The sequence below is a fragment of the Myiozetetes cayanensis genome, unplaced genomic scaffold (assembly GCF_022539395.1).
Source record: "Myiozetetes cayanensis isolate MyiCay16 unplaced genomic scaffold, myiCay2020 scf2-11, whole genome shotgun sequence".
Lineage (NCBI taxonomy): Eukaryota > Metazoa > Chordata > Aves > Passeriformes > Tyrannidae > Myiozetetes > Myiozetetes cayanensis.
In genome coordinates, this window is record NW_026087411.1 from 106,191,764 (window position 1) to 106,263,852 (window position 72,089).

Genomic DNA, 72,089 nt, shown 5'->3' on the forward strand with positions numbered 1-72,089 from the left:
TATCATTAAACCACTTTTCAAGTGAATCTTTGCCAGACTAAACATAATCTTTCCTCACAGGACATTCCATCCAAACCACATATGACCACTATAGCCCTTTCTGGATTGTCCTAAGATGTAGATTCTTGATTTTTAAGCTAGGCACTATTTCTAGTTTATATATTAATTCTTAAGTATGAATATATTATCATCATATCATATTATGAGTTAATGAGGAGCTATCGATACATTTTTGACTGCAGAAAAATGTAAACTATCTATAAAGAGACCATATGGTTTAAATGTTTTAAAATATTGTTTTTAAGTAGAGACAGAACAACTATGAATGGGAAAGGAGCGCAGCTTTGGTTCACTTCTGGCTTCACAATGAAACAGCCAGGGATCTCAGTGGGTATTAGAAATGGACCAGAATTGTATAAATGCTACTTTATCCACCCCTTGAAATATTTATTCAGGTTTTTCTCCTTAAGTTTTTTACAGATGTGAAGTCGATTAGTCTTCAGTCTCACTGCCACAATCTCAAAGACCCACTGTGTGGCCTCCAACACATGGAAAGATGACCAATGTGCAAGATGCACAGGGGACTTTTCAGATCTGAGGCCAGAAGTCTGAAAAATAAAGTATCCAGGGAAAATGTGTCTTCTTTCTACTGGTAGTGAGATCAGATTCAAGAAGAAGCCAAGCATGAGATTTAGATACCAAGACAAAAGTCAGGCAGACAGAATCTTATTATCTTCATTTTTCACCACCTTGTATTTTGTTATTTTAAAAAGGTACATTAATTTCATTTTGGACCATCCAAATGGAGATTTTCTGAAGACCACTGTAAACTTATAACTTTTTGATAACTTCATCTCTTTCTAATTTCCCTGCATCTTACTTAAAGAACAAAAGGAGAAACTGTTAGACATCAAAAAAGCCCATTGCAATATCCTGACCTTAAAAATATCCTATATTTTAATGGAGAATCCTTTTTTTCTCAGCTGAGTTGCATGTAATTCTTTTCACATATATGGAATAGTCCTGGGTATTGAGTACAGCTGGGATTTCTGAAGACAAATACAACCTGACTGCATACCATTGAAACAGAACTCAGTTGCTTGGAGAGTCTATTGGTGAATTCCTTAAGTCTCATTAATCACTTATGTGGTGACACTGGAGGGGGCTCTTTACTTTTTTATTTCTCATTTGTCTCTGATATTCCCTGTTTATTACAAAATCCCTTCCTGTGCTGGATTTGTAATGTGGCTATTTTCCAATACAGTTGTATCCTTTCACTCCCAAAAGGAGCCACCCATGTGCGAGGGCTGGGAACCTGGAGCTTTTTGATGAATATCCTGATTCGCCACAGAGCAAAGAGACCATGACAGACCTTGGAGATGCTTGATGATGTGGCCCACCAGGAAGATGATGATTACAGATGGAGTTTGCTGATTCTGCTTGCACAGTCTGGTTCCAGTTCCCCCTGCAGCAGAATGTGTCTGTCCCTCTGCTCTTCTTCCCGAAGGAATTTGTAATTTCTCTTTATAAATATTCATGTCTAACTAGGAAATTTATTAATTAATCCTCTTTGCAGCACAGATTCTGTCTTTTTATGTTGATGCTGAGATGAAAGTTTACAAAGATATTTAGGTACCAAGATATCTTTGAGGGTCAAGGCCATGGGGAGTCCAGCTACCAATTCCTCTAACTTATCATCTTTCCTATTTTCAGTTTGCTCACACCTCTAGTTCATAAACAGACTAATAACTTAAGGCTGAAACTTTACCCTTAAAAGAGTCTCTAGTATAGGTTCTTCTCTTGTGTATGTGCAGCAGCACATTGTGGCCACATGTTTTGAAGTTCAGTTGTTCCAGGCAGCTTTTTACATGAAGGTGACATGATAGGTATGTCTGCAAACGGGTTTGCAGAGGGATTTCACTTTGTGTTGGCAGTGTGGCAATTGACAGTGCTCTGGAGGTCTGCAGTGTATGCTCTTGGGGCTCTGAAACTCCATTTGATTCAATGTACAGGGGACAAATTTTCAAGTGCACATCAAAACCATCACTTTTTGGGTGTCTAGTGTTCATATTTCATTTGTCCAGAGAGGTAAGAGCTGAACATGAAACCATCATTATCTCTTAGGAGGCAGTTAAGGTTCTTTTGCTAAGCTCATAGCAAAGATATTTTGATTGGAAAAAATGTGACCTTTCAGAAGAAAAACTGTGTGAGGGTATAGGGATCAAGTCAAAGTTGCAGATGCACAAAAACTTACTAATCTTGGAGAAAGGAAGGATAAAGAGAAATTTTAATTCTGTTTTAAAACATGCACTGACATATATGCATCCTATGGAATGTCTAACCACTACTCATATAAAATCAACAGCTCAAATAAATTTATAACAGGACTCGTGGAGTCTGACATTTCTTTTCCTCATTCCAAATAGTACTTAGGTGGTATTTCTTCTCTTCATTTGATGTAGCTAATTCCCTTTTTGGTTTTGTGGTAAGAATTTGACATAAAAGAGAGCACCACTGCTGTGATTTCTACTAATTGTCATGTTAAGTAACTTGACGCTAAGAGCTACCATAGGTGTTAACAAAAAATTGCTTCCAGAACATAAATGTGTGTTGCCAGCAGAATTTAACCTCAGGCTGTAATAGTAACACTGAGACACGGGGAGGTTGAAGTGGAGTTCTGCCAGATTTCTTTGTGCAGATTATGCAGGTGTTTCCCTAAAAAGGAAAAGTTGATAATAGATACGATGGCAATTTCTTCCCTCCAAATGATAGCATGGGCAAGTAGACTTTTTGGCATGAGTTTTGACCAGGAAATAATTCTGATCTCTCCAATATTACTTAAATACCTTTTTATGGAAAGCATAAGGAAATTTATGTTAAAATATATCATGTGTCAAAATCTCTCTATTTGATAAATGAAAAATGTTGGTGGCTGTTCCCATAATGCTTTTTGAATTAGAAACATGGGGAAGAATCAAGAAAATGGAAAAGGTAAATACTTCAAAATGAAAACATTTGAAATAGAGAAGGTTTTTTTTTTTTTTTAAATCAGTTCTACTTGGCAATTTCAAGAAGATTTTGCTAAAACTTAACTTGCTGACTCTACAGCCTGGGAGGGAAGATTACTTTCTATTGCCTCAGGTTCCAGGATCAGTCCAAACAGGCAAAGGACAGTCCCACTGTGTCCTTATTTACAGCAGTTTCATCCCCAAAGACACTAGCTGAAGTCACACCTTGGTAGAGTGCAGAACTATAACATGTAGTGTGGCTTCTTCTCTCCTTTGTAATGGTATAAATCAGCTATAATCAATGGAGGTCTGAATGAGAAATGGGAGCAGGTGGGAGTTGGGCTTCCAGATTAATTAATTAATTAATATTCATGACAACAGAGCCAGATGACTCAAAGTTGCTAAATTCAGATGCTAAGGGATTCAGTAAGACAAATATCCAGCACTTTGCACTGACAAACACTCATACCTGGAGAGATTAAGCCACAGGGTGATATTTCAGAGCAGAGTAGGACAGGTAAGATTGGCAGATGAGTGACCCAAGTGAGCATGGATGTAGCTCTGACTGAACTTAAACTTCACTCTGTGTCCACCCACCCAACACACCCACTCAGCTTGAGCTGTCACACAGAAACAACAGACACCTCAGCCCATTTGAGTGGAGTTATTTTTATTGAGAAAAGCAGGATGCAGTTCAAACCCCACTGCAATTGCTGAGAAAGCTCCCATGTATTTGCATGCTATAAGATGAAGAGTACAGAAATGGTTTGCTTTGGGAAATGGCATCATTGCTTGAAGGTATCCTGGAGTGAACCAGCTTGGAAAAAACAGTCTCACAGCAGTGATGATCGAGTGGGATCTTCCTCTGAACATCCCTGTGTATTCCCTCCCCACCCTGCCATATATGTACTCTCAAAGACAATTGAACTCAGTGTTGAAAGCTAAGAAATATTGTGAGAAACATTATTCTTGGAACAGCATATGTATGAGTTGAGGGATGAGAGTGAACGTATTCCAGTGTGGGGTGGTTGAGGAGGCTCCAACCACATTTAAATTAAGGCCAGATTTAAGCTCAGCCTATGAACTTGGGTGGATATCTGTTTCCTGTTTTCCAAAGCTAAAAGCTGAAATGGAGGACAACTAACTGATGGAAAAGAGGCAAAGCAGCATGTTTACAATGTTAATTTATGTGGGGTATGAATGGAACAGGTTAAAAATGGTGGGGCTTTATTAGTAAAAAACATACACTGAATAATTTCCAGTGTTTGTTGTAAAGACAATCACAGTTTAACAGCATTTTGAACTGCAGGATCTGCAAAGCAAACACACGCCTGGAACTCTTGTCTATGGTCAGGTTTTGTCCTGTCTGCAATGGGACAGTAAATATTCATCTGTGGCAAAGTCAAGGCATAAACTCTGCTAATTCTTCAGCATAACCTTCTCACATCACTTGGCAACTGCCCATTTCACTGAAAAACTGCTTTAGGAATACACTAACAAGATTTAAAGATCTTTTCTACAAGATTAACATATTTCTCTTCTATATAAACTATGAGAAAAGAGTAACTAGTAAATAGAGCTGTAAATCCTTTCACTCTTTTTGAATTAAAATTTTACCTTTACTAAAGTAACATTTTTTCTAATTTTCCTCTTCAAAATATGACAGAAGTACTACAAAAAGTAACATGATTTTTCTTTGTTTAGAAATAAAAAAATCTGTTGAGTTCTTTCAGATGTTTGTTTTACCTTTTTAAAAAGTTGATTATGAGTGATACTGTCAAAACTCGCTTGTTTTTAATTTTTCAACATAATTTTAAAATGAAAAATGTTTATAATGCAAAAAATGTTGGCCAAATATAACAATACTATGTTTGAAAAGTATCTTCTTTTTAAAAAGCAATGACACTGGAGATGGTAAGACAGTCCCTGATATTCCATACAGCTCCTTGGTTTGCAGTGAGTGGCATAGGAAAGAGGACTATTAAAATTCAGCTGATATTCTAGAACAGCTCCTGTGTCTTATCACCAGGGCTGCAGAAAAGGAGAGCTTTGTTGCTGCTAAGAGACATTTAGGTTGAGTAGGTAACTTCAGGACTTAAAAAATAAATCTCTTAGGCTCTGCTGAAACGTTTTTTTCCCTGCAATTTCCTCCACAAAAGAAAGGACAAACCAGAGTGGAATGGAGAGTTTGAGTCATGCACAAGTTCAGTGAAAAGATACTTTTTAGCTATAAGAACCAGCTTGTTGCCAATTTCCGTCAAAATAATTCCCCAGGTTAAATCCTGGTCCTATTGAAACCATTGTCCAAATGCTCATTGGCTGCAAGGGGAGATCAGGATTTGTCCCATTCAATTCATTAGTGATGGTATGAACCCCAAGTAGTATTAGGCTTCCTTTAAAGAAAGAGAAGCTCCTACTTAGTGTTTATATACTAACGTTATTTCTCACACATTTATTGTGTTACTCTCCTTAATTTGGTGCCATGCTGGGTCCCTGTGGGATGCCACTCAAACATTATGTCAATGATCTCAAAATTGAACTCCAGTGCTTTATTTTACAAATGGCTTCTAGCAGATGTGTGGCACACTTTATTAACTTAAGTACCCATTAGTTGAAAATTTCATTAGTTTGGGGGAAAGGGATCAGTTTCGTCAATAGATCTGGTATGGGTGGACCCTTTGTGTCAACCTGACCCATATCAAAACGGATTATTGTTGTAAGTGAGACAAGTGACCTAATGTTCTGCCTATTATGCACACATGATCTATAACCTTTTAAAATACTAGTGTGGGAAAGGAGCACACTTCACTGCATCCCCAAACCACGGATTCTTAACAGGTGGCAGTCCCTCTCTTAGCAACGTTTGCCATGGGCTGTCTGTGTGAGTGTATGAATTATCAGGGGGTACAGTTTCCAACCAGGTAACCAGGGGAAAACTGGGATGGAGAATGAAACCAGGATAATGAATGGCCAAGCAGAAGTTTTAATGAGTGCAGGAGGCAGGCGGTGGACCTGGGTCTGTAGTGCCATCGTCTGACTGACCAGCAAATTTCCACCAAGGCATTTCATGTGCTGCCTGGATCTTTTGGGCTAATAATGTCCGAGAGGTAAGGCTGGATGTGGTTGCAGCAGGAACATATGGTACATTTTACTCCACAGTTTCAGTGTTTTGTTGCTGTTTGCTCTTTGAGTGATGGCAGTAGTAGTTTCCAATGCATTCACTTGATCTTGTTTTGGAAACCACTTTAGGGCCAATTTGAAACTCCATGCAAAAATATTTGGCGGGACCACACACTGAAAGGTGCACTACATAACCCTCTGGCTGTTTTGTGCAGCAGCTCTCACACCTGCCCTAAACTCACTGACCTTCTGAAGAGGGAAAAGTAAATCTGTCTGGAAGTGATGAATCATAGAATCATTGAGGTTGGAAAAGACTCTTAAGATCATGGAGTCCAACCATGAACCTAACACTGCCAAGTCCACCTCTAAACCATGTTCCTAAGTGCCACATCTAAAAGTCTTTAAAATACCTCCAGGGATGGTGACTCAACCACTTCTCTGGGCAGCCTGTTCCAGTGCTTGACAACCTTTTCCGTGAAGAAATTTTTTCCTAATATCCAACCTAAACCTCCCCTTGTGCAACTTGAGGTCATTTCCTCTTGTCCTATTGCTTGTTACCTGGGAGAAGAGGCTGAGCTTCACCTGGCATAAGGTCCTTTCAGGTAGCTGTGGAGAGTGGCTGCACTCTCTACTATAAGGTCCTCCCTGAGCCTCCTTTTCTCCAGGCTAAACACCCCCATTTCCCTCAGCAGCCTCTCATAAGACTTGGCCTCCAGACACTTTGTCAGCTCCTGCACCCTTAGGATCTCCTTCTTTCAGAGTATCCAGCCTTCCTACATTCCTTTGCTCTTTAGAATTGCCTGCTGTTGCAGGGAAAGTCATACAGCTGACTTATCCTGATCTGCACACTGTGAAGTGGGAAGCAAGAGTTAGGCTGCATGAACTGCCCTGTCCGGGACAGGTCACTTCAGCTGCCATCCTCAGGGCAGTCCTTTCCCTCCTATATATTCTGCAGCAGAACATTGGTGATGTGATTAGAGGTCTGAGAAAACCAGGCAGATGCCAGCTGGGGTGAACTGATCTTGTTGGAGTCATTGACCTGATCTGCAGCCAATTCCCCCCAGCAATATCTGGGCATTCCACAGATGGGAGTGTCCAGACAGAACTGACATGGAAGAAGGTGTTGTTTTCAGTGTTAAATATTTGGGAAGCAAAAGGAGGGTGCTCTGTGTTTGTAGAGAGAGAATCAGCCATGGAGACACCTGTTTATCTTCAGTAATAGAGGTGCATTTTCCTGGAACAAGACACTTCCCTCTGCTGTTAATTAAAATCAAAGGCAAAACACAGTATCAGTAAACTCTATCATCAAATAATTTGAGATAAGCAAACTTGATTTCCTAGTTTAGTGGTAGCTTCTTCCTCCTTCTGTCAGCTCTGATTCCCAAAGTTTATTTTTCTGTAGATCAACTGAACAGAGAGAGGTTGTCTAGCTGCTTCAGGACCTCACAGGTATGCATTGATTTCTCTAGGAGATGCAGGTTAGGTACAGAAAAAATGGCTCCAAAAATCAGAGAGATGTAATATGTGCCTTGACCAACACAGTCACAGCTGGTTTTCTCAGATTCTAAGTAGTTGTGGGACACTTAGTCCACTTTTAGTTGCACATGCTTGTTTCCCACCTCTGAAATTTAGTTTTATTTGCCTCCTACAGAAGGTGTTTTCAGGTAGACTAAAGAGAATTTTATGAGAGAATGAAGTATATCAATTTTTATTGTATGCTGTCACATCATCATAAATCATGTTCTGAGACAAACCTATGCTAGTATTATCATGCTTAATCTTCTGTCTAGTGCTGAACAGACAAAAATCTTATGAAAGTTTAATTGTAGTCACAGCTTCTGCCGACAAACCGAGGTCCTCCCTCTCAAAAGTCAGTAGGGAAACATGCACTCAGTTGCTTCTTTAGCTTAGGTTCATTGCAGTAATTTCAGTATGTTTTGCTGCAAAGTGCTTTCTCACAGCCAGGTCTCCCATGATACCAATATGAAGTGTACACTATATTCTTTCCCTGTTTCCTCCAGAGCCCAATATATTCTTTGCAGCACTTTCAGCTTGAAATGAAGTGTATGACCTAAAGTCTATAGAATAACATGAATCACTGTACAATAATTTATAGGGTCACCTTATAATTACTATTGAGTATAACATGACTCTGTTTATTGGAACATGTACAGGAGAAAGGTTATTTTTGAAATTTTCCTTGTTTATTCAAGCCAACATTGCTCCAGGTTTGAATGGATTTGTTGATACGACATTAAAACTTATCATTGTCAAAGCAACTGGGAGAAAAAAATTTAAAATAGTAGAAAATTCCTGCTGCTGAATCTTTCTTGCAGGGATGTGGGGAGCAGTCTGTGATCCATGCCTTTTCTGTGAAAAGTTGATTTTTTTCATATCTGAAGAACTGAGATCTGCTTAAGGATCAGTAATAAGAATGGACTAACTGAATGATAAGAAAGTATGTTGCATGTTAAAGTTCCCAGAAATCATGTTTTATTTGGAAGGGAAGCAGGTTAAAGCAAAGAAGAAGCCAACAATTTAAAGGAGGAAAGTTATATTTTAGATTTGTTTTCTAGACTTCCAAGTTTCTGCATTTACTGTGCCTAAATTATAATTCCCCATCCTCTTGTCTATGGAAAACGTAGAAGCAGTGAGGGATAAAACAGGCAGTGCTCAAACCAATGCAAAAATCTTCAGGTAATTCCAGGGGAGGTGATGTGCAAGAAATCTACCTTTGGCACATGTTTGTGGGACCAGAACCAGAGACCTTGCTGACTTTTACCAAAATATGATGGGTTAAAAAGCAGCAAAACTCTTCACACCACAGTGGTGTCCATAGAGGCTTGACGACCAGAGAATATCAAAGCCTGGGCAATAAATATAAGTGCTGTGCTTCAGAAGCCCAACTTGTTGCTCTTCTGGTATCCAGGATCTCTTAACACCATCACACATTCCAGATGTGCATTCCAGACTGCTCCAGCTCTGAACGTATGCTTGGCTAGACCAAACATGGGGGGTTTTATTCCAAGTAGAGATGTATTCATTTGCAGTCATCAAAAAATGTATATTTATGGAGGAAAGTTTGGGTGCAGCATGCCAACACACCAATTATGAGTGTGTAGAGTAAAGAGGTACTGTCAGGCTGCATATGTTTTAAATATATAAATTCAGAGATGAAAATGCTTAGGGACAGCAGATGGATTAGTGACACATTCAGAAAACTATGGGTACATGTACTCTGGTAAATTAAACAGTGTCAAGGCATGGGCACAGGCACTAGAACTTACTATATCCACACTATTCAATTTTTAGAACAGTCCTTGTTGTGGTTCTGGGCTAGATCAACTAACAACCTCCCAAACAATTTCTAGGTATGTCTTATGAGTTAGTTCAGGCCAGGGACCATTGCCAGTAGGCAACATGCAGGCAGCTGTCCTGTGCTAGAGGTTAAGAGAGTTTAATATTATGGATGCAATCAGCTTGTTCCAGATGGCTGGATGGCCCTGACACTATTTAGTTTACTAATATAGATTTAACCTTTAGGTTTTTGTACTCATCCACTTGGACCTGTGACTCACACACACCAAACAAGCAGCTGTGGTGATTTAAGATGTTATTGCACCTGAGCTCTTTGTTACTGGCTCTTGCTGGAGGTTGCTGACCCTACTGTTGAGCTGCCAAAAGTAATGTACTTCAAGTGTTTTAGGACCACTGAAGGTCAAGCCACGATGTGAGGTCTGTACGTGTACTGAATATGGGGAAAAGATCAGCTTAAGAAGATTCTTCCTCCTCTCTTTGCATCCATGTATGTATAAGGCCCAAGCTAAGGCCAGAGCTCTTACTGTTGCTGTCTCTCTCCAGCACAAGATGCTCTTAATCATGAATGATATTTTGGATAATGACCCTTTCCTAAAGCTACTCTTTGGCTTCCATAAGCTGCCCTGTTTTTCCTGAATCTGTGTTTTTATGACTGTTGTTGCACAAGAGTTTTGAACCCTCAAAACTACATACCAGTGATATTTTCCCCAATTGCAATCACATTTCTTTTAGAGACAAAATAGCTTTATACAGTTTAATGGCTGTTCAGTTGTGCCAGGCAGGTTTATTGTGAATAGAGTTTCCAGCTGCCAGGAGGACTATGGTGGGGTATGGAGGTGGTAGGTGCTGGGTACTCCTTTGTCCATGGGTGTGAGGAACCACCAGCTGCCAGTAGGACTACAACCTGGTACTGACTGGGACTGTGTTTCCTTATACCCTAGGCCATTTTGCTTTTAGAAAGTTGCAATGCTCTCTGGCTGAGTATCAGAAACTGTGGTCTCCTCATTTCCATATCCAGGACTGTGGCTGTCAAAGACAGGAGAATCAGCAGCCACCCTTTAACTCCATGGAGAGCTCTTGCCTCCCTGCCTAGTGGTCTCCCAGCCTCATGATAAGGCTGTCTATCCCATGTCTCCCTTATAGCCTGGAGACACCTTTCCTAGGCACGTACACCACTTCCCTCACTGTTGACATGGCCCACCCTGTGTTCTGCCTGCTGTGACATTGCCATGACAGCACCAGGGCTGGTGCATCACTGGGACATGGATAATATCTCCTACCACTAAAGTGAGAAGAAAAAAAATAAATAATAAATGACAACTGATAATGTTGTGGAGGGAAATTAAGCAGCTGTAGCAGCAATTTAGAAAACACCAGATCAGCATAGGTTAAAAGAGAATTAAAAGCAGCACATCCTATCCACTGCCCAGTTTTCAGGATTATTACTGCTGTTTGCTGTTGAGATTTGTGGGTCTGAAGGTTAAATTCTGGAAGAAAAATGTTTGTCAAGTTGACTAAAGGTAATATTTCACACCTTTGGAATCAAAGAATCCAAATCCTGCATCCACGAGTTACTGTTGGCACTGAGGATGTTTCAGTGTGAACCATAAAATACATCCTTCTCTCCATGACATGAAACAGATGTTTTGCCTGGGACTGCCTTGTGTTGTGCACTTCTGTTGGACACTGGAACAAAATGCATATTAGATTCTACCTCCTTGGTTTGCTGTAAAGTGTTGCACCCTCTTTAACTGGCAGGACCAGAGGCCATGGGCACAACTGAAACATAGGTGGTTCACTCTGAACATTAGAAAACATTTTTTTTTTTTAAATTTATTTATTTTATTTTATTATTTTTTTTATTATTATTATGAGAGGTGACTGAACACTGGCAAATAGCCAGGGAGGCTGTGGAATCTCCAAGGGTACAATATGGAGAAATCCCCCATGGCTTTCTATCAGACACTTCTAGGGCAGTATCTGAAGGAACATGAAGAAAAGAGATTGAAGCAATTACAGTGCTCTGAAAAGGTTCACAACCTCTGGTGTATACACTGAAGTGCTACAGACACTCTTAGAAAGATGTGCGTGTCTGCATGAAAGGTCTTTTTTGCGTAGTTTTTTTTCTGAGGGGGCACCATCCCCAGCAAATTATACTTCACAACCTGATAATAGAAGGTAAGCTCAGAGGTTAAAATAGTCAGACATAAGCTTTTTTCATACTCAATCTCCTTGCTTTCTTACAATGCCTCTTTGGCTGGAGAAACACAGAGCAGTAAATGTAATTTAAAAGGCATCCTCAACATTTGTGAGATCCTCAGCATCATAGCACATGCCATTCTTGTCCTCCAAAATATGTGGGGAAAGTGTGGTCATCTCACACAGTGCATAAGGACAGCTGCTGGTTAATGGTTCTGCTAATCACAAGTGCATTCTAATAACAAACAAATTCTACTATGTCTTATTTTAAGCCAAGTTTATGTGTTTATTTTAAGAACAAAGGCTCAATTGCATAAAGTATCAGTGTTACTCTAGCCAAAAAATTGTAGACAACCCACCCCTCCCTTATCCAAAAGAAAAAAGAAGCCTTATCTGGTTGACTGCAAGAGTAACATTCTTAGATTAATCTCAAAAAGACATCTAATGAGTAAGAGGAATGCATTACATCAAAACAAGAGATCACATTTATTGGGCTATATTTCCCCCAAAACAGTCTCTACATGTGTTGAAGATAAACAGCAGCAAAGCAGGGCATCTATGACTATAAAATGTCATCTAGGGCAATTTTCTTTGGCTTTCAATGTGAGTGGGAAACATGAACTTCCTTCACTTACATTTCACTGAATAATTTTGGGAGCACAAGAAGTGTTGAAACCACATTTAATACATATTTGTGTTGCATGGTTGATTATGAGTTCCACTGGAAGATTTTCCTGTGTCTGGGACACTCATAACTAAGCTCTCCTTTAAGAAATCTCAGCCACTAAATAGGTGTGAACTTGCAGCCTTTCACTTTTTTTGAGGTGCTTATAGCATTTAGGTCCTATCATGAAATAAAGTCATTCAGGGTGTAGTGTAGCCCTGGAGGTCACCTGATCCAACACCCCACACAAAGTGGAACTAACCTGGAAGTTAGGTTGAACTTCGAAGTTGGATGAAGTTGCTTTTGACTGTGCCCATCTGAGTTCTGAACACCTCCAAAGAAGGACATTCCACAACCTCTCCTGAATCTGTGCCAGCGTTTGATTATTCAGAGGGTAATTTTTTATCCCTCATATGGCTTTTATTTATTGCTTTTTGGCTTTTTTTGCTCTGAGAAGGGACGGAATGTCTTTCTATAATCATGCAACAGGTCATGGAAGACAGAAATAATGTCTCTCCTTAGCCTTTTTCTCTTAAGTCTCAGTAAACCCATCCATCCATCTCTTGCTTGCATGCTGTGTGCTCCAATCCCCTGACTAGGTTGCTGGCCACTGCTGAACTCACTCTGGTATGTGAGTCCATGGCTCTCTTTCACTGGGGATCCCCAAACCAGACACAGTAATCCAGATGTGGTCTAACAAATGCCAAATAGAGGAGAAGGATCTCTTCACAGACCTTCTAGCTACAACTTCCCAGTATGTGGTTAACCTTCTTGGGCAAAAGACCATATTGCTGACTCCTGTTCAACTTCTTGTCATAGGGAGAGAGTACAGATAGGTAGATATAACATGTAAAAGTATATATTAGACATTGCACATTGCATATTATATCTATATATATCCTAAATTTTATCCTCCCCAAGGGAACAAAGTGTGCTTAAAGAGTTCTGTTGCAACCTTATCCACAGCGGAACAAATGGGCTATCTGCTAACTACATTATGGTGGATATCAGTAATCACTGTGGGAGTACTTGACTTCAGAAACAGAGACTGGCTGCACACCAGATCCAGAATAGAAGTGGAAACAGGGTGAAGAAGCAGCTGAGCTTAGCATCAGACTTTCCAATACGTGCTGATTTTTTGGTATCAATCTTTGGAGGCTAGGATTTTCTACTTTAAACACTTTTTTTTTTTTTTGGTTGCAATTATTTGGTTTTTTAATGGAAAAAGAAGTAATGTAATTTTATTAAACAAATCATATTGTCCCTGTAATATTGACTAGTTTTCATGTCTTGCTAAACATTAAACCAGATGAAATAGGACTTGGTTACATACGGTTAAGTGGCATGCTGTCTGTGAACAGTAAATGAGATTACTATTTGTTATTTTTAAACAAATGTTCACCCGTAAAAAGAAACATCTCTATTAGACAGAAAAATGACTTCACAAAGGTGCATTATGTGGCAGCCAGAAATTGAAACGGGTGGCAGATTATTTCCAAAGTTAAAAGTTTATGGCGAAACCACGATATAAATTAACTGCTAGCAGCCGTTGAGTCCATTCCTCGGATCATTTATCTATATGAGAGTGTTATATGTTTGATGCCTGGTATGTATGATGGCTTTGGGGTGGACTAGAGTGTTTCTGAGTGATTTAGCACATGAAATCAACTCCAAGTTTCTAAAACAATAAACATGATGATAGGAGAGAGAAGTCAATACATGTATCTTGATTTCTTGTTGCTATTACAGTGTGTCTATCTACTTCATGGTCTTCAGTGCTATGAGACTTATCAGATAATCTCCAGGTCATGAGTTAGTTTTATTCTGACAGCTCCACTGAAACACAGAGAAATACAATTCCCATTTTTCTACTGGGAATCTAATATATGAGAAAATGAGGTGAACGAATAATGCAGTGGATCCAAAACTGGCCTAGGAACTGAACCCCAATCCAGAAAATTAACAACTAAAACTCAACTCTGTCTCTGTAATTAGTATCATGTTTTAAAGGAAATCAGACATGGGATATATATTAAGAGGATTTATAAAAACTAAAAAGACAGTGATGTTCAGTGGAAACCTTACAGGGAAGGCATAGAGTCCAGGTGACACACACATATACACGACCACAAAGAAGTCAATAGGTCTTTACTGGACTAGCAAAATATTAACATATATTAAAAAAAAAAAAAGAATTCCGAAACAGACTGGAAAATTTCAGCTCAGATCTTTTGGAGGAGAAACTGGCCGATGTTGAATAAGATCAAACGTATCACTTCACAAAATTGTACATCAAATTCATCAGCACATTTCAGCTGAAATGGAGACAAAAAAAAAAAGGCAAGCTGCCTCACTGCAGAATCTAAAAAATATAACTTTCTGGTTCTGTGTTTAAAAAAAGTCAAAGCTTTAGATGATGAACCTTGTGGAACACCATTGGTGAAGCTGCTGAATTAATGGGACCTGAGTGGGAAGAGTTACGTCACCTAACTGCTGACAGACAGGCATGTTGGGAAGGCTTGGCTGGCTCCATGTGCTGAAATGAAGGGGGTGACCTAAGGATTAAAGATTAACTTTAGGCTTTTAACTTGACAGTAATGTACATAGTACGTGTGCGTGTGTTCGCATGGATGTGTGCACATATAGACAGATGTGTCTGAGAGAGAGACGAGGTCGAGTTTGTACTTCTGTAATATGGGCTATGTGTGAGGGATGTGTGTTCCTTCAGATTTGGCTGGTTTTCTGCTCTGCAGCTTTAAAATGAAATGCTTTTGCGTAACTGTCCATATTGTTTTTAAATAGTTATAAGGCAGTCATTACCATAGAGAAAAAACAAAGGCTTATTAAAAAAACAAATATAGTAACAATAGAGAAAAAGCATTATGGAGAGACAAACAGCCTGCTAACAATGGGGAATATCTGTCCAAAGTGCCATGCAACACAAAGGCATTAGGTGTTTGTGAGACCTTTTTTTAATCCAATGTCTCTTTGAGAACACTTGAAGGTAGTAATCTTGAAATAAATTAAATTAACACCTAAACTGAACTTCAGAGACAGTGATACCACCGCTCCACTTTTCTTCCTTTTTTTTTTTCAGAATTATGTGGTGCAGTCTCAGTGGGAGTGTGAAGTGTGAGGGAGTGAGCACCTGGGAAAAGCGGAGTTTCTGGCTAAATGCAGCAGTTTGCTCTGGTGGCCTTAGCATAGGGGTCTAATAGCATCTTGTAACAGGTTTTGGATCTTTGCTTCCATCCAGGCTAGCCACTGATTTAAAACTTCAGAATATTACAGGTATTAGAAGGAAAGAAACAGTGACCTTTCAGAGTCACTGGTGGGTGCTGTGTGGGGCTGTTTATGAGACTGGCAACAAAACGATATATTAGTACATGAAGAGATTTCTGGGTGTTCCAGCAAAAAAACCTTCCACTACCTCTAGAGCTGTAATTGCTAGAGCTTTCAGAGCAGTGGTAGTACTGAATACAACCACCTTCTACAGAAAACAATTCTGAATAAAAAATTTTCAAGCTTTTTAGAAATAAAGTCCTACAGCAATATACAATAGCAAAATAGCAGGCATGTTAACTTTTTCCTTTTACTTGGCAACAACATTGGAATACATCTTAACTGTGGCAGAGGTAGTGCTAACAGGGGAAATGTGCAGGGAAAGAAAAGAATGTTATAGAAGCTAAGCATTTGGTTTCCATCCTTGGTCAAAGCTGAACACAAATTAGAGCAGAATATTATCTCAGTAAGAATAAACAGGTTGCCTAGAAATGCAGGAGTCCCCAGCCTCTTTCAGTAGCCTAATTATAGAAGTAGCTGGTAGCACTCAGAGAATTGCAAGTCTGATACTTTTCCCCATGCATTGCCTTGATTAAGACCACCTTTACTCACCCAGTGGCTTCCTCTAAGTATCTATCCATGCCATTTGTGGGGTAGATGTAGTAAACATTTTCATTCTTCATGCTCCCTCTGCTGCCCATTTGGTTCACTCCTTGCTTCAGACCAAGCCTCAGGTCCCCCAGGCATCTATGCTGCATATGGCTTTTGGCTTCCTCTTTGAGGAAACTTGGACACTGAATAGAGAGCTGTTCCAAGTCCTATTTCCTATAGGCTATATAATATTTGAGCTAGCTCATATCACTTGTTCAGAGACCAGAACTTGCTCCTTGAGTCCCAAAGGCAGTATAGATTAATAGATTTATCCATAAATTCAAGATTGTTTCTAGCATGTCCCCTTGAATTCATTTGCTGGGAAATCAATATTAGGTTATAACTTGTGGTGGGTCTTTGCTTACAGCAAACATCTGGCAAACTCTTCACAACAGAAGCGTGGTGCAAGCATCTTGCATGACCTCTGTTACTTCCCCAAGTTGGTGGTGGAAGTGCTGTTCACTGTGCTTGATCCTTTCTCTCTGCCAATGCCCAGACCAGCAGAGAACTCTTCTCCAGCCTTTCTGAGAAGAACTAATACTGCTATTTGTTCTTCTAACAGCTACCAAGGTCACTGTCAGAATATAAATGGTAATAATCATAACATGCTTTTGTGTTCAGTTCCTGCATATTGGGAAAGTGTCTGTGGTTTGGTAAGGCAGAGGGACGCTTGTATCTAAATTGACATGGCAAACAAAGAAGAGGAAAGATGCAGAACCAGCTGAGAAGATTTCAATTGCTGGAATGCTTCAGGGTGTTTTAGGATGCTTGCAAAGTGAGTATGGACCACATGAAGAGTATGAGATATGATTGTGGGGAATAATCACATCAGCCATGGAGAATTTGTCCTACATTGTTAACTATCCTACCCACTTAATTTTGCAAGTTTATACTCATGCAGGTACATACCCAGTGTTGTAGGACTGACTGGCTGTGGACACAATTACATATCCAAATACTGAGCAAGATAACAGAGAAAAATTGCTTTAAGGAAAGTAAAGGCAAGGGAAGGCCTTGGCCCACCCCCCACTGCAGAGAGATTCTTATCAGTAAGAGAAACAGTGAGGTATTTCTTCTTGTGCAAGAGTAGGTGAAAGAAAATATTTCCAACCCTAAAGATTAAAGCAAGTTTGAAATCCTCTGGACTCACAATTTCTGTTGGGCCCAGAACCCAGAAATATTAAAGAGAAATTAGAGAAGATTTCTCCAGAAGACGATCCAGGTAGATAAAAAATGAATATTACATGCATTGAACTTCAAAGGAAATTATTCATTATTATTCAAAAAATATGAGATAGCTGACAGGAAACACCCTGGGAACGGTGCACTTTCCCAGGGTGTTTGTGTGTTTTATATATGGTTAAGGATGAAGCTATTTCCTGGAGAGGAGACAGCTGGAAGAGAAACATGATGGAAGCGCTCTTGTAATATCTTACTACCAATCTAAAGACAGAAATTGAAGCCTATCAAACCTTCCCCTTGACACCTACCTCCCACTAGTTCGTCCCTGATGAACCCAGGTTGCTTGATCTGGAGATAAAAGGTGGACAGATGTGACCTAGTTTGCCCTGACCTCTTGCTCTTGAAATGTGCCCCCATCATACCAGTACATTTGCATTCAAAACTTATGGCAGTCCTCTAACTGGGCTGTTGAATGTTGGATATAAAGATTTTAGTAGAAAACTCCAGCGAGTGGTGGCAGAACAGAGGTAAGACCATGACAAAGTATTTAGATTGTTGGTTGCACCCAAGTGTGGTGCTGGGGACTGTGCCTCATGGCTGCAATGAGAATGAAGATATGTTTACAAGCAGGGATGCGTCTGTCTTTGTATGATATAGTAGAATGATGATGAAGCCAATTACCCATAAACCATTTACCAAAGGGTTACAGTGTCAGGTACAGTGTTAGAGATGGCAACCCAAAGCTGTATCAGTTTAGTCACAAGAGAATCACAAAGTAACTCAGGTTGTTGGGTTGCTGGGGAGGTCTCTAGTACAACCCACTGCTCCAAGCTGAGGCAAGCTTTAACTTAGATCATGTTGCTCAAAGCTTTGCCCAGTTGGTCTTGCAAACTTCCAGCACAGGCTTTTACTCTATGGTCCCAGTTTCCCTTAATGCCTCGGATGGATAATGAAATGAGGGAAAGGGTGATGAGAGGTATATGTATATTTCCATGCCTAAGACCTGGGACCAGAACCCAGAATTCTTGGCCCCAGCACACTTTGTCTGTGACACTAGGTAAAACTGGGTAAAAACTTATCAAAGAGGCTCTGGGTAGTGTTGCACAGGCAAACTTCATTCTGATCTGTCTTGAATTTGTTAGTGATTAATTTTCTTGTCTGCATGCTTTTTCAACGATATTTTTGTGTAGAGTTTTATAGATAATAATATAGTTTTGTCCTACAGGATCCCAGAGTGCTTCTCAAGTTATACACCTAACTGGCCAAAGCCTACTCTTGCTGAGGCCAATAGACATTTTGCTATCGATTTCATTTGGGGTAGGATTTGGCTGTGTAGAAATGGAAAACAAGCAATTCTGTATGTCCATATGGCCTTTAATAAATTCTGGTTTCCCACCTGAGCAATAAATCTGCCAGCAGAAGAGTAGTACAGAATTTGGTGTCACTTACTGAACAACTGAATATTTTAATATAAATTTTGAAAGGTATCAGTAGGCCATAATGGCAGTTGCTCTAAAAGTATCAACAGCATAATTTAGAGACAGAGGTAGATGATGGTGTGCCTGGATGTGGATATGTGTGCGTAGAATCTCTGTATATGCAGCAAATTATACATGTATTTTTAAATCACTTAATAAAAGATCATCTCTAGCTGGTTGCATAATCTAAAATTCTGGAACATTTTTGCTGTCCTACGTCTGCAAAAGTTTTTCATTTAGGAACACACACGTTTCTTGTCAATGTTATTTCTACAATCACTTAGTTAGAGCAGGGCATATTGTTCTCTCAATTTCTTGTTAAAATGTTTCACTTAATTAAACTTTTACAACCAGTTCTGCTCTATGTCTGATACTTGCTGTAAATTATAAAGAAAAGCCCCTCTGGCATTTATGAGAATTCAGATGATGAAGACTATAGGAAAAAAAAAGAAAAGAAGCAGTGTCACTGAGCCCCAGATAGTTACTGATTCTCTGTTATCTCCCACACAATTCAATTTAATGAAATATAGTATTTCTTATTATATAAACAAGACTGAAAAGAGACCAAAACAGAATTAATAATATTTCATATTTTTGTATTGCAAATATTTCATAGGTGGAATTAATTGCAACACAATTTGAATAACTGGGTTTGTCTATATTTCTGTAACATATCACATGGAAAATAAGGCTAAAATTTGCTATATCATGAAACAAAACAACTACAACAACAACCAAACAACAAGAAAAATTATGGAAATTAAAGCTAAACCTGGTTGTGCATGCTTGTGTGATGTACACATGCAAACATAACCAGCCCCTTCTTGTGTCAAAATATTGCCTGAGTTTTCAAAGAGATGCTTGAGAAGGCCTCTCTGGTGTGGGGATTTAGGAAGCAGCTAAGTTCCAGTAAGACCTCATTTTTGAGAGCAACGTTGTGCTTCCAGGCCCTCCCCAAACCAACTGTGGGATGACTGAAGATGGCTGTCACATCGATCACCGGACCAAGAGCTTTAATCCAATTGGCGGCAACGCTGCTATGAGACTTGGAAACCTCCTCTAACCTCTAACCACAGTTTAGTGTGCAAACTATTGTGTTTGCTCTTGGGAAGCTTCATTCTTGCCAAAAAGAGCCAGTATTTATGCTATTTGGCATATTTATTATTCGGTTAACCCGTTCCTTATAAGTAAATCCTTTTTTAGAATTTATAATCCTTCCAAGAACTATGGATGATGGACAGAAATAAACTGCTATGAGGGGAAAAACAAAAGAAAACAAAACTTTAAATCTCTCTTCTCCCATAACTTTCATAATTTATTTTATTTTCCTTTGTTTCACAGAGCTGTTTGTCATGACGAAGGGAAGCAAGAATCAGACAGTGTCTGAGAAATCTGGTTGTGCTTAAACATTTGTGAAATTCAGGGAAAAGAGTTGTGCAATCTGACATCAAATAAAGATCAGATGACCCATAGGCTTCAGTTTCCTTATGAATGAAGGTGAAAGGGCTCTGCAGGCCACATCTTTATTTACTGGGATACTCAATAGAACATGTAAACAGGGATTTTTATACCTTTAGTCCCCTTCCTCCCCCGGGTAGGGTGACATATGCAGATTAGTTCTATTCAGAATCAAAACTTCTTATTTTACAGTTCACAGGGGACTATTCCATCTCTTATTCTGAGAAATTGTTATGACTGACAGCTCTGAAGATGAAATGGATTTACCTTACTTTCTAAGAGATGCCCACTCTGCTGACAGCTAGATGGGTGTGTGTACAATACCATGCTTGCCAGATTCTGATTTTGGGGTTCATGTAGCTTATCTGATAAGAATAATTACTGGCAGAGTTATTCAGGTAATAATATTATCTATCAATAGGGATATCAAAGTCGTGGTGCTCCATTGTGTCACATATGTACTTCATCATACCATGGGATGAAAACAGACTCTGTTTTCCCATCAGTGAACAAGTGACAACCATATCACAGAATTTAACTGATTGCATCAAAACAGACATGTACACAAAATTTCTAGTGGTGTTTGTCAAAGACTTTATTCTCAAAGAGGCAACATTGTTTCAGCCTGAGCATGCCTTTCTCAGGGACTATCTATATAGTATTCCAACAGCTGAAAACACACCGTGGCAGGTCCACACATTTTCCACTCAAAAACAGTTCTATTTTGTGAGTGACTTCTTCAACATTCTCTAAATTCATCTTTAAATTGAGAATTCACTTAAATGAGGTCTAGGCTTCAGCCTAGGAGGGGAAAACTTTTTACTCCCATTATACATGATGTCAGTGAAACTTTGACAATTAACTAAACTCACAAAAAGTAAAACATAGACAACTAGATGTGAAAACAGAAATATCATAGGGAAACAGGTGAGAAACCCCTGTATTTCTGAAGTATAAATTAGCCAGTAGAAAGAAAACCCATCTAAAATTCTTGGCATAGTTGTCTGAAAACTGATAGAGGCATAAATGAACTTTTTTTAACAGAACATTGGTATTATTATCTGCAGTTTTCCAGGAGTCAGATTTCTGCATATGTTTATATTTTTATGTTATTTTTCAATTTTTGATGTTATTTCTAGAATTTATCAATGTTTTAATTCATGTTCTTGTACATGCTCTTTTCCTCTTCTTTTTTTCTCAGACTTATCTCTGAAGGTGTTTCTATGCTGGGAATCAGACGTGTTTCCAAGTCTTCCTTCAACTGGCTTATGAATGTGACCTTTATCTTAAAACCTGTTTATATCTATGAACTTCATAGCTTTTGTGACTATTTACAATATGTATTGCACGTTATTGGCTTGATCCAACATACAGTGAAATCAAAGAAAAGACTTCCCATTGACCTTGACAACTGTTGGATTAAGCACTATGGTCCAAGTAAAAGTAACTGTAATAAATGACACAAAAATGTAATAAAGAACTCATTTATTGGCTTATTAAGCTTATTAAAATAACCTAGTGTAGATTATTAAGTTTTCATTTACAAATTCAGATTCAAACAGTATTTACCTGAAGCCCCAGTATACTGACTACTGTTTTTTTAAAATACATTGTGGTACAAACTTGTTACTTCTCCTCTTCTGCATGTACATTCAGCTCTTCATGTGCTGCTGCATATTTTCCATAACCTGCTGAAGACCCAGTTGCTCAGCGGCGAGTTGTTCACCAGTGAATTGCTACATTTCTTCCCATTCCCTGGAGCCTTTCTCAATGGCTTGCTGAATCAGTGTGTGCGTCATTTCCACTTTGTTTCTGAGTTCCTCTGCTGTTTTGGGGCATTTGGTAAGTGGACTGCCAGTCACATGGGCACATTTACTCTAAGCTCTCCTTGACGAACTGCTATATATGGCTTTATGCTCTCAGCTGTTATTTGCTCAAACCAACGAAGGATCTCTGAGATATATTGCAGGAATGCAGAGTAATTTTCTACAGTTAGATCAATTAACCTTTTGGCCTCACTGATTAGCTTTTCTTGGGAATGACTAAGCTGCCCATAGATCTCCCGGAGTTTTTCTTTGACTTGCTTGTTATGTTCATCGATTTTCCTCTTAGCAGCTGCAGACCAATATCGGATTTTTTCCTGAACAGCAGATGAGAGTTCTATGACCTTCTGTCTTCCTTTTCCTTCAACATCAGTTATAAGGTCATAATATTCCTGGCTGTAGTTTTCCACCAATTCTCTTACTTGGTCTGTCAGGCGTGTAACCAAGTCAGCGAGATCTTCAACATTCTTCTTATGCCAATCCACAAGAACATCTATGACATTCTTCAGCCATCTTAGTGCCTTGTCTTCCACCTCATAGTATTTCACTGACTGTCCAAGTGTAGTTGGATCAAAATATTCCTCCCGCAGTGACTTTACATAGAGGAGCAGCTGGTGCAGCTTTTCTGAAAGGTCCTGGAAAGTCTTCTGGCTAAAATCTTTGACCTGAGAAATGTATTTTTTAATGTCTTCTGTCAAGGATACCAGTTTCTGTGTGTAGTCTGAAGTCACTGCGCTTTTGTACAGCTGTTGTGTTTGGACTTTGATGTCTTCAAAATTTTTGGATTGCAAGCTTCTAACCATTTCTTCTACCTTCTGAAAAACTTGTTGCACTACTTCTTTCAGTTGCTTCAGTCTTCCTGCAAAGTCTGCTTCCTGAAGAGTAGCAAATGTTTCCCTGATTTTGTCCTGCAAATCTTTCAGCATTTCTCTAATTTGATCAAGTACATTACGACCTCTAAGAATTGTTTCAGAAGCAGGAAGTCTGACTTCCAGCTCATTGATAGCTGTAATCAAAGCATCAAAGTACTCCTGAAGTTTTGAAAGGCATAAATCAGCATTTTTTGCTACCTTCTCTGTAGTCATGATGTATATTTCTTCACCGCTGTACTTTTCAGACAGCCCAGGGACCTGGAATTTTGTGGTTTTCAGGAATTCAATGGCTGAGTCAATTAGGTGTTTTATTTTCTGGTGATAATCTTCTATTATGTCAATTGTAACATCCAAAAGTTTTGCTTTTATTCTCTGATAGTTGAACTGTTCAGCTTGATCTGTTGCTCTTCGATACAGCCTTTTAGCTTTGAACTTCAACTCCTGATATTTGCCAGAGGCCTCGTTGGCAGCTGTGCGAAGTTGAGCATCTATTTCATCTATTTGTTTTACAGCAAATGTGTATGCTTTGTCAGCGTTATTCTGCATCATGTTCTTCATCTTTAAGGTGGCAGCACTAATTTCCATTCCCATATGCTCCTTATGATACCGATTAACGTACCTATAGACTGCATTTGTCATTTTAGGCGCTCTTTCTTTCAGACCCAACAGCAAGTCTTTGGCAGCATCCTCATTCCAGTTGAATTTCATGTGAATCCAGTTAGGTTCTTTGAAGGATATCTCGCTTGTTAATATGTCAATGTCCTTCTGAGGAGCAGACTGAAAATACAAAACAGGATAAGAAAAATGTAACAAATCTAATGTTATCTCTGAGCATATTTCAATATTCTCATTGTTGCATCTTTAATTTTATCATATATTAAGACAAGCTACTTTGAGCTTCCTTATACAGCAGGACCAGAACATAACTTAGTCTGGTCTTTTTAAAAATTTGACTCTGAATAAGATTTTTCCTTCCTTTATATTAAATGCCTATCATGCCTCATAAGGTAGGTGAATTACTTTGGAAAATGAACTTTCTACTAATTCTTGAAATAATTTAAAGTGAATTCAAAAAGAATTTTTTTCATATAGAAATATAAAAAAATTAATTTTGTAATTATTTAAATAAATTAGACAATTTAGAGACTTATAAGAGTAATTAGGAAATCCTCAAATAAGAATCTACTTACATGTACAATTTTATCGTTTTATAGTAGTAAATAGTGAATTATGAGTCATTTGTGAACCCTAAATTAGTATATCATTTTGGAAGGTAAGATTTTAATTGTGAAATTCTTGTAGTATGCCAATAATAAAAAGTATGTTTTGCTAGCAAATCTAGTAAGGTTTTAAATTCTCATTATGTATTGTAACATATTAATGGATTAAAAAAGGCACTTCACAGATGGTCTGACCACTTCCAGTGGCCTGATTCCTATAACGGCCACTTATATCTTATTTTAATTCTAAGTAGCCTGACGGCTACATATTAAACCTGATGGGTGGCTCATCTAAAACTGACTTCGCACTTTCTTGACTTTCAGTGGGTAAGTATTCTTGACCATAGCAGAGGGTAAAAATAACTGTGTGGAGGAGCTGAAACAGCCTCTTCACACAGATGTTACTTTTAGTGTAGGAAATAAAAACTTTAATTACTGATAATATACTGTTTATTGGGTGGTTAATTTATATCTCAACATAAATACAAACAAAATTTAAAGGGAAATTCTCCTCTGATCACACCAAACCTTCCTGCTTTTTATTGCTCATATCAAGCTTACCTGAGTTTGGTAGTAAATTCTGCCAGTGAGAATTTCATCATCCACTTCAACAACATAACCCAGGGCCCCAGCTGAGGGAGAGGATACTGAGCCGGATGACCTCGTTGCATTCTCTTCGTAACGCACATGGATATCAGTGAAAGTGGGGCTGATGATATCTAGTGATGCACTGTTTTTCATGTCTCTACAACAACAGTAAATACACAGCTATGAAGGAATGCACAAAGCACAATCCTAATGCAGTATGTCTGCATAAAATACCACCTATTATTTTATATATATGCATGCATACAATGACTTTTTCGCGAAAAGAAAATATAGGGTTATGCTATCCACATTTTTTAGAATTTAGCCTGACACATTCAAAAGCTCATGTCACTGCAATTTTCCTGTTTTAGATAAAACTAAATGGAGCTCTGTTGGGAATTTTCATTAAATTACAGCAGAAAAGCAAAACCTGTAGTTGTACCACCATCAGGTTTCTACAGATTTCTACAACATGATGCAATTTTTTCCACCAACACAAGCATAGGCACTACTGTTTATGTGCATTTGTACTTGCCTTCACAGATTCGGTCCCCTGGATGTATCAATAAAATACTTGCAGATCAAAACAGTCAGTGGCCAACTCTGTAATCCCCGGTGCCAGCACTTGTGAATAAAAAGTACTCTAAAATGTCTTGTGGTGACAGAGGAATCCAGTGGAATAAAAAACTATGTTGATGGTCAGATCTAAAACTGCTCTGAATATAAACTACTGTGTTTATATCTCAGCACCTTTCTGAAATGTGGCTGCTGAGAAAAGCTGTTCTAGAAACACTGAGAGGGAACAGCTTTCAAGCTATCTTGAGAGGGGAAAAGACACAGCCAGTAATGACAGGGTAGCTACACAGATTCTTATTAATTACAGCAAAGCCCTCCGGGATATTAGGGATCAAAGTAACAACACATCATGGGCAATTATGCCTATTAGAAATGATATTATTAGAGTAAATCGTTACCCAGTTCCTGAAAGAGTAAAATCTTCCTCGTAGTTTGCACTCATGTCACGATGCGAGAAGCTGCCAGTGGTCTTCATAACAAGCATGTCTTCCTCATATTTATAGTTTGAAACAACTGTGAAAAAGATTTCAAGTGTGGGTATTACCAGAACATACCAGCAAACAATACAAACTACATTTTTCTAAATGACCATAATGTCCCAAATGAAAATATATGAAAATATTTGTTCAACTGCAGTATTTTAAAATTATTTTTTTTTATCTCAACATGGACACAATATTTTTCATTAATGCAGATCATAAGTGGGTATTCTAATTGCTTGAGAATTTAGAATTTTATTCTGATCTATATTTTTGTTATTATTATAAAGTCTAGAACTCAATGCTATATGGGACTTCAATTTTCTGGCTTGAAAAATATTTTGAAATCAAATCTGTTTAGTTCCTAAGGAAAAAGATGGGTATTTCTTCATTTGATGTAAAATAGCTAAAAAGTCAACCTGTCTTCTCTCCTTTACATGCATTACCGTAAGTAATGGGGGAATGTTATTCTGTTTCACAATTTAAAGTAAGAAACTGCTACACAGAAAGTTATTTCCCATTTTTTCACAGTATGCCATTTTTTTATATATACAGTCATTAACCTTCAAGGTGACTGAGACTCTGATAATAATTTATGAAAAAATGCTGCTGCTGTTGCTGCAAGAAGTATCATCTAATGTCAATGCTAAATAGACAGCAACACCTTCATATGCGAAGCCTGGGGAAAAAAGTAAATCTGAAAAAGTGTAGTATACAGTATTTCCCCCCAAATCATGACATATAGAATTTTAATGTCTTACCATTCAGGTCATATTCCAGGAATTGCAATGTTGAGCTGCAGGTGGAGTCAATGGAATATTCAAAAGAGTCCTTCTTTTTTGTCAGGTCGGTTCTCCAGGTGACATTGTACAAAGGGGAAGCAACTTGGAAAGATCCGGTCAAGGCACCAAATGATGGGATGTAAATTCCAGCAGGTAAGGATACTTTGAGAGGGGGAATCTCAATTTTCTGTTCAGGAATTGTAATTGTAGGCAGTTCAAAATCTGCAATCTTATTAGCTACTTCATCCAGATCTACATGGAAACTGCCAAGTGAAATATTCTTTGGAAGAGTGAATTGAGACACTGTTATTTGGTATTCAGGTATTGTCAACTCAAAAAATGGCATTTTATATTCTTCTAATGTAATATAATTGGCTCCTACATCCACTTTGGGGAATCTTAATTTTGGCAATGTGGGTAAATGGACATCAAATGGCACTGTGCTTAGTGTCTGTGGAATTTTGATGTTGCGCAGGTCAATGGTGTATGCTGGGACCTGGAGAGTGGTGAAAGGAAGGCTGAACTCTGGAGTGCTGAAAACAGGGCTTGGAGCCTTTAGGTGTAACTCAGGAATAGTGACAGTGAAACCATTGGTCAGCTTATTCACAGGTATGGGGAAAAAGTAACCGTCCTCACTCTTTGTGTACACGAGGGATATCGAACCATTCAAGTATTGTTTCCTGTCAGGCCTAGTAGTGACGTCCAACTTCAAGATATCCCATAAGCTCTTCTCTGAAATGGGGCACTTTATGTTTCTGAGGAAGTCCATGTATGCTTCCAAAGATCCAGAAACATCAAATTTTGCTTTTGATTTGTCATTTGATAACTGCATATTATGACTGAGAGATAATGACTGAATTTGGCCTTCACCCTTCCAGCCAACTTTCTGGTTTTCAAGACCGATTTTCACCACAACAACCTGATTAACTGATGCTGTGTCCAGCAAGAAATTTGGCTGAGTGGCTTGAATCTGAAGATCTGCTGATACTTCCCAAGGAGACAGTTTTAAGGTTGCTTTGCATCTCTGAGTCCCTGTTGTTGTGAAAATAGGCGTGTATCGTGCATAGTTCTTCCCACTGTGCTCCCAGACTGCATAAACATGAGGGATAGATGCTTCAACTGCAAATATTTCTTTGATTTCACTGTTCCAGAGTCCATCTGCTTTAGAGTGGGCCTCAAACTTGAGAGCTGACCGAGCCTTGTTAGCACTGAGGTAGGTGTTTGCCTCGTAGTCTAAACTTCCAGAAAATGCATTTCCAGTGTAAAATACTCCATCAATATCCCCTGTTGTAGAAGTTTCTACTGATATGTAATATGTAAGGCTCTCTAGAGCAAATTTGTGAGCAATTTCTCCCTTAGCACTGGTGCCGTATTTGGAAGCATTGAAATCATATATTAATTTTATGCCTGAGGAAAGAGTGGGTTTAGATTTTGTATTTCCAGAAAGCTCTTGGCTGAAATTAATTTTTAAAACTGCTGTATCCATTTCTATATTTGTTGCCACTGAAGCTTCCATGACCCTCTTCAAGAGAGTAATAGTGCTATCATGATTTCCTCCTAGATATTTGTTATTACTCAGGGACAATGCTGTGGCCAGCTTCAACCCTCTTTTCCTTGTCAAACTTGTTGAACCATCCAGCTTAAATTGCAGTGCATCAATGACAGAAGAGGATGAGACACTGAGATGCCCAACAACATCTGACTGATTGAACAGCCCAGCATTTGCAGTTAAAGTGATCACACTGGATTTAAATGAAAAGTCGTAAGTAATGTTACCCATGGCAGGAATTAAGACTGCTGGGCTGTTGATTCTGAATCTAGGAAGCTTTAAGGTGCGTAGATCCTGTGGGACGTGAAGGACTGGAAGCTCCAGAGAAGGTAAGACTAGTGTGTAAGATGGAACTGAAAAGCCAATAAATGGGACTGTGAATCCTCTTGTGCTGATTTCTTTTGGGAGCGTGTAACCAAAGGTTGGCATCTCAGCAGTGAAAGGAGAAACTTCAATATTCACAATTGGAATGGTGTATCCTGGAATTCTGAAAGTCCGTGGTAGTTTGTTCAGTGATGTTTGTATTTTGTATTTGTCAAATTTTGTTTTGGCTTCATTATATGACTTTGTGAGAAAATCTAAAGCAGTGTTTCTTCCTTTCTCAAAATGCTTGTTGAACAAAATGATGTTTTTATTAAGCACTTCATGCACTGCTGCTAAAGGAAGTGTGATTACATGCATGTCTTTGTTTTTCTCATACTGAGCATTCAAATTTAAATCAAAGGATTGTCTTGTTGTCTTCAGTAATTCCTTTAGGCCCACCTGTTCCCACAGTGAAAAATCTTTTAGCTGAGGAGTTTTGAGTCCAGTGTAGGGAATCTGAATCTGAGGAATGGTTAGAGGAATGTTTAGGAAGTCCAGGTTGGCATCACCATTCATTTCGACATGAGCTTCAATTCTGTCATCATTGTTGCCAGCAGACATATTATGGGAATATCTATACTGATTGAATCTGCCAGTAGCTTGCCAGCTGACCTGTTGAACAGATGAACTGAGGGCAAACCTATAGTTATTCAGGAAGTCAATTTTGCCAGTCAGTTTCATAGGGAAGCTGATTTTTACATTTCCATCATTGTTTGTTAAAAGGTGAATTTCAAAAGGCTGTGCCAAGAAGGAAAGTTCATTATTTACAGTTCCAGTAATCCGTCCATGGAGCCGAGCATTGTGAGAGCCTGTTAATTCTACTTTCATTTCTCCAAGCTGTCCTGTGCCTTTCACATTCAGAACACTACGTCCCACACGCTGTGACTCAATTTCAGACTGAATCTGAAGTGTTGCATAATTTAGGAAACCACATTCATATCTCATAGCTTGGTTGACTCTCAGGTGCTTATCATTTATTCTGTTGTTGGCAGAAAATGTAATAGTGGGGCCCTCAACCTTGAAAATGGCATGTGAATCATGAGTGCCTTCATCAGAGAAATTAGGTGAAGCCAATTTCCAGTTTCCTTTACCAGTGGAAGTAAATGAAATGTGTCCTGCTTCTACCTCTGTTGTCATGTTACTGAACAGATCAGCCTGGCTGGAGAAACTGGCTTGTGGAATATTCAGTCTGTGGGAATATGCCGTTCCACTCTGCATCCAAATTTTTCTCTGCAGCTTGAGCATTAAATTGTTTTGTAGTTCTATTGAATTTTTCTTTGTATGTAAGTTTGCTCTAGTTTCAGCTTCACCTAATACTGAAGTCCCTAGAAACACCACTTCATTCGAGTGATCAACTTTAAGGAACCTATGGTTGACTTTCATGGCATTTTTAAGGTTCAGCTGCTTCATGTCAGGGGCCAAAAGGCGTGAATCTGCAATAACACTAAAAACTAGGAAGTCTAATTTGGACGTTGTTTGAGCTGAAATAGAGGTCACAAATTCTGGACTGTTTGCAGATGTTGTAGCATTACGAAGCTCAGCTTGTGTAGACAGAGTAAAGAATGGAGAGGTAACTCTGAAAGCACCAGACAATTTGCCAAAGGTAGGGACAGTCACAGTATGTGGGATACGTGGAAGCTGGAACTCTGGTATCTTCATGTTAGGAATCTGGAGCTCATTTAGATTTAGTTTTGGAATCAACAATTCTGGTATTTGAAACTGAGGCATTTGTATTTCTGGGAAAGAAATATCAGAAAAAGGCATATCTCTCATCTTCAGATCTTTCAAATAGAAATCAATAGCTGGTAGCTGAAATTCGCCAGACATGAGTTTGTCTATTGTTCTCACAATCAGAAGCTTAATCTCTATTAAGTCAATTGTAAAGGAAGGAACTTCAACGGCATTTAGGATTTTAAAATCCGGGGTAGTAAATTTCATTGGGATTTTCATGTCCTTTAGTTTCCTAATATTGATCTCATAGGAGGAGATATACAGATCAGTCAGTGGAACAAAGAAGTCTGGTGTTCGAAATGTTGCTTCCCGAAGACTTCGCAGACTAACTTCAAAGGCAGGTATAATGCCTAGAACAGTCCTGATTTTAGGGACTATAAATCCTGTTTCAACAAACTGGTTTAAATTTTCAGCCCAATTTTTCAGATCATACTCTTCAGCCAAGATAGAAATTTTTTTAAAAGCTATGTTCCACTGGTCAGATATGTATATGACAACAGAATTGTAGAACTGGCTTATCTTCTGAAGACACCACTGCAATTCCTGGGAAATATCCATTTCAGAAATCCTCTCTCGCAGGTCTTCTAGATGTTCATTTACCTTGGCTTTCAAATTAGCAAACGTTGTTGAATTTATGAGCTCCCTGAACCAGCTGATTATTGCAGCAAGCTTGGTGTCCCTTAGTTGTTCCATGTATTTTGAAATCACAGCTCTAAAATCTCTTATATACTGCTTCAGTGCTTCTGCTTTCTGTGGAAGTTCTAGATTTCTAAGTTCCTCATTTATTTTCTGGGTCACTTCCTGGATTTTTTTGTTAGTGTCATCAACAAATTGGTTATAGTCAAAAGCCTGGAGCTTTTTAATAACCATGTCAAGGAACTTGTTGACTTCTTTTATCATCTTTTCATAATCAAAGGTTTGCACTTTCTTGACAGCATCATCAACAAAAGCAACAACTTTATCAAAGCATGACTTCACATCAATATTTTGCAGGTAGATGGTCAGTTTCTGGACAGTTTCTTTTATTCTGTACTTGTTAAGCAGTTCTATCATTCTGTCAATTAAAAAATATATCTGCTTATCAATTTCATATTTTACAATCAGTTTGTGCATATGACCTCGGAAAGCGCTGATCTTCTCAGATACTTCATACTCCTCTATCCAATTTATAATAAAGTCTTTGATTTGTTCAAGAATTTCATGAATTTTTTCGATTGGCAAGGAATGCTTAAATTTTTCTAAAATTTCTTTAGTATCAAGCGTTTTAATCTGCCGTCTCAAATTTTCTGCAATGCTTCTGACATCAGTATTCTGAATCTGAATCTTGAGTTGTTCTAGGTTTTCCTGTATCCTAGCTGTAATCCTGTACTCATTATCTACATTTTTAATCCAAGCAAAAGTGCTGCTTCCGATTTTGTTAAGATCATATTGTCGGAAAAAAACCCATAATTTTTCAATGATGTTGATTACAGTTGTTCTTACCTTATATTTGTTATCTAGAGCTGTCATAGTTTCAACTATTTGATCAAGAAGCTGTACAATAAGTGCTTTAATGTCATACTGCTCGTAACAGTCTTTGATGTATTGCTCAATTTCTATCAGATAGATCTGCAGCTGAGACAGTATTTCTTGAAGATTTTCCATGGCTTTTTCCAGCATAATTTGGATATCATCAGATGTTATTCTGTAGTCCTTTGTGAAAGCAACCAAATTATTTTTCATGCTAGTAACTCTGCTTTTCATATCCAGTTTGTCCATGTAATCATTAATGTCCTGTGGGAGTTTATCCAAAGTTGCCTTGTATTTTCTCAAATGTTGTTCTACATCAATGTTCTTCAGGTAACTTTGTATGGCCTGCAGCGTGGATAGAATGGTGCCTCTGAGTTTTTCAAAGTAAACTGGCAAACTTTCCAAGAAGGGTAGGTTAATCACATGCATATCTTTATTTTTGTCATACTTCATAAAGCCAGAGATGCTGAATTCTTGAGGCTCTGATACGCTGCTCCTGAGGCCCAATACATCAATTAAATTAACTTCTTCAGACGTTAATGGTAGCACAACTGATGTGTCCATTACAGAGAGATCTGCTAAAGCTCTTCCACTAAGTTCCACACCAACCTTTTCTGCATCATTGTAAGCACTGAGATCTTGTGTATATACGTTATTGTTTAGTTGACTTTTCAATTTCCAAGCACTTGACTGCTCTGATGGAGTAAAAAGCATATGAACTTTGTTGTCAAGCAGCGTGGTGTATCTTCCACTAGACTTTAAGGTATGGCTGGTAGATCCTCTGTAATCATGGGAGAAAGTGAAAGCAAGAGGCTCTGCCTTAAACAGGAGTTTGCTGTACAGGTCTCCTGTGTGTTCACCCATAGCAATCAGCTTTCCATTAGCATTGGTGTGTATGTCAGCGGTGACAGCAAATGGGGCCATAGTGGAACGCAGAGCATTGCTGAAACGGAGAGATTTGGAATCACAGTTTGTGTTCATAGTAAGTGAGGAAGAAAGTCCCGCCACATCCAGGTTAACTCTGTGGCTCACCGCTGTGCCTCGAACATTTGCCACTGTGTCTGTTTTCAAGTCTGCAGTTAGACCAGCACATGCAAGGGTGTAGGTGTGCCTTATTTCATCTGCTCCATGGGCTCCTCTGACATTGCCACCCAAGTTCATCTTCAGAGGCTCGAGAAGCAGTTCTGCTTTGTTGGAAACTTCTGTTTTAGTGTATTTAAGGTTATTGGTTAGTTTAGCTGTAAGTGAGCTAGGCTGCAGTTGTAGGTCAAAAATATGCCTGTGGAATTTGTCAGCGCTGAAGCTGTTATCTAACTTTGAAGCAAATGTTAAGGATAAGCCAGGAATATTCAAGTCATTTGTGTACTCCAACTTAATGTCTTTGAATGACCCTTGCAAATTATTTGAAAACTTGAGTCCTTCTCTGTTAACTCTGAAGTTTAAAACATGTTTGTTGTCCATGCCAAGAACTGTACTCTGATATTCGCTTCCCAGAGTTATTTCTCTCAGGCTCACTCTCCCACCTAGGTTGAGTTTTGCATTGTTTTTACCATAGCGCCCAGAAGAGGACAGTGACATGGAGCCTCCAGCATTGTCGAGCTTGGCATTCATTTCACTCTGCATTGCCAGTGGACTAAACTGCACGTTTGTGGTTGCGCTGCTGGCCAGACCGTACCGATTGATATTGAGTGATGACTTATGTGCAGCTCGATTTTTTTGATCAGTCAGGGACACATCAGTGTTGAAAACAAGATCCTGGGAATTGAGAGAACCTGCAAACAAGGCAGAATACTGGAGCTGCTTGTAGTTGGCTTGGTACTCAGATCGAAGTGCTGCCATCTTCTTTGACAAAATTGTTTCAAGCTTGTGGACAGCTGCAGCATGTCGATACCTCCCATTGGTTTCAGATGACATTTTCAGCTGGCTGTTTTCATATTTCAGTGAAGCTGTGTTCTTTAATAGTCCATTTTGTACATCAGAAACTGAAGTAATGGAAAATGAACCATCACTATATCTGCCAGACATCTGATTGGTAGCCTGAAGGTAAGAAGAATCCATCTTCAGATTTGATTTTCCTTCTAAAACCCGTCTCTTTTCACTGTATGTGCTTGATAGAGTGTAAATGCTTCTTGCAAAGACAGAGGCCACTTCCAGCTGCCCTTCCATTTTGACATTATTGATATTCACGTTATTTGTCTTTTCAGAAATAATATCACTGGAAAACGAAAGCTGAGGACCCAGAGTACTTGATGCTGTAAGAGATAAGGTGTAGTTTGCAACTGGATCAGGTTCATAACTCTTTCTGCTGGACAACTTTAGAACTGATGTTAAGACTCTGTGTTTCAGGTGATTTTCATATGTACCGATGAATCCATTTCTATTATATGATGCTTCTCCAGAACCTGAAAGAGGAAAAACGAGATGAAAGATAAGCATCATCTATACCACTTTGTCTCTAACAATTTGTCTGATGCCACTGAACTTCTACGGTACTGTTTGAGTTGCAATTACTGTTATGCCATTTTGTTTTAAAGGCCAAGTGTTTTGGTAAATCCTTAATATTTCTGCAAAAATGGCTATTTTTTTTTATATTTGAAGCTAAAGTCTTGAATAAAGACTTAATAGCTAAAGTCTATGAATAAAGTCTTTACACTACTCTACTAAATATAATGTTGTAAAATGACACAAAATTATGACATTATTTAAACCTAAATTAAGAGGATGGACTTTCAAGAACAGCCCATATCTAACATTCCTGTTTTTTAATGTTTTCTTTATCATGCTTCAGTTATGGTGAGGAATTTAGGAGAAAAAATGAAGTCAGTTTGTTCTCTTGCAATTTGAAAACTCAAACTGCAATTTTAGGGGAACTAACTTAAAAATACCATCCTGTGGCAATATATGGACATAGATCAATTATAAGACAATTGTGTATATATATACATACATACACACATATATGTATACATTTGTATGTGTGTGTGTATATATATATATATATATATATATATATATATATAGACTGAGAAATAAATTGTGGGCATATCTACACCTGCAACTCTGCACCTGCTTTTGAAAACACTTGACTTGTCAGCTACACCAGTGTTTGTAGAATCCTGCCTTCAGTTTTGAAGGGCATTTTGCTCAATTAGGAATATCCAGCAAAGTACTTTTTGAATTAAATTGACTTCACCTCTACTGCCTGAATAAATAGACACACATAATATTTTTAAAAACAAGGTGATTTGAGATTATGCAACACCTTTCTTTAAATAAGTGTAGGCAAATTCATGTGTTGTACCTGATACAGGGAAAAGAAAGCAATTAAAATAGTTTTGCCAACACTGCAGTATTAGCACACATTCTTACCTTTCACACTGTAGGAAAGTAGGTCAAAAACTGAGTCAGCATTCATGTTATAAGCAATTTTTGTGCCAGATGCTCTCTCTGTGGTGCTGTTGGTCAAAGTGTACGCTGCTGTCCAGTTGTAATAGTTGCTGTACACATTAGCAGAGACCTCCAACTTGCCCAGTAAAGGCACACGGAAGGGATAGGATTTTGGAATACTAAATGCTGGGATTCTGTATTCCCGAGATGGCACACTTATTCCCATTGACTCCATTACCAGAGGAGGTGTTTTAACAGTCTGTGGCATCCGTATGTCATTGGATGATCTTCCACCAAATGGCAACGGGATATCGATTACAAAGCTGTTTTTATTGAAGTTGTGTCTGATCCGGCCTTCACTAGAAAATAAAAATAACTCAGTTAGAAACTGTAAGTTCATAAAGCACATACACAAAATGCCATGATTCCCTACTGCCCATGACACTGAGCTTACTTACCATGCTTATACCAATGTCCTAAGAGAAATGTAATGATTATCTGATCAATATTTTTAAGTACTCGTTCACCAGAATGTAATGAAAGCACTTTTGATGTCAGTGAATTCTGTCAATGTTTCTTCCCCCTATTTTGTAATGAGGGAGACTTATAGGTCAAGTAAAAAAATTCCTCCAAAAACACTGCAACACTTGTGGGATGCTGAGTACGAGAAAAAGGCAATTATATTCTTCCTAAGAAAAGTGATGCACTCTTATAGAAAGGCATGAAGTCTTATTAGCTTTAGATGTCGTAAAAATCTAAATTATTAAGGATGTATCTTTCTGATTGTAAGTGTTTCAAAAGTTTCATCCGAATAGTCAGCATTTATTTTATTCTGAATAAAAAGTAATAAAAATCTAACCACTTGACTAGGAGTGAGGACTGGAAAAAATGGATTGTCAACTGGAAAGCTTATGGGGAAAAAGTGTGATTATGAAAAGGAAAAACAGAAGGAAACTCAGCCTTAATTTGTGAATGAACAATAGGTTGGCAAAGATACTTTTCTTGTTTGCCCAACTGGTCTTTTATATTGCAAAATCTTCTTTTTTTACACTTAAAGCTACATCCTAGGATTAAAATTAAGTAAACACTTTTGAAATTTGTTCCTTTACATAAAAAGCAACATAACCGAGCAGTAAAAAACCCTATTATTATTATCAGCATAGATTATAAGAATATAGGAAAAAAACCAGTTTCTTCCTTGCTTATACTTAGCTCAGGAACACAATTGAAACAATAGAGTTGTGTGCCACTAACATACATTTTCATATTACCATAATATAATACATGAAAAACCAGATCTAAGACAGACAAAATGCAAGTCAGACATGGAAAGAGGTCAGGTGACCCTACTGGTGAAAGTTAACCAGTATGTGTAGGAATGGGAAGATCTATCCAATAGGACTGCACAGGAAAATGCAGAGCTACTAGGGTTATGGCCAAAGATAAAGACTCTGTAGGGTTGCAGGACACAAATCTATGGGAAATATGGCTTCAGTAGCTCCGTGACTTAAAATCTGTTGAATGCTGCATTTTCATTTAGTACTCCTTACAGTATAATACAATACTTCAGGTTATATTCACATACTGCATAAGTGACTGTTGTAAAGTCAGATCTGCATTAAAGAAATGCATCATTTTCTCCATATAATTTCATTTCTCTGGTCTTAAAATTCTCCATTATGATTCCAATTTTATCCTATTGTTTACAGTAATTCCATGCTGTCTTATAAAAAACAAAGTAAAATAAACACAATAATATGAGCAAATAACTATTTTCAAGTTCCTGTGTCACTGTCTCAATTTCACCCCCCACCTTTTCAGGAAAAGTTCTTCAGGAATGGTGATAACAGGCAGGTTAAATTTCTGAATGTTCAGTTCCTGTAGTCCACTTAGTTTGTCTTGTAAAGTCTGGGCATAGGGGACATCTTTTGAAGCCTTTTGCAGCCAGGTGTTGGTTGCCTGCAATGAGGAGAAAAGTTTTTCAAAGTAAATAAGAAGTTTTAGGACTTCCCAGTAAAGGTATCTGGAAGTCCCTGTAACTATCCATACACTGAGCCCTAGATATCTGATAAAGTGACTGGTTCAATCAAAGTTGGAAAGGTACAGTTTATTCAATCTGATGAGCTCTTTTACAAGTAGCTCCTATTTTGGCTTCCTTGGGGGAGGCAAGAATTTGTCAGGGCTATTGCAGGTGGAGCTGCAATATCTACTGTAGGTTGAACCATACCACGATAAATTGCGACACGATATGTCGCAGTGTCATGTCCGTGTGAGCCACTTTCTGATCCAGCAGTTCATTGGCGTGCTTCTCTAAAGCTTTTGGGTAGTCTGAAAAGTCGACTGGGAAGCCAGAAGACAATTTTTTCACAGCAGCAGTGACACCTGAATTCCACTCTAGCTCAACTTTCTCAGAATCTGAAAATCAACGAATTTAAAAGGAAAAGGTAAAATCAGTCATATTCTCATTCTGTTGAGAGATATACTATAAACCAGTGTAAAAATATGTTTAAATTTATAAGTTGTATATATGGATCATGTTTTTGCCCCTACCATATCTGAGAAGAACTCTTTTTGAAACTGAGTGTCCAGGAATTGTTGCAGCTGAGCTGATCTGAAGATATGCTTTGTTTGGTGAATAATTAGCCAATGCTTCACTTCTAAGTTCGGTCTGCAGGCGAGGAATAGAAATGGTGCCTCTTAACATTACCTCTTCCATTCCAGCATACCTGTGAAAGAAAAAAGTAAATGTGAATAAAAATATTGCACTATACTGTTTTACTTGTGCTTCAGGAGCAATTTCAGCATTTAAATCTATAGCAGAGGCATAATAGATATTATAACAGATTGAATCAAACTCATGAACTCTGTTCCATTTCAATGGTTGTTTTCAGTTTCTGCTAGTTACTTTGGAAAACCTTATATTATAATGCTACTATGTAGATACACACAATAATGAGTCTGTGTTAATTTCAGAACACTGAAAAGGATGGAAATATGTGCCTGTCCTGGTAATGTTGTACTAGAACCAAATTCTGAAACTCTCTACTCAAGTTGAATTCTGTACTAAGGATACAGACCGTGGCCATGAATTGGATAGAAACAAAACACTTGACAAAATATATTATGCCACTGGGCTTCATTTTCCGTTATTCACATTTATTTTATATCTCTGTAACTTTGTTGACTTGAGCAAACTTCTAATATTATGTTAGTGCAAATGAAAGGGAATTGAGGTCCCTGACATCTGTCCAAAGCTCCCACTGATATCAGAGGCAATTCTGCATGAACAGCAAAGACAAAGACTCCCTGGGGCACCATCAAGATCACAGAATTCCATGGAAGATTGAGGTTTATTAAAGAATGTGATCAGCCCATTTCACTATGGGCTTGTGAGGCAGACAATTTTAGAAACCCTGGCAGGCTGAACATTTTTGTTAGCTCCCCTGTAGGTGTTCCCGGAAATATTCTCATCATGAAGCGTGGGAATTTTTACAGGAAGCTCTCAGTTATTTTTGGTTTTGTTTCTTATTGAGTGCCATTAGATTTCTTCATGGGGAGATGTAATAACTTTTTTTAGAGCCAAACACATCCAGTGAAAGATAATACCTCTCTGAACAAACCTTGCCTTGTTTGTATCCTTGGATATAACACCTGCAATAACACTAGTACAATGCATTCTTGTAGTCATGTGTGTGCAAACATGGAAGAACTAGCCCAAGGAACTTGTAATACAAATTATATATATACATATAGTAAGAAAGATCAGTTGGTGTATCTTATATATGTATTCAATGTATTAAAAATAAAATAATTTAAAATTTTTAAAGGGGGGTTTAATGACAAGCTCATATGTTTCTTTATTTAAGAAATTCCTCCAAAATAGGATAAAATTTCCCCACATTTTCTAGATTCAATAAACCCTTCAGGTATCTTATTCAAAGGTAGCTGTAAAATTCTAAATGGTTTTCTGAGTTACCTTATCTGGCCACTAAGAGTAACTTCAGGAATCTTCTTGTTGTTAAATTCTAAGACAAAGGCGAATGCTTTCTTCCCAGGAATGGATTCATCAGTAATTCTGAGGTTTGTACCAAAGTCAATATCAACATCTGGAATGTGGACATCACTGGTCAAAATCTTTTTGTCTCTGTTGTACCTGACGGTCAATGTGGCCTCATGTTGATTTACACCTAGAAAATATAATGTACTTTGGTTATTCACAGCTATATTCACAGAATCTGTTTGGACTTTTCTTAAAATGAGAATAAAAAAGGATCAGCTTGAAATTATATCATATTAAAGATCTAACACAACATTTGATGAATCTGAATCAGAAACTTGGTCATCTTTTTAATTCTCATCTTCTTAAACACACCAACGCCATCACTATTTTTATTATTTAAATGATCCTACAGATGATTCGTATGCTTTACTTCCATATTTCATTAGAAACAGTATTTTTCTCTTGCTTATACAGAACCCAGTAACATCTCCACTTCCTTGCTTCCATTCAACAACTTCACACTTCTATTTAAATCACGAAATACAAAATCAGTCTCTCATCATGAAAATCTTGCACTGGGATTGCACACATATAAGAAAGTGGAGTTAAAGTGTTGGACTGTTTGGGTGTGAAAACAATATTTTATTTTATACTGTAAAAAAATTCTATTATGATTTATTAATAAAAATCTCCTAGTAAATGAAACATTTCAAAACTGAGCTTAACCATATTGTTTTTTTCAGACTCTTACCTTCTGCCTGGAGAGCAAACTTCAAGGTGTCTATCAGGTCATTTCCCTCTCTCTGCAGGTCGTAGTTTGCACTTGCAGAGTATTCCTTCACTTCACCTGTGGACACTATTTCAACTTCAAATCTAAAGAAGGAGTAAACAAATGTCCTGTAAATAACTATTTTGTCCATGACCGCAAATGGACGAAATCATATAGTTCTCAACAGCTTTCTGATCTGCTGATGCTAGTCTACTTTTAAGGATCTGAAAAAGTAAGCTTTACATGAGAGAGTACTGTAGATACTAAGCCTCAGGAAGAAAGGGTAGTTAGCACAAAATAAACATAAAGTTGATATGACTTACCTGGATTCTCCAGTCAAGGGGAAATATGGAGCTACCTCTGTGTCAGTGGCATTAGAGTACAATAATTTGGTGCAGAAATTTAGACCAGGGATGAAAGGCTTGCAAGAAGTTGAGGTTTCTTGGTTCTCGGTCAGAGATGGAATCTCTTCAGTTTTGGCTGGAGACACCAAATGCAGTGTATTGCTGGAACAGAAAAGTCAGTCATTTATTCCCAGGACAGGTTGCTTAGACATTGTCCTCTTAACAAGGCTATTACTAAACAAAACTCACTTATTAACGTAGGGGTCAAATGAAATAACATTTGGTGGTTAAATGATCAAGTTGTTTATTAAGTATTATTGATAATTATAATAATAATGTATTGAGCCATTGCCCTCACTAAAATTACCATAAGTAGTCCATTTAGATTCAATCTAAAATAGTATTGCCATTATATTAATTTTATGTGAAAGAAAACAAATAATAGAAATGGTAAGTCTTGTATAGAATTGCAAAAATAATGACAAATTAAATAACCTGTAACCCATGACTCCAAGTCATCACTTATCTGGGCTATTTGTTATCTTATAAAAGAAGTTATCTCAGTTTTACAATGTCTGGTATTTTTCTGAACTGAAAACTTCTCCATGCCTGCCCTATCATTTCAATTCCACGACAATAAAAGCCAAGAAGAGAAGGAAAAGCATAGCCTTGAAATTTCTCATTACCTGATACTGAGGAGCTTTACTGGACTCTTTGGAGCAGGAATGCTGAGTTTCAGTTGTCCAGCTTTTACACCAACGTGTGCTTCAATTCCAGATTCATGGAATATATTGGAATTCATCTCCACACCACTTCTAGCAAATTCAGGCATATTTATTCCCAGGTGTGTTACAAACTCAACTGCTACTGAAGGTTTAGCAATGAGATCTGCCTGCATCTATTTAATAAAAACAAAATGGGGTATTTATTTGCCCAATACAATTCTTGCTGGTTATCTAAAACAAACATAATACTCCTGATAATCTAGAGGTAATTTTTTTATAATTGGTTTTTCCATTCCAAAAATCTGATTCCCATATCACATAATCAGAGGGACCACATAAGTCATAACTGTAATGTAATGAATACAGCAAGATGGAAATGCCAAGGATCCTCATCTACTGTAAAAATACTCATGCTTCAGAAAGATTTTGTACATGGAGCTACTTGCATGTATTTTTAAATCTGAAGACAAGAGCCAATTTTCCATTGTAAAAAAAAAAATCAGCTATTTTCAAAAACAATGAGCAAACTATTTGACAAAAAAGAAATGGATCCAAAATCTGAATTTCTTTAAACACAAACCATCTTATTTGCAAACTTTTGCTTTGGCCATTACAGAAAGAAGGGACAGAATGCAAAATTCTGGAAAAGATTCCAAAGCTAACTAAAGGACAACCAGTAATAATTTTCAGTATTTATTTTTTATTATTATTTAAATCTTATATATGGTGGAAAATTGAAAGTTTAGATAAACTGAAACTACTAAGAAATTTTTATGAAATATTGACTAAATAAAAATAGAGAAAAATAGAACCGTAAAAAAGAATGGAAATATTTAATCTTTTAAAATTTTAACTGTATAATTAATTTTGTGTCATATGCTCTTTCATTGTTACAATTTCAAAATGTTTCCTATCAGTTAAAGAAAAGTTTCTCTTGATTCAGTTTTCATTATTTCTTTGAATTGATAATCAAATTTTTCACTTTGAATTGGCCACAAATAATGTTTTGTTAACTTTTTGGTTTGAACAGCAAATTCACAAACTGTAGCATTTCTGCTATTGTAATTTGAGAGCAGGGAGAGAGCAATAAACAGAGATAAAAATGAAATATTTTTGAAAGACTGATCGAAACCCTTTTAATTCATAAATTTTATTGTGTCTCATACTTAATTTATTATATGCATTACTTCTCAAATTAATCTAAATGTCATCCACAAATTAACCAGAGACCTCTAATGAGGGTGAGTTTTTTATATCAAGAACATTTTTTAATCTTTAAAATTTTCTGTTGTTACGGTTTTATCCATAAATGAGACTGTAGATTATTAGGAGGAGAAATAAATATAGACAGCTATTGAGACTTACACTTTTTTGTTGAAGCTTCACAGCTACTTTGGCCCCGGGTGTTGCTATTCCAGACAAGGCAAACTTCAGCTGAAAACCTGCTCCAGTTGGAAGCTCAAACTCATTGTCCATGAATATGTAGTGGACAAATAAATCCCTGTCAACACCTTTTGAGATGGCTTGTGCAATCTGTGAATCAAACAAGGAAATGAACAATAACAAATGCACACTTTGGAATATGAGCATTTTGTACTTTAAAAATTGCCCAGGGAATGATTGCAACTCTATAATCCAAAAGTTAATTTCATATGGAGTAGAGAATCTAAATTCTACAGATTTCTTGCTTCAAAAATGTACTTTGCACAATAATTAAGTACGATCTAAATCTTAAAAAAATCTGGTAGAAAAAAATTTATATTGCACATTGGTGTATCAGAAACATACCATTTCGGGAATAGTCTGAAGAGTTTTAGCACTCTTTAAAATCAAGCTTCCCAGCAATTTGAAATCATTGAGTTTCATGTATCCAAGTTCTTCTCCCAGGATTCTCAGATACGCTCTTCCTTCAGGAGCTTCTTTGTTGCTCAATTCTTTTATCAGTTTTTCGAGGTTAAGTATTATTCCTTTTGTGATATCCTGAAAATTCAGTCAGAAAGCAGCAAAACAAACTTTAAAGAAAGCTGTAAAATCATTTATGTAGAACAGTTACTTTTAGTGAATGTCAGCTACTCTGCCTGTGCTCTTACAGATTTGTCTCCAGGCAAAGACTCCTCCAAAATACAATTAAGAAAACACATTGTTAAACAGCATTATGGGTTTGTATTTTAACTCACCAGAAGAGGAGAGGCAAATATAGAAAAAAGAGGGTAGATGCTGTAATTACTGTGTAAAAATAGGAATGTTGTGCTGCACAGAAAATATTTTCAAGCTGTACCTGATCCTGCTTGCCATCCTGGGAGAGACCAAAATAGTCAAAAAGTGCCTTGGAAACCTGCTCTGGCACTTTGCCATCAACCCAGTAGAGGGCCTTGGTTGCAGTGTCTGGGAAAAATCCCTTCTCTCCAAACAATGATTCCAGTGTTGGTTCAAACCCCTTTCCATCCAAGCCAAGCTGAAACGAACAGGAAGGACAATGCATAACTGAGACACTTCCCCCACTTCTTTGGAACTTTACAACAAAACAGACTTTCTGGAGAAGAAACAATGCATTTAAAGTGTATCCTATAAATCCATGACACTTAAGGGAAGATATGGAATACTATGTCTTATAACTGATTTTATTTCTGTTGTGGGGTCTGATGAAAAATCCCCACATAGGCTGCATATCACTTAAAATCTACTATGAAAACTTCAGTGTGCCAGTAATGATTCATTAGTATGAAGTCAATTTGTTACAGGTGGGTTCATTTTACCCTAGCTGAGCCCTTTAATAACTTCAACAGGGTTGTGCATCCAGTCAGTGGCAAGTGACATCACATAATGGATGGCTTGCTCTAAAGCCCATTGAGATCAAATCAAAGTCCCCTTGTAGTCATAGCTATCCTTAGATTTCTCCCAAAGCTTGTAAAAACAATACATTATTCACAGAAAGTTGCTATAAGAAAACAGAAATGAGAAAGAAAACAGCTGAATCCTAGCAAACGTTTTGATAATTGTTGTACCTCAAATATATCACTTGGGTGAAATCCATACACATGCAGGGTGGTTTTTAGCATGGTCTCTTTAGGAACATAGCTGTTTGGGTCAAATACCACATTTCCCTCTACTTTGGCAGAGATGGGGTCAATTCCAGGCACAGAAACTCTTTTGGAAATCTGATAATTTCGTGAGAATTTTTTGAAATCTTTGGCTGTTGGGACCTCGTTTCCTTTCAGAGCTTCTTCAACTCGGCTTTTTAGACTAGGGAAGAGGATAGCAATTAAAACATGATTAGTGTATATTCCAAGCATTCATTTAGTCCTAATTTTTTATGCCACTTGCAGACATTCATACAGCTGAGGTGATGACAAATGGCTAGATCTTTACACATATTAACAGAAAACAAGACTTAAGGGGAAGACTATAATCTGGCACTGCTCTGACAAAGCCATAGTTTACTCAGCTGATATGTTTGTTCAAATAAATAAAAAAATCCAAGCAAAAACGTCATGGCTAGATAGCTACCACTGCAGTTACAGTCAGAACTTTGTTTTTCCTAAGAGACCAATATACAACTAAATTTTGCTTACTCTTCAATGCCTAGTTCTTCAGAGTCTAGGATGTTGGCAATGTGTGAGGCAACAAAGCTTTTCACTTGCTCGTTCTTCTCCTTTGTGAGGATTCTCAAAATCTTTGCAAGATCACCTGGGGAAGGGTTTTTCATCAGTATGAGATAGGCTGCCAGACGTTTTTCTGTAGGTACATCTGATTCTTGGAATGCTTTGAGAAGTGCTGAACGGTCCTATAAAAATAGAGAAAGGTTTGCAATGATGAACTAGCTCATAGATGATATTGCTTAATGCCTTTAGGAATATATTGGGTGAAGTAATTTTCAGAATGCAGTATTTTCAAGACTGCATACCTATTTCTGTACTTTATTTCTATAACAAATCAAAATAGTTTCTTTGAAGCTACTTTGTTAAATTTTCTTTTGTTAGAAAATATCATAGAAATTATGGCTTTATTAAAACTGATTTTCATAGAATCAGAGAAACATAGAATGGTTTGCATTGGAGGAGACTTTAAAGATCATCCAGTTCCAACACCCCTGCCATGGGTAGGGACACCAGAAACAAAATCTTCCAATAGACCAGGTTGTTTAAAGCCCCATCCAACCTGGCCTTGAACACTTTCAGGGATAGGGCACCCACAACTTCTCTGGGCAACCTGTGCCAGTGCCTCACCGCCCTCATAGTAAACCTTCTTAATATACAATTTAAACCGACCTTCTGTCAGTTTGAAACCATTATCCCCTGTCCTGTCACTACATACTCTTGTAAATAAACTCTCTTATCCTTTATTTTCTTATATTTTTTAATCATTTTGGTTGGTTGGTCAGTTACTTGAGTTTTTTAATCTTTTTTATTTTATCCTTTATTTTCTTATCCTATACATGGTCAGAGTAAATTCTTCTTTAGAATACCAAGTTTTGATTGTTGGGAATCTGAAGTGTTCTTGTCTGCATGTAAATTGTCAAAATTTAGAAACAAGATCACTTGATTGAGGAAAAGAAGGTGATCAAAATCCTCTGTTGCAGGAAAATTAAAAACATAGATTAAAAATAAGTAATAATTAAAAAATTAAAATGCTTTAAACTGAATCTGAGGATGTGAGCTTCATGTGTTTCCAGGCTCCCAAACTTTTAAAGCCTTATCTGGAAACAAGAGCATGTCTCTCTTAGACTAGAAACTTGATGTTGAAACTGTCTCACTATACTGAGCTGCAGTGCTCTGTATGATGACACCCATTCTGTAGGGGATGCTGTAACATCACGGTAATGCAAACATAAATCTAACCAGTACTACTAACAATGACAACAAAGTATCAGTATAAAATAGGGACCTGATTTTTTTTGCTAGTTAAACACATTCAAATCTGGAGCAATTCATTAGTTAACACCACCTTTGAATAAGTAGATCTCCATTTAAGACACTGACAGGAACAGATCCAAACTAAGACTATCTATACAAAGCAACTGCATCTCAAAAGAACAACACCCACTGAGTCAGAAGAGTGCAGAACTTCTCAGATATGTGTATGGAAACTAGATAAGGGAGTTCTAAAAAAGCTGAAAGGGAGATAGCAGAACTATGAAATAATGGGAATTTTTTGCATATTCAGTAACTCCTGTGAATAGCCAAGTTGAATTCAGGACAGTTTATCCTGGTTCTTGTGACCCAATTTACCTCTTCAGTAATTGTCATTTTCCTGAATGCCTGGATGGCTGCTTTCTGAACTGAAAGTGATGCAGCTTCGTTTCTGATACATGTCTTCAGAAAAGATTTCACATTGGGTTTAGCTTTCTCCATTACTGCACCCATGTTTCCAATAGCCTGTCAGTGATGAAGACACAGAAGGGTGACAAAAATTTTTTCTCCACCAAGAGAAGCAGAGTGTTATATGCACTACAGTTTATAATAATGTCCTATATAAGGAAAGAAGGAAATAAAAATACCCTAAGTGTGAGGTATGTGAGTTCATCTTCCCCAGAACAATCAGTGCCAAGCAGCGACACCATGAAGTCTGCAACGTCTGTGATTTCCTCTGTCACAGTCTTCTTCTCATTGTAGAACCTAAAGGAATATAGAAACACTTTAGAAACGAAAGGAGAAAGAGCAAATTCATGACAACAGCAAAAAAAATCCTTGAAAGCTGAGCACTCTTAGGGTTTACTCTAAGCACTGCAGCCTTGAGGTTATTTTGTACAATTGCATGTTGTCATTACTTACTTAGTAACAGAATGACTCAAGCCATAAAAAGAAGCTCTACTTGGCTGATACTGGGCCATGTTAAGAATTTCCCGTATTCTCTGTGGAGTTGGAGAAGGCAATAGTCCCAGGGTGTACGTGACCAGGTCTGCCACGAGTGGATTCACATTTCCAGTTCTCAGGATTTGAAGGACTGCACTGTAGCACTCTGGAGTCCCACACTGGGTCAGGGCCTGAACAGTGATGGAACTGAAAGGAGAAAAGAAGACTTTGACTAATTAATTCCCTGTCTTTGCACTTATTGTGGATATTGACTGTTTGAAACAAACATTTGACAGGTTTATTAAGGTGTTTAAATATAAATGGTGTATCATTTTTTATAAGTTATAGTAGTAATACAAATAAATAAGAACATCAAGAAAATATAAACAATATCACCAACCCACAGCCATACCTTGCTTTTTCTTCACCACAGACCCTCCCACAATTTAAATATTATAAATTAATACAATAAAACTATACTGAGACTCTAGTCCCTCCACAAACTGAGGGCATAACATATGTGGAAACTGACTCAAGTCCAGTTTGGACAGAAGAGTAAGGAGAGTAGAGGGTAAGGTCAGACCAAAGAATAGGGTTCTTCCATGTCTCCCAAAGTCTCACCGTCAAAACTCTGTCTTTTGTTATAAGTCAGACTTGGGAGTTTGGAATTACAGCCACTGTTATTGAGCAAACCCGCATGAAAGATCTTTGGCTATAATAACTATCTACAGGATTGCTCCTGGCACACACACTTGGGATGGTGGAGGGGCTGTACTGGACTGTGTTATACTCCAGTTCAACTTCTCCAGTAAATTTGGAATATTTGATGGGAGAATGATATAAGCAATATTAGTTCTTTATAGAAGACTAGAACTTTCAGATCTATTTGAATTCTTATACTTTTCTCATATATTTAATATTCAAGCTCCAATTAACAACTGAGCATTTCTGATAGAAAAACGTAAAATTCACAGGTTTTATTCTCCCTTCTTTATTTCTCTCTCCGGATAATTCTGAGGATACTTATCTTTCTGCAAGACACCCTATACATCTAATTCACTTCTAATTTAAAACCTCTCACAGCAAATCAACAACAGAATGGTTTTGCCATGACATTGACATGTGGTGTACTTGCACACTGCACAGCTGTACCATACCTTGAGGTTTCCATCATCTTTGGTACAAGAGAGCCAAGAGTGCTGTTATGTAAACTTCTAAGCCCAGAAACAAATCTGTAAAAGAGCCTTGCTCTCTGCTGGTTCTGCTGGGAGGCTGTAAGTTTCTGCAGTTCCTGAAGGGTTTTCAGAACAACATCACCCTGCTTGGGGAATTTGGCATCTGTACTTTCCAGTGCTAGTCCCTTCTCTTCCAGTTCAGCTAGAAATTAAAAAAAAAAAAATTGCATTTGTTATCAAGGAGTTATGTTAATTGTTATTATCTGTCTTACATTCAGTAAAAATATAAATGCTGTCTCATGTTTTCCCATTTTCTACTCAACCTTTTTCCTTACTAAATTTCAGTAAAAATTACAGATTGATTTGGTCCCCTCAGGGGCATCTTTAATAAATTCACTGTTTAAAATAATCATCTCTGTATTTATATTTTGTTCCTGTGTTTGTGTAATAGAGAACTGCAGCTCTACCTCCATCAAAATATTTGTTATTGATCTTCGGGGTATCTTCAAGCCTCAAGGTCTGGTTGACCTCTGTCATCACACCATAGCGATTTCTAGGAAACAAAGAAAAATTCATTGTATTAGACCTCTTGAGAGGTCTTAATATGTCTCCTGCCTTCTTAAAAATCAAATGTATATTTGAAGTCAGGGCAGAATGTGATACATCATCATTTAAAACAAATATTTATGAATAAAGGGTAAGGATAAATAGTGAGCAACTTACTTGTATGAGGAAGGCAGAAACAGGTGTTTTTCACTGCAGACAGCATCTCTGATATGCCTTTTCTTTGCATCAATATTGTAATGACAGAACTGAGTGCTCTTTAGAAGGGTAGATAATGGGGTGTTCTGTAAAATAAATAGTTTGGCAGTCATTTTACTGAATAGCATGGAAACAATCATAGTTTTAAAGGCTGACACAGTTTTACTGTAATATTAAAAATTAAAGCATATTGGAAGCAAAGGTGAATAACTGGAATTATTCTCACACAAAGACAAAATTGTGCCAGTAATAATCTTTAGTTATAAGTCTCTTCACAGGCAAAAATCCCACCAAAATTTTCCCTCAGGCCTTATCGGGGTGTTTGGGTTGGTAGTTACTTCATGATTGATCCCCTGCTGCCTACAACAAAGGACTCCTTCATAAAACCAATTTGTAATTTTTGGAGTAGTTCACTCCCCTTGTAACAACTGATGCTCTTTTTAATTTCACTCTTGTACAAATTTTAAAGACTTCTACAAAAAACTGTAGCAGTGGTAGAAATTATAAAATGTGTTTTCAGCATTTCTGAAACCCTACTTTTTAAAGTTAAAACACTCTAAAGCACAAATGCCATTTTACCAGAAAGAAATCTGACAATATCCATGCAAGCAACTGCATTTGATCATTGTGGATTAACAGGTAGAACAAAGAGCATGCTTAACCACTACTTGAGAGCATTTAGAGCCCTCTCCTCCTGCACATCACACACACTTTAGGATTTGGGTAGACTATATGTTTTACATGAAATTGGAATTTTGAAAATTTTGACCCACAAAACTAAAAATTTGGCTATGATCTGATAGGTTACCATGTAATCAATAGTCCTAACTCCATCTATGAAAAGCTCTCTGCATCATTTTTTCTCTATTGAATGCCAACAAAACCACAATCTGATATAATGGAATGGTGCAGAAAAACTGTTTAAGTTTTTAGAAAATATAAATAAATACAAAACTTAGTCATTGTAGTAGTTGTTTATCATTTTAAATGACAGTGAGAAAAATGTTACGTCATATAATTTTTAATTAAATACTTACCAGTCCCTTTACAATGGCAATAGGGCTGACATGATCTCTGATGGGACGGAAGTTGTCACAGCCTTTCAGGTACCTGGTAATTGAAATATCTTCTGCAACATTTCCTTTTCTGGACTTGAATTCAACTTCACTGTCACACTTGCCATAGACAGTATCCTGGAAAGAAGAAAGAAATCACCATCTCCGCTCATGCTGTCAGACATTTTCTGATCTAGTTAAAAGGCACCTTTTCTGATCAGAATTTCCAGGCCTTTTGAAAATGAGTAACTCTACCTAGGTGAGCTTTCTTCCATTTGTCAAGGGAGCTAAGGGAATACTTTCAAAACACCTACCATTGAAATTGTTTTTTCATTTTCTGCTGTTTCTGTTGGCACAAGCAGAGCTGAGATGATCCCTCTCTTGAGATTCAGTACATTCAGAGGTTCGTCCTTCTCTGGATACAGCTTGACTTTTGTTTCATCCTGAATGCTAAATTTTAGCTCATGCCTGGTGCCCAAAACAACAACATTAGAATGAAATGTTAAAGACACACAGTAAAGAACATGTTATCAATAAACTGCTGGGCTACAGATAAAGCATCATGCTTACCTTGGTCTCTCAGTATTTACTACTCACTGCTGTTACTAATAGGAAGTATTACTATTAAAGCAGCAAAATTCTAACCAAGGACATTCTGATATCACCAGATTACATCATATAAGGACAAGCAAATACCAAGAGCAGTGGCTGGAAGTTGGAATTGCATAAATTCAGAGAGGAGATAACTAAATTTTTAGAATGAGGTAATTATTAACTACTGCAGTGGGCTACAAAATGATGGGAGGATTCTCTACCAGTTGCAATCTTTACATGAAGCCTTCATGGTTTTCTGAAAAACGTGTTTTAACACTGTCTCAAGTTGTTTTGAGATCTATGGCTTGTGAAACAAGATGGATACTAAGGCACTAAAGCAAGCATGAGAGTGCATGACTAAAATATGCACTGACAAGCACTAGATACTAGTTGGGTGGAGGGAGTAATAGCAATTAGATACGAAAGCAGATAAATAAGGAAAAGATAAACTGCATAGGTCATTAAAGATTGGGGTCAGAAATCTGGACTTCAGACTCAAACAATCTGGAATTGAGTCTCAAATGCCTTTCTATTGCACAGTCTGCACCATGTCAGTGAAGGAAAATTATCTTAAAGTGGCTGCATGCAGCAAGTTGAGAATGTGCTTACAAGAAGGAACATTACACTTGCAATAATCTTTTGGGGACTACACAACAGTTTCCTGATGTAGATGATAGAAATGACAAAAACATCCCAGGTGAAAATTTTGTATCTAAACAAGCCTTCCCTACCAGCAATTGAGAATTATGCCATGTTAACCTTAAGTTGTATCAGAGGGAATTTTGCTGTGGAACCAGCTTACAAATCTACCATGTTATCATGAACTGTGTTCTATACCTAGAAAAACATAGTCAGGGTAGACTGTAACATTGCAACCTGTTAAATTTAAAGGTCACAAGTGTTGATGATAACTGATATTACCTACCTGGACATGGCACTTGCAAAGTCCTCAGAGTTCTTGGACTTTTTCAGAATAGCCCTTCCCTCAGAGTCAACACCAAACGTCTCCCTCAGGGAGCAATGCATTGTCCTCAGGATGAAGTGGCACAGCTGTGGTACCTCCAGTTCAACCTGAAAACACAAATACGTTCATCTTTTTTCATTATCATGTTTTCAGGATCATCCAGTTAGTTACCACTTTGAAAATTCTTTGGATTTTGTAAAGTTCCAGAATCCCCCTGCTAGCAGCTGTTGGAAAAAATGCCAAAGTGCTCTAAGTAGCTTAAGGTAACTCGAGGGAGAAGATATGAGGGTAGGTATTTGCTTGGCTAATGGCATGGAGTATATGACATACATGGTAAACAAGCAACTGAGAATTTAGAATGTTAGAACTGTATGAAAACTTGAACCATTACACTGATCAGTGTTTGGACTCTATTAGGACCATGTGTGCTAAATAAAAAATATTTTTCCAAATTACTCAATTTACGGAAAAAGAACCCCACAACACAATGATGAGAAAGTTTTGGGCAAAATGAAGGGACATTGGGTAATTTAACGGCCTATGGGACCTTTTACTCCTACAGTCCTGGTATTGCCTTGGCTGTCACCATTAACAAGCTATCGTGGTCTTCACGGCTTCAGTGCGCTGTTGTAATTCAACTTCTAGAGTTGTTTGATGGATATTGGTAGACTCAGCCTGGGAGCCAAGGAAAACTAAACTACCAGGTTTTGTCTCTCTCATATAAAAGTACAGCCAGATTAGGTTTGAAATGCACTGGCAAAATGGCATGAAGGACCTCTGCCATCCTCAGTCCCTCCTGTCTAGGACAGGGAGGGCTTAGTCTTTGTGACTCTCAATATGTGCCTTTCAGATGAATGGCCTTGTTTGGAAAAACATTGAAGGATGCTTTCCAGCTGCCAGCTCCCATGGTGTTCAGTATACAGTCCCAATTACTCCTCTTTGCCTACCTTGCAAGTGATCTTTGAACCACTCCGAGAATCTGCTGTTCCTGTGACCCCATTTGATGTTTCTGCTTCATATGAGTAAACATATTTTCTGAGGGGTTTAAATCTGGTTGCATCTTCTGCAATTGGGAAAACAAGAGTGGTTTTATGACTTTGGTAGGATATGCACATGTAATCCTTACAATACATGCTTAGTGTTGTCTAACTAAAATGACTGCCACAGATAAAGGGAACATGAAGACTCATCCTCCCACTATTTCCTTTTACAGAATAGCTTTCAGACAAAACTGTGATGCTTTCATATCAGCTGCATTATTTCTGAAGCATAAGACCAAACTTGTGGGGGCAGTATCAATTTTGGGGTCCACTGTTCTGTTTGACGGGATCTGCCAATATAACCTCATCTGGCCTTCAAATCATGGCCCATTAAAGCAAATGACAAAAAACAGGAGAAAACTTACGGTGTGGAACTGTTTTAAAAATAATGACACTGCAAGAAGCTGCTTTACCAGTCACATGATTGAGACTGAAAGCAAAGAAACAGAGAAAGAGACAGAACACCAAAACTAGAACTCCTCAAGACACTTTCACTTGAATCTACAGAGGATTTTTCTGCTCCAGATTCTCCTGAAATATGATCTACTCTAATTCACTTACTAGATCAGAAAATTTTACTAGAGTGGACTATTTTTAATGGAGATAAATTTTAGTTATATGAAGAACATCCAACAAGGGAAAAGCTTTAAATTATGACTAAGAACAAGACAGGAGGGAGTATTTCAAGAGATGTTTCTCTTTCAATCAAAGGAAGCCCCAAAACCTAACAGGCTTCCTCAAAGGAATGAATTTCACCTGTGTTTAATCTCTCCCTGTTGCCTTAATTTGTAATTTTAAACTTCACAAGCAGGAATGAATGGGCTAACAGAGACATTAAGAAAAAAACCAGTCTCAGTGTCAAATACTGGAATATAAGATACTATGTTGGTATCTGGAATGCATAACATAGGCCAAATAGTGTCCTCAATCCCAATTCACTCCCATTATAAGTGCAGGCAGAGTTTTAAACCAAACAGGATGATCAGGCACTCTACGTGTCTGTGTTGAAGCAGTTTAAGTCAATTTGAACCAGAAATTGCTGTTCCCTCAAGTTTAGGCTGAGCAACTCACAGGGTCTGTGGCTCTGTTGTGGTGCTGAGTGAAAAGCAATTTCCTAAATTGCTCCTCTGGGGTTATTTAACAGAGTCCTGATCTATTTTATAGAAAAACAAAGATAGGTAATCCTGGTGTAAACCCAAATGCCCACCATTAAATCTGTATGATTTGACCTGCCTACACCTGCATGAATGCAGGCTACTCTTCTTCATTTATAAAATATTTGTCATGTCAGAGGCCAATGGCAATATAACCTTGCCCTTCATGTCACAGAATTTCATACTTAGAAGGGAGAAAATAGTACTATGCATCTCTAATTTCCTCATTGAACTATCACTTTTATAAACTTTATGTATTTTAATAGTATTTTATCTGAGATCACATTCACGTAATAGCTAAACAGAAATATTTTAATTAATACTAGCTGTCATACCATAATCAACATCTTAAAAACATGTGAAAACTTAATTAAATTATGTATTTAACCTTAAAATTAACTTCTATTAAAAATTCAACACTACCCGTGACACTTTTGGCTATCCTGGAAAATAACTATACACTCTCAGAGAATTTTGTAACATCAGTATCTACCATGCTAAAGCAAGTGGCTAATTATTGCTTCATATTCTGCTTTTAAATAGAAATTAGTGAAAAATAAGGAAATTATAAGATTAGAAATGCAAATACCAAATAATTTATTGGATCAAAAATAGAGAAGAAATTGGCAATGAAGCTCAGCATTCTCTGAGTTGGTTCAGTAAACCCATTTGCCTGGAGATGGTGCTAAAGCACCCAACAAGGAAAAAAAACCCCTGAAGACAAAGAAGAAAACAACTCGTTCAGTACTTTGACCCTGTGGTCGAACATTATGTATCTAACCAAGCAGTCAGGGCCAGTCAGAGTTCATTACAAAGATAGGGCATAAAGTCAGCATTTCCTGTGTCTGGAGTTGTTTAAAGAAATTGCTGTCCTTGCTGACAGAGTTGATGATTTATTCCACAGGTATTTAGTTAGATATCCAAGTGCAATTCTGTGGGCTTTACCACTGTGAAGGGTAAATAAAATGCAAGATTCAGTCCACAGTGAAGTGTAATGTACATAACCTCACAGCTAAAGTTTCACATTCGACACATAGGGATTTTTAGATTAAGGAATTTGCACCTGACAATCAAACAAATAAAAAAGAAAAAAGAAAAACCCAATGGAAAGTAGTTTCTTAATGAGAGCTTTAAAAAAGTTCAGAAACTCAATCTCAGCTTGTCCAATCTTGGGAAATTTTAACAATTATTCAAACCAATCCTTATGGGTAATTGAATGCCTAAAATAAAGGGCAATCAGTACTTCAGAATATTGCCATCATTTTCATTTCAGTTATTTCAGAAGAAGAGATTAGGAAAGTGAGGCTTTGAGAGATGTATTCAGTTACAATAGTGATATAAAAAAAGCAAATCAATTACTTGAACATCCTGGATTTCCATTTTCAGGTGTTTCTTCTTCTGTAAAAAAAAAAAAAGGCACAAAACCCCCAAGAATTAAAAGCTGGAAAAGCAGTTTATAGCTATAAAACAAGGGCTACTAATATATAAATGTAAATGCTAAATTTTCATTGTAAGACCTTTTTAATTCATACCAACTTCTGACATAGTTTGAAAGACTGATATAAATAACAAAGCTACTATTACCATTGGCAGTACAGAGTCAAATCTACATGGAGTTACAAGCAGTTGCCTTGACACAGTGAACCAAAATCCCACAGTGGGATCTTTAACCACAGAATTAAATTAATTTGATTTAAACTGAGAAGGATCAGCTTCTAGGTTGACAAGTATTTTTAAAAGCCCTATGTTATGTAAAACAGACAGTTTGTAAAGGATGGGCACAAAATGTAGGGGTAGACAGATGAATGTAACACATAACACAGTTTACTTTTATATTTTAGCCTATTTGAGCACATGAAAATACTGTTAAATGGATGAATGGCTATACTTTGTTTTTTGTACATTTCAAAAAGGACACCTTTGAAGATTACTACTAAAGTTCTCTGCTATGAAATATTTTCTGAATATTGAGAGTTCATTCTTTATAGGAAAAGCCTATTCAAGTTAAGAAGAATCATTTGCTCTAATCAGTCTTAGTATGTTCCATATGACTCTATTTAAAACCAAAACTAAATATAACATAATCTAGTAAATTTGCTGCATTCATTAGATGCTATGTGGTTTTTTGGGATATCACACATGAAGGCCAGCATTTTTCTCTGCACACTTTCCAAATATCCATTCTGGGAATTCTAAGGTTAGACCACTCTATAGAAATAGACTCTAACATTAGTCACAGTAGTTTCAATGGCAACAGAAATACTGACTATTACTAATAAAATAATATAGATAACATTATTAATAACCAATAAAACCAAGGTTTATTGCATAACGATAAAATTGTATAACATTTCCTGTTCTAAAAAGCCATTTCTTGGGAAGCAAGGATAGCTCACAATCCACGGCACCATGTCGATCTCGGCTGTGTTTTCTGCTCTTAGGGAAAAAAAAAAATCTCTACTGACCCACTTCTTCTACTACTTTTATTGATGGCTGTGTCCCTTCAACACAAAACTCTATTTCAAATGCCAGTATTGCCTGCCAAATACAATCTGCTTTACTGCTCTCTGTCTTCACATTTGTCACAAAACAGGTTAGCAACAGCTGGGCTAAGTCTTCATGGTGTCTCCAAGCTACAGTAGCTCCACTAGTGGGCTTAAAAGGACAACACTACAGAAAAATGCCTTATAGGTTGCAAAATACATTAAATCTGCACAAAAGACAGCAGGCAACATTTGTGACTTTTTCTCCATTGGGATCCACCTATAATTGCCCATTCCTGTGAAGGGAAGGGGCGATATCTTTGCCACACTGAACTTCTCTAATTCCATAAGCCAACGTTCTGTTGGCTGATTTTTTTGCAACATTGCTGTTTTAACAGTTCATAAACAAAGCAGGAAAAAGCATTAACATAAAAGGCAGTACTTACGTGTGAGAACACTGCTGAGCAGCAGGGAGAGCAGCAAGAGCTGCGCAGGGCCCATGGTGAGCCCTGAAATCTCTTGCTGCTCTTTCTTTTCCTCTTTTTCCTTCCCTCTTCAAATCTTCCCTGCTGCCTTAGAGGGAGAATGAGCCTTCTGACTTGGACCTCCATTTATATAATCTGTAGCAAGCAGCTGAGTCAAACAGTTTAGAGAGCTCAGAGCAAATTGCCAAAGGTCCAAAGGTGAGAGTCCCAGATCCTCACTGTGCTCCACACAATGCTCTGCTTTGGTTACTGGGAGTCACAGAACCATTGAGGTTGGAAAAAACCTCTGAGATCATCAACCTAACCTCCAGTAAACTGGGAATTCTCCAGTTAGCCAAGACTGCTCATAAATGACTGAAATTGTCCCAGTGTCCCTCACTTCTGCTACTTCCCCATCCTTACTCCTCTGAGAATCAAAAACTGTAATTTCATGAACTCTATGATTTTGTGGTGAATCAAAACACTCTTAACATACAAGGCTATCCCACTGCCTCTGCCTCAAAAGCAGATCTCCATTCCCTGCCTCCACCAAGAGGGCAGATCAAAGGGCCTTGGTAGGACACTGTCTCTCAAACACTGACATGGTGCCCCCAGGCAGGGCAGAAGACTGAGCATGGACTGGCGGCAAGTCACTCTTCCAGTTCACTGATTTTTTTTTTTTCTTTAACAGTTTTAAAAGCAAAATCCCTCAGCTACAGACTCTAACAATGTAGTCAAATAAATTTACCACGCCTACATAAGAATGAATACAATGCATAAATTAGAGATGGAAGAAGTTATCACTGCATCATGCTTTCAAGATGTCGTATAGATGTTGAGAGGCTTAAGGGTATAAGTACTTGAGAAAATGAGAGTACTGTGCAATTACAGGCAAGAGAATGAAAATTGTTCTTTTCCCTTTGTATCAAAATTAGTCATATACCTTTCTAAAAAAAAATGTTGCTTTTACTTGCAGTATTGAGGTAAATCAGATCATGTCCATGCTGAAAGTAAGCTCTGTATAATTCTTTTGTTTCCTTATTTTGATATTCATTTTCATATGTTTGTTAATACAAAAATATGAAAAAGACAATAAATTTTATTTGAATGAGGAAGGTAAACCTATGAAGAAGACAAAATTAATTAAAATACAAAACCCCCCACCTTTTATGGATATGGGGACTGGGTTTATGTCATGAGAAATTCAAGTAGTTTGAATTCTTTCTCTATGCATATCTATCAAAACTAAATGCAGTAAAAAAATTGACTATGGAAATAGTTAAGAACATTTTGTTCACCAAATTTAATTTCCATTTATCTGATCAAATGGAAATGTTTTGACATTCAGAAATCAAAATATTTTCCCTTAGCTTGTTGAATCAAAAATCAAAATTTTGGCTTAGCTAAGCAGTAATTTCTTTAACCTAGTAAAGTTACTATTTTACATCATTGGTAGTTATCTTTTAAGTCTCAAATTTCTTCATACCCTTTCTCTTTTGAATTTAATAGATGGATTACGTTTCCCAGGATGTACTGTGATCATGTAACTCCTGACATTGGCTCAGCCAATGGCAAACATTGATGTACAATGAGATGTACTTTCCAATAAGGGAAGCATCTTCCATGTAATCAGGATTTTGTCTGATGACATTAACAGGAGTCTGTAATTTCAGAGAGAATTCTTGCAGAAATTTCTTTTGTGGGTTCATCGGTGTTGGAGACACCAGGAAGAAAGTATTTCTTTGATTTTACCGTTTCAGTTTCTGTCCTTGGTTTAGGCCAAGCACAGATAGAATAAACCAATAGAGATTATTATTTTTTACTTCCCAAAAGCAACATTGTTTTCTGTTTACTTTTGTGTCTACAGCTGCCTCAATATGCACTGTGATATGTAACGATTTTACTTTGTAGTATGATTCTGCTAAAAAGACTGTATGAAGATATAATTATGCCCATAGCATCTGATCTTTTTCTGCATTCAAACATCAAGGTTTTCTTAAAATCTACTTGTTCACTGTAGTGCTGCAGATAAATAGAGCTCTTCAATGCCCAATGTTCAGAGTTGGCTATTTTGCTATTTTGCCTGTGTCTCCTCACTGCCTTCAGGTGGTTATTTGGGCTGAAGTTGAACCTGACTTTATTAATATCACATTACAAGGCTCTAAAAAGATTACAAAAATTGTGACTCAGCACATAAGCATACAGGTAACGTATGTGCATCAATCCACTGTGACAGGTTTATACTGCTGTATTGTCTAGTGTCCTGGTTTGGGCTGGGATAGAGTTAATTTTCTTTTTGGTAGATGGTACAGTGCTGTGCTTTGGATTTAGTAAGAGAATAATGTTGACAACACACTGAGGTTCTGTTGCTAAGTGTTTACCCTAAAGCAAGGACTTTTTAATTTCCTATGCTAATTTCCTATGAGAGTGAGGAGATGCTTAAAATTTGTTTGTAAGCCATATTGTTCATTAACACTTAATTCTTCAAAAAGTCTTAGTTGTAGTTCTGAAATTCAGAGTCTGAGTTTGATTCTACTAAGAACAATTTATTTTATCAAACCCTGGTTTTGGACTTCTCTATAGCTTTTTTCACAGCTGTGCAGAGAAATCAGCATCAAATCACTGATGTGAAATCAGAGCAACTCCTTCATATACTTGTCTTTTCCAAAGAGGGACTACTTTTAGTCTTTTAGTCTTTGCTTGATGATACTGATTTTCTCTCACTGGAGACTGGTCAGGTGTTCTGACAGTTCAGAGAGGTCGTTGCATTGTCTTAGGATAAGATCTTCTTAAATTAACTCATTTAGATACTTTATTCAGTTTTGCACCTCATTTTCATTCAAAGACTTTTACAAGGCAACAAAACAGGCAGTTCATGGAACCTGTTATGGTTGGTACTAAGTTACTTATATTCCAAAGAATCCTTTTGTTTTTCCTTCTGTCCTTCTCTCCCTTCTCTTTTTCTTTCTTCTTGCCTTCATTCCTTTCACCTTCCTTTCTCCTCTTTCTCCTCCTTCTTTCTTCTTTTGTTTTCTGAGAAATAAACCCACTACCTGATGTTCAACTTTTTTTAATAACTCATTCAGGTTAAGGTCCAGCACTTCTGCTTGTTTGGGAGCTCATTGGAAACACTGGTCTTAGTCTTCTACTGCGTTTCCCAGATCACAGTGTCGTCTGTTTAGGACTTAACATGTCCCTCATTAGAGAAAAATGGTTGTATTTTCTGGTGAAACACCTATGGTGCAAAGTATAACCCATTGGCAACTGGGGAAAACTGTCTCCCAAAGGAGGTGTTGGAGATGCATAAATATACCCTCTGTTTGTCTAAGAATCACTGCCAGAAGCCTGCTGAGGCATCAAGAGTAGAAAAATATTTGGCATAAGCCATCTCCTCCAGAATTTCTCTCCTTGTAGGTAATGGAAAATGTTTCCTTTTTACATATTTATTTAGTTCTTTTGAGTATGTTCCTGGGAAAAGGGTCTGTCTTCTTTCAACTATAACAAGAAAATGTACTGATTCAGTTGAACCTTTTATTCGTATTCTTCTTTCAAAGTATTAAATCTTCCCAGTTCCTTCATCTCATCTTATCTGTAGGCAAAGAAATGTACTTTTCAACTGTGGTAGGTTGGATCTCTAAATTCAGTTTTGGGTTTTGCAGTGAGATTCCTACAAAGATGTTGCAAACCTCTACTTTATTCTCTCAATAACAAGGTTACATGGTGAAGTGCTTGGTGTATTTCTAAACCAGCATTTTTTCACTTCTTTTTTTTTTTTTTTTTTCCCTTATTTCTTTCTTATTTGTCCATGCTTTCTGTTCAAACTTTTGCTTTTAAGCTCACCACTGTAAGACTGATCTTGTACTGTATTAATAATAGGGTTTCTGGTACAGATGTTCAGAGCATCTGTGAAAAAGGTAAGACTAAGAAATAACCCATTTACTTTCACAATGACAACCTGGGGATTTCTGTAGCAAAATTACATGCTGCTGTTCCACTGAACCAGTGGCATTTTGTCATCCTTTCTGTCCATGTTGTAATGTTTCAGTGTTGCCAGCCCTGCCAAAATTTTGGATTCCAATCGAGTGTCATGACATAAGGGACTCAGTGAACTATGGTTTTTGAGAGCTCCAGCTTGAAACTCTGTACACCTTTTTGCTTCATCTCTCCCATGGTCTCAACCCTCCATCTTCATACTGCTAGAGCTCATGCTGTCTCTAGAGGTTTTCATATACACAGGATACCATCTCTGCCTGCAAAGTTCCAACTGCTTTCCCAAAATTAATTCATACCACCACTGTGCTTTCTATGATGCTTTTCCTCATCTCTACATCTGGCCACTTCTCAGAGGCTCAATTTGTTTTCCAGACTTACAAGCTGAATTCATCAAAATAGAAACAGTTTGTTTCTTTTTTTCCGTCTCTTTTTTTTTAATAATTATTTTTTTTTCAAATATTGATCTGTCACATGTTAATTTTCTGCAGAATACTGTGTTCCTCAAAGAAATGCACTAAAGTTAAATACTTAGCCCTCTGCACTTCAATTAAATGCAAGTTTTGAATGTAGGAATTATCATTCATAGAACTACTGTTTTTCTTTTTGCTGACTTCTGCTGCTCACAAATACACCCATGAGTAATGTTTAAACATTTTCCAGTTGTTCTGGGAGCTCATTTTTTCCACCACTCTGAACAGTTCATTCTTCTTTCTGCTTTTGAGAGCTGTTCAATAATCACTCAAAGTCAAAGAGTCTGACAGGTCCCCTCACACTCTCTGAGCTGATTCATCAATTTGATCCATCAGTTTTAACTGATTGATATTGTGCAACACAAATTTCTACACAATAATATATGGAATATTACTAGATCATTCCTGAGTCTTTTTAGGGTACTTTTCTCCTCAGAGAGGTAAAAAAAAAAAAAGCCCATCTTCATATTAGCAATAGGGATAAAACCACAAACAGACTAACTTGCCTTCCAGGGCATAGGAAGCCATCACTTTTAACTTTTTCCTAGTGTTAGATAATTAATACTGCAGAAGATGCCCCCTGTGACATTCCAGATGCTCGAAGGCCACAAGGAAGTCTCTGTGGACTAAGCTCACACATGACAGTTAAGGAAATAGGTTTGCCCGACATCTCATCCGAGGAGGAGAAAGAGATATCTATATAAAATTTTTTTTGGTTTTACTAAAGTGCTGATGCTATACAAGGAAGAAAAGAAAAATGAGTCAGTACTTTTGCATGATGTTACTAGAAATGAAAACAAAACCTACGAAGCCTCAAGAGTGATAGTAGATAAGGCTGTCAGGCGGGGACTGAACTTTAATCTACATATTGACCAGGTTATAAATCTCATTCCTAGATGATGAACTGCACCTGTTAAGTTTGAGGCTTTGAAAAGTTAGAAAGGAAGGGGACATGTCCTTCATCTTATTGGTACTGACATCAAAGGCTTTTCACTTTCTGGTCACCTTTGTAAATATACTCTTAATGAGCAGTGGGTTGTTTCCTTCCCAAGTTAAAAATGTTTTCAAAATTAGAAACGTTATTGTAGTGGTTGTGATTTTAAATTCTAGGACAGGTCAAGAGTCACATAGATTTCAGAAAAAATCCTGTCTTTTATCTCTAAAGATGAATTGAAATATCTTCAGTTTACGCATTCACCTGAGTATTTTGCTGATTAAACAGCACAATTCTTCTGATGATATCCAAAATTCTTCATTTTTAGAAGGTATTTGAGAAGAAAGGCCTTTTTACCCTCTCTCTGATTTCCTCTCTAAACTCAGTATACCAGTCTAGATTAACATACAACTAATGGGAATAAATTAATATTTTAAAGATATTTAAAGAGATTTATTACTAAGATATTTTAATTATTACAATAAATACTTGTATGGGACAATATTGCGGTGCAGGGAAATACTACATACTTCCTCTTCACAGGTACAAGTCATATAAAATGTGCTGTCAAACCTAAAATATTTTCAGTGTGTATATATATCTTTAAAATAAAACATTTGCTGTACTTTTTGAATTTTTTATTTTACTCTTGTCATCTTTCCTGTTCTTTGTGAATTTATTACTCCTTTACTGTCCAGCAAAATTGCAGTAACAAATATTATCCTTTTAATGTATAATTTTTATTCCAGAAACTTTTATTTGAAGTCAATCTTATTGTCTTTTCTACACTATGATCTTTTTAAGGACTTCATGTCCCCATTCAATGAACTCTTATTTTTTCCTGAGTACTTTTTCATTCCTGTCATTGGCTTTTTAATACTAGATACCTCTGTAGTTGATAAGCCACTAATAGATGATGATAAAAATACAGTATTAATAAGCAAAAGGGAGGAAATGAGGGGAAAAAGGAGGTAAGGATGGAGCACTAGATGAAAAGAGGAAGGAAGGAAGGAATGAAGGAAGTAAGGAAGGAAAGGAGAGGGAGGGAGGGGGGAAGGCTATTTTTGTCATCTGTGCTCTCCATGGTGGGTCAGTGATGTATACCTAAATCCACACTTGCATGTGGCCATAATCAAAAATAAATTCATTGTTTTCAGCAGAATGAGTTCAACACCGTGCATGAACATATGCCTCTCTTAGACAGCTAGTGACAGGATGAGAGGAAATGGCCTCAAGCTACCCCAGCGGAGGTTCAGGTTGGACATCACCAAGAATTTCTTCACTGAAAGGATGGTTAAGCATTGGAATGGCCTGTCCAGGAAAGTGGTGGAGTCACCATTCTGGAAGTGTTCAAGAAACAACTGGATGTGGCACTTAGTGCTGTGGTTTAGTTGACATAAAATCATAGAATTATAGAATCACCAAGACTGGAAGAGACCTTTAAAATCATCAAGTCCCACCATCAACCTCGCACTACCACTGTAACCCCTAAACCATTAAACCATATCACTCAGTGCCAGATCAAGATGCCTCCCTGGGCAACCTACTCTAATGCCTGACCAACCTAAGAGTGAAAAATCCTAATATCTAATCCGAATCATCCCTGCTTCAGCTTAATATTTTCTCTTATTCTCAGATGGACATGATGGTGTTCAGTCAAATAGACATGGTGGTGTTGGGTTTAATGATATTGCAAGTCTTTTCTAACTATTCTGTGATTCTATGATTCTATGATATTATCAATTTGGATTAAAGAAGAAAAAAGGAAAAAAGTATCAGTCTTATAACTAGGATGAGACTTTGTTGTTGTTGTTGTTATTGTATTTCTGAAGAAGGAAATGGGTTTCTAAAAATTCACATTAGTAAGAGTTATGAGTTTGCAACTGAAATTCAGTTTTGAAGAAATGTGACTGTGATGGAATATAAATCAACAAGGGAAAAGTGTGTTTATTTAGAATACTAATTTGTCCCTATTATTTCACAAAGCAAATAGGAGTCCTGTTGTAAACATCTCACATGTGGAATGATTATTTCCTCACTTGTCTATAGATATACACTTCTATGTATTGATTAATATGGATTCCTGCCAAAATCAAGGGGGTTCCAAATCTGAAGTTGTTGTTAAAACTTATTTCCAATATAAGTGCATTTCTCTTAGTAAAATCATGTTTGGTTTTTTTTTTTTTTTTTTTATGACACAGTCATAAAGAATGGTGTTGGACACAAGCATGCTACCGCTTTTTGGCCCTGCCTACCCATTTGATGATGCCCCAGGGGCTAGACTGACATCATAACAGGATTCCAGTTTTAAGTATCAAATCACGTGGCCATAGTCTCACATTGGGCACTGAATTCCTTCTGTATAAAGCTTTGATTTTGGGGTCTGAGGGTTTTAAAATCAGTCCATGACATTTATTGAAATTGTGCCTCTCTGGACAGTGATGGGTTGCAGACAGTTGCCACTTAATCTAAGACTCCTTATGTAAAGGGTTCAGTGAAGATGGAGCATTTTGTTTATTTTTGTGCCTGACAGTCCAAATTTCTCTGCTATCAACAAAGTACTGATTTATTATTCCAATCACTCAAATGAAACCAAACCTCTTTAACACTAAGATAAGGTATAAACTGTGAAAATAGGTTAATCTTTCAACAGCACCTGGGTCTCAGAAAAAAAAAAAAAAAAAGAACATCCTGTTGTTCAGGTAATACTAAGTTCAGATGTTATTTAGTAACAGAGAGAAAACTTTCAGAAGTTAATTTTTTTTAAAGTTCTCTGCAAACATGCCTCATCAAGGTAAATAAAACATGTAACTATTTATTTAGTTTGCAAGAATGAAGATTTCTGAATTATACTTTTTAGCATAAATCGCACACACAACTACATGGCAATTATGACAAACTTTAATGAAAAAGGAAAGGTTTCCTAGAGACATGTAATGCTAAGAGTTGCTTTATCTGCAAGAATGAATTGGTTGACCACAATGGAGTTATGTTAATCCATCTGATATTTGGACTTGGCTCATTTCTAAAACCACCTCTTTGTTGTCATTTGATGCTCTCAGAGGCTACTGCTGACTGCTCCACATTTTGCCTTTCTATTCCTTGACCTTTCACCATCTTTCCCCTTGTATCCAGTATCTCTTATTTTTCATTGTTAAAATTGCACTTGAAGAATTTTATTTTCTAGTGTTGTTCTTTCATTTCTGCTTTCTGTTTTCTCTTTCAGCACATCACCCATACACCACACACACAGGGCTTTACTCTAGGGCTTCCTGAAATAATCCTCTGCCCACTTCCCAAGCTCATGGTGCAACATTTGTGCCTTGTTTCCTAGTCTAGTGTAGACTTCAGGCCTACAATGCTCAGATATTAAAGTCAGATAAGATGTATTCCCCTGTAATGGTAAAGATTTGGTGTGCAGGGAATGTTCATGTAGTTGTGAGTAACTCAGGATTATGGTCAGTGTGAGCAAAAAAGCAAAAAAAAAAAAAAGTAACATAATTAAGGAAGAGAACGGAGAACAGTGTCAAAATATCCCAACAGTACTACAGTAATGCAAACAATGGTGTGTTCTCAACAGTAACAACAATAATAATAGAAACAAACAGAGCAATTATTCAGTTCCTGTGGTTCCCATTCAGTGAACATGAAGGTAAGAAGGATCAGAGAAACACAGGTCAGAGCCATGCCATCTCCCATCTGAGAGACTGAAGACTGTAATTGTGTGCTTTGAAGAGGAGGTAAGAAGAGTGAAGATAAAGGCACACAAACCAATTACAGAGAAAGATGAAAAGCACCGAGGGTCTACTTTTCTTGCAGTACTAGAAGACATTTGGACAGTGCCTCTGTTTGAAATCCATTCCTGACACAGTGCCATCCAAATGTATTTTCAACTCATTGGATATCAAGGACATTATTATGGTGACTGGAGATAATACATGGATCTTACAGGAGATTTGCATCCTTTTCAGCTAGCAATTGAAGCTCAAAGAAGATAACCCACAAAGAAAAAATTATACTAGGTGTCTAGGTCTATTTAATCTTGCTTTCAATGAACTTGAAAGTTGGCAAAATACATGAGTGTAAAACCTAATCTAACTAAATAAAAACAAGCAATAAACATGATTCACAGGTAGCTTTGGACACCTCTGGTTTAAGTCTGTTTATTTATGTACCTTCTGTTTTTGCTTATCTCCTGGATTCTGGTTGGACTGTGACAGTATCACAGTTGCTTTTTACAAAGACAGGAAAGAAGACTTCTTTCCTTGAGTGAGTTAGTGATCTGAATATAACCAAAAGACACTGAAACAGGCAGACACAATACAAAAATACAGAAAGGATGTAATTTATACATTTGTCAAAACTTGGACATCTTAAGTAATTCCATATACTAGAGTATATCGTCTGATTTCCAGCTGCCACATCAAAAGGTTAAGAATCACTTTCTGATAATATATCATAACTGCCGTTACTTCAGGAACACAGGGAAACTCAGCATCAGGCACTCTTCTAATTAAACATTTGGATCTCCACAGACTGTAATGGAAATTTAGACATTTAGATGACCTGCAGATACCCACACCACAGACAACAGAGTTTTGAAATGATACAAATTTTCATGCTTAAGCATGTGAACTAAGAATTTTCCTTCATAGGAAGGTAATTCTATAGCTTCTTCTAACAGATTCTAGCATATCTCTCTGAATCACCTGACATTGCTGGGGAAAGAGTGTAGCAGTGTTCTAAGTCTCCTTTATATTCGATAAAAATCTATCTTTCAGTCTGAGTGCTAATTCATGAGGTATGATTCTAGTGGGCCTAGAAAATAAGTTTCAAAGATTCAATTATGTTCACACATAGAATTTTCTCTCAACAGGCTTACATAGATAGACATTTGTTTTTCTGCATCTTAAGTAAAATAATTACTGATGCAACCAAGTAAGAGTGCAGAATGTAGATTAAGGAAAAATGTGGAGTGTAGAATGTGGTTACTTGGTAATGGATGGTAAAGTTTAAAACAGGTAAACCTTAGAATGTAAAACTCCAAGTCTTTGAAATGGCAACTGTGCTCCGAACTTCAGGTTAACATTTTTATTATTCAGTTTTATGGGATTAATATCAAGCCTAAGGTTGAATTTCAGTTATCTGAGATTTATGTTGGGAAAATGTTTGAAATTTTCCCATCGCTTTATGCTTTGGTAAAAAATTATTCTGAAGTGAAATTGCACATGGGCTTACGAGCTCTTAGCTGACTTGGTGCTGGAAACTTTGAGCCTTTAATTACTGCTATGGACATCTAACTCAGCCAAAGCACGGAATTAGTATTAGATTGAAACACCAAATGGCCAGCAGTCAAATAGACCACAAGCAGGCTACTTTGGATGGGATTTTCCCCCTGTTTCTTTAGAGTTCAGAGAGAGAAGATGATGATGGTTAGGAGAGAGTAGCTCCAGAAAGCTAGAACATGTATTATCTTTGTATGAGGACCTGAATGACACTATGTATTTTAAAAGGTAGAATATAAGGGGAATAATATCTGAGGAGTGGAAAGGTGATGTTTAAATAGGGATGGAACAGAGAATTTAGGAATGTGATGCTCAAATATTTACACACCTAAAGATGTCCAGGAATGCAGACAGTAACTTTCACGAAAAGAAATTAAGACACACCTTGTGGCAGAAAGACTTATTTGACAAACAAATTTGCTGTAGTGGAGAATAAAAAAGACAAACAGAAAATTTCTGGCAAAGAAGAAAAGAAATTTAACTAATTCCAGAGAAAAAGGATGATGAGTACAGCTGGTTTTGTTTGTACTTGAAAAATTAAATGGGTCAAGGATAATTTTCTGGATCAGAGTCCAAGGGTTGTAGCACAGTCCATGTCCATCAAGTTAAATTCTCTCATGTCACCAAAATGTTCACATTCAATATGTGTACTGGGAATGGTTCCTGACTGGAGAGAAGCCTGAAGCACTGCCTGGGTATTATTTGGGAAAGTGCTTGCCAGGTTGGCCTAAGACCATGCTGTTGACTCTGCTATTTAGCTGTGAGAAAAAGTAAGGCCCACTTGCCATAGTTCTGTTTAGTTTGCTAGCGTAGGTGTAGCGTGGGAGAGTAGAGTCCAAGGAGACATGAAGATAATATTCAAAGAACTGCAGTGGAATGCCATGACCTAAGGACTGAAGAAAAGCAGGGAGGAAAAATGCTGGGATTCCTCTCAACTCCAGGACAGGTCAGATCTAAAAGCCTGCGAAGCACCTTACCAAGAATTAGTTAATAAACCATCAAAGGCATTATGTTTTGCCATCAAAGTATATGCAGTGAACAGAAGTATGCAATGCTTACATAAGCATTCTGTAATGCTTAAGTAAGACTATGAGATATGAATGTGAGGAAGCCTGAAAAACTTTCTACTAATTTTTAGGCAGGATGATTCCAGCTGGTCTAGCTGATCCTGCTTCTTCTACTGAAACAGGTCTAGATTATGTCACTTAAGGAAAACAGTCAAGAAAGTGGTGTTATTTCCAGTGATTTTTCTAGTGGAATTTCGGAGATTTTTAACTTCAAAGGAGGAGGACAAACATTTGACAGGGGAAGGGAAATAGGTAGATTATTGATTATTATTCCTAGGAAACTGAGAAATGATCAGCCAACAACTAGCATTTCTGAAAAGAAAACAGTTCTCAGGGGAAAAAAAATCAAATTCAGAGTATGATCTTAGGCATGTGGAAGAAGAATATAACCTCTTTAGTGCAATGTTACTTTGGAATTTCCATATTAAACATGAGGACAAAACTTGAAATGAAGAACTCCAAGCCTAACTGAATAAATCATTATATCAAAAAATACTATTAAAATAAACAAAACATTAGCAATGACTAAGAAAAATGAGCGTACCAACAAAAGAGTTAGATCTTGGAAGGGTTAAGGGAGACCTTCCAAAACTCCAGAGGAAATGTATGAATGCTGCAAGAAAAAACGAAAAGCAAAGCAAGGACAGGAAGTAAGGAGTTGATAGAGAGATACCGTTAAGCTTGGTCTGAAAATTAAATTGATAACAAACTCAATTCTCACTATCAAAGGTTGGGGCACATGCAGGAACAGAATTGCTGTGACACTTTCTAGAGCTGTAGAAAGGTACTTTGCAATGACACTGCCATCAGAGATGGGGAGTAACTCAGCACATACAGTGAATCTAAAACTTTGAGTGAATCCTATCACATCTTTCTGTGGATCTAGGATATAGTCAACACAGAAGAGATCAGAAGGCCACCTAGGAAGGAACTAAAGAATCTTAAGAATTAGAACTTTAGGAATAGCATCAATTTCTGTAGTACAAAGGGGAAATTAATTCATTTAGGAACAGATAGAGGGACTGAAAGAATTGTACTAGTGATAGGGATATATTACTCATTAGAATATAACAGTAATTACTGATTTTTTTTACCTGGTACTGCTGGAATTTCAAATAGAACATTCTAAGTACTTCTTGTTATTTATAATCAGCAAACATGAACTCAAACTAGATGGAAATGGAAGGACTATCCAAATCAACAGGGAAACAAAAAGTCTTTTTTCAAGATGAGACAAAGCAACCTGACAATTCTGTCCTAGAAAAGTCTGAGAGGATTATGATGGATCCCTGCAAATCCATAGGAAAAGAGAAAACCCACACAAGCTTAACGGTAATGCTGTTACAGGCCCAAAATAAAGCAGTCGATGGTGCATCAAGGCTGAAGACTGGAAATTATACATCAGTCTATGAGCCTTTGCAGAAGAATGGTGGTATTTAAGGAACCAAAACTAAACATTTTGAGAGCCTAGTTTAATACATTTATGACCAGCATAAAAAACCCACAATTGCTTGTGATAGGAGGCAGGACTAAGGATTTCAATAGTCCTTTCCAGTCTTCTGCTTCAGAAATGCTGAAGAACTTTGCTAAGCAGGAATGAATTAAGAGAACGACGAAAACACACAGTTGTTACATCTTAGACTAAAACTACAGAGTTCTTACAGAAATCTTTCTGTTTGCGTACATTTACACCTAAGGTTAAACATTACCCTGAAAGGTAAAGCCCCTCATTGCAACATCAGATGGTATTTTTCCTCAAACACCAATAGGTTTTAAAAACGAAAATAATAAAAAGACAAAAAATCCAACTAAAAACCTACACCAAAGATTTCAGAAATGCTTCTAAAATAAGAACCGCATCAATGACTGACAATTATGCAGAAAAACACAGATTATTAATGTCTTCTGACATAAAAATACTCAGGTCCAGTATTGCACTTCCTATGTTTTTTATTAGATGCATGATTATGCCAGGGAAAGCATAAACATAGAGGAAAACAAAAACTAAGATTTTCAAAGGCACCAAGAACCATTTATTTATGAATGGAAATTAGATGCCTAAGCGATATCACATAATTACATAATTAATTAATCACATTAATTATAATAATAATCACAGATTACATAATTTCTGCAATTAAGGATGTATATAATGATTACCAGTATACGCAAAAAGTGCATGCAATCATAATAATAAATCTGGGACTTCTGCCAGAGCAACTGCTCTACAATCAGATACATTTTTCTCTCTGAGAAATTCTTTCCCTTAAAACCTTTAGTCAAATTTTGCCTTGACTAAAGAAATCTGCCTCATCACACCTGCAACAAAAATAAATGTGTTTATAATGCAAATGAGTATTAAACCAGACCTGTTCCATAATGACTGGAAATGGTAGAAAACAGCAGTTTTCAATGAGGTATCTAATTTAGTGTGACAATGTTATTCTTCCAAACTATCTGTTAAACGCAAATCAGCCTGCTCCCAAAAACTCTGCCTGTATAAAACCCAGTTTTTATTAAACATTTCATTTTATTAATTAATGTAGAGTAATGATGTTTAACACAATTTCCTCTAAACTATTTAATAAGTTCTGGAGTAAGTGTGGACAAGATTTAAGGAGATTTATTCTCACAGATGTAAATTTCAACATTGTAAGAAGCCATCCATGGATCATCCCAGTTCCCTTCAGCAGGAGTGCTGGCCACCTCTCTGGACAGTCACACCTTGCCAGGTCCCATTTTACCCTTCACTGGCTTTTATCTCAAAATGCTCATAAAATCTTTTCTCTTCATTGGGGCTTTTCATTAAGAAAACCAACTTTTAAAATCACTGCTTATTAGAACATACTTGATGATTTATACCATTTTGTGGCAAGAAAAGAATTAGAAGGAATAGAAGGCATTTCAATGAACTGCTGAATGACAGTAAAATTCACTAAACTCTCTTTGAACTTTAATTTATCTTTCTGTTATAATTTGTGAAATGTGATGGCCAGGCAAGTAAAACATTAAATGTTAAATGTTGATACTTTACTGGTAGAAAGTTGTGACTATTCTCATATTTGTGTATGTTTGTGTGTGTGTATGTCTATTAATCTATTATGCTGTCATTACTCATGATAATTTTTATTAACATTTTAAAGATTTCTTTCTACTGCCTTACAGTTAGCTATTTATATCAACCAAGGAATGAATTCCAATTGTTATGGGGGGAAAACATGTACATTGTGTTTCACTAGCACAGGCATAAATTCAAGAGTGAGAAAGTCATTATGTCATGAACACAGTTAAAAGAGGGACTTTCTTAAGTTACATATTTATTGGTTTTGATATAGACACCCATAAAAGTTAATAATGGAAAAGATCTGAGCAAAGATGTTGAAAGAGGACAATAATTCAGATGAGGCTGCTAATTGCTAAATATGATTGCCTATTGAAAAGATTAAAATAAGCACCATAAAGATTTTTTTTCCAGAATCTGGTAGCCCCCATTAAATTTTTAGAAGTTGATTAAAAAGTTAATTGAATGAAAATTAGGCTACTAGTTTTCAGTACTTTATACAGACTTGGGAGCCTAACTTAAAAAACCATTTGGCGTTGTTAGGGCAAATGTTGAATAACTTATTGACTTTTCATAGTACCTTTCATTCTTTTTGGGGGGTACATTTTAAAAGGAACTGGTGATTTGCTTTGTGTTCTCTAATGTATTTGGAGAACTGTGGAATAAATCAGTTCTCAGAGTTCTAAGCCACAATGAGTGAAATTTCCTCAAGTATCTGA

General features: G+C 37.2%; 1 protein-coding gene across 1 annotated transcript; it reads right to left on the bottom strand.

Annotated features, from left to right (window-relative positions):
- Positions 1-20,930: 20,930 nt before the first annotated feature.
- On the bottom strand, positions 20,931-56,687 carry APOB (apolipoprotein B). Its single transcript, XM_050316427.1, has 29 exons — positions 56,543-56,687; positions 54,973-55,011; positions 52,367-52,482; positions 51,381-51,526; positions 50,176-50,329; positions 49,844-49,999; positions 48,768-48,892; positions 48,512-48,597; positions 48,027-48,246; positions 46,849-47,076; positions 46,575-46,692; positions 46,306-46,452; positions 44,650-44,861; positions 44,083-44,320; positions 43,356-43,532; positions 42,866-43,057; positions 42,443-42,610; positions 41,039-41,250; positions 40,332-40,514; positions 39,991-40,112; positions 39,216-39,426; positions 37,790-37,965; positions 37,467-37,654; positions 37,053-37,198; positions 35,222-35,598; positions 26,680-34,254; positions 25,838-25,952; positions 24,837-25,020; positions 20,931-23,832 (listed from the first exon to the last, which is right to left on the bottom strand). Exons 1-29 carry the CDS (start codon positions 56,595-56,597, stop codon positions 22,219-22,221), a joined length of 13,680 nt encoding a protein of 4,559 aa, XP_050172384.1. The 5' UTR covers positions 56,598-56,687; the 3' UTR covers positions 20,931-22,218.
- Positions 56,688-72,089: the final 15,402 nt, after the last annotated feature.

Coding starts and splice junctions, on each gene's coding strand:
- APOB (XM_050316427.1), bottom strand. CDS start 56,597: ATGGGCCCTGCGCAGCTCTTGCTGCTCTCCCTGCTGCTCAGCAGTGTT. Junction 46,453..46,574: donor TCACATACCTCACACTTAGG/GTATTTTTATTT, acceptor CATCACTGACAG/GCTATTGGAAACATGGGTGC. Junction 23,833..24,836: donor GAATTTACTACCAAACTCAG/GTAAGCTTGATA, acceptor TTGTATTTTCAG/TCTGCTCCTCAGAAGGACAT.